The following is a 72089-nucleotide window of genomic DNA, read 5'->3' on the forward strand; positions in this document are numbered from 1 at the left end:
TGCAATTTGAACTAAAACTAAATAATATTAAAGCTAGTCTTACAAGGCGTGTTTCTACTTTACAGTATAGCCTTACAGTTAACACACACAAAAAAAATCCCTCAAAGCTTTTTATCTTCCCTTCCAAGTGGATATTTATACCGGTGTCCACTAACTGTATTTAGGGGAAACATTTCTTTACATCAATCGGTGGACAAGACTTTGGTTTCGGAAAAAGAAAAACCCTTTCTCCTAGATTTTCTCAGTTCTCCCACTGCCAACTCAGACAAGGTCCAAGTTATCTGCAATCCCGTGGGCGCCCCCGCGTTTAGGGCGCCTTCAGGAAGCCGCTCCCCGGCCACCCCAACTCCGGGCGCGCGCTAACCCACGCTCCGGCGGAGTTTGCGGATTTCAGGGTAGCCCGCCGCGTCTCGGATTTCGGCCCGGCGCCGTGACGTCACCGGGCGCGCAGGCCTCGACACTCGGCTCGCGCTCCCGTGATTGGCTGGGGGCCGTGACGTCACGGGCCGGGGCGGCTCCGGGCCCGCCAGGACCGGGGGATGCTCCGCGTGGGTTTCTGAAAAAGCCGGGAGGCCACCGAGGCGCCCGCCGAGCGCCGGCCCCTCCCGCGCGCCCCGCCCCGCCTCGCCCCGCCCCGCCGCAGCCTTTTCCCCGCCCGGCGGCGCCAGCCTCCCCGGCGGCCCGAAAGGGGGCGGGCGGGAAGGCGGGGCGGGGAGGGGCCGGGCGCGGCGCCGCGCGGTCCCTGGCCACCGCCCGCCGGCTCCACACAGCATGTAAACAGTCCCCGCCGGGAGGAGCCGGGGCCGACGGGAGCCCGCGCTGCCCGGCCGTGCCGCCTGCCCGAGAGCCGCAGGCCCGCGCGCGGCCCGCCGGAAGGGGGGCGCGGGAGGCGAGGGGAGGGCGGCGGGCGGGCGGGAGGCGGAGGGGGCGGGCGGCGGGCGGCGCGCGAGGAGGCTGAGCGAGCTGCGGGCGCGGCGGACCAGGATGGATTTCCAGCAGCTGGCTGACGTTGCGGAGAAATGGTGCTCCAACACGCCCTTCGAGCTCATCGCCACCGAGGAGACCGAGCGCAGGATGGATTTCTACGCCGACCCCGGCGTTTCCTTCTACGTGCTGTGTCCGGACAACGGCTGCGGGGACAATTTTGTGAGTGCCTGGGGGAGGGACCGCTGCAGCGCACGGGAGTGTGGATGCGCGGCCGCTTCCCTGCACCCGCGCTCCCGCATGCTGGGGAGGCTGTGGGATGCCAGGTTGGGGGTGGGGGGCGTAACCCGCTGCTCGGAGCTGCGCCGGGGAAGTACCCCCGCCCGGCGTCGCGGTGTCGGCGCTCTGGGTGGGACCTGGTGAGCGGCAGGCAGGGGCCCCCTTAGGATGCTAGGAGCTGGGCTGCAGCCAGTGCGCGGTGCTCGGCTTGGAGCATCCCCGGGGGGTGTTCCCGTGTCGCACCGGTCCGGGCTGGGGTACACGGACCCTTCCCCGGGTCCGGAGTCGGGAACCTGGAGCTTCCTGCACCCGGGCGTCCCGTCCGGTTGAGGAATCCAGTTCCCCTGCCAAAGCGCAGACACAACTCCTTGAGTCGTCCCCGCCCGAAGGAACCTCCGCCCCCAGCGTTGTTCCCTGTGCTGCCTGTTTGGACACAAAGCCTCTGTCCACACTGGCGATGCCCCATCTCCTGGACCTTCTTTGCGGAATCACACCCCGGATTTTAAAAATGATTGCACGCGCGTGCGCGCGCGCACACACGTACACACACACACACACTCACACTGGCACGCCTATCCCCCTTTTCTCCGGTGCTTCCATTGCTCCTCTGTGAGCAGCGAAGGATGTCTGTGGGGCCCGGAGGGTTCTGTCCGGCCAAGGTGGTGGCTGCAGCCCTGCCAAAGCCCTTAGATTCTTCCAGATGAGAGGGAACCCCCTCCCTTACCCAAACACATATCCAAACCACCCCACCCTACCCCATGCCCGTCTTTCTGAGGGACCCGGACCTGGAACTGCCGGGTCCAAATCTTCGACTTTGCATCCTACGCCCACTTGGGATCTTGGCGGTGGCGATTTAGGGAGGAGATGCAGGGGCAGGGGCTTTGTGGTGGGGGTCGCGCTCTGTGAACTGTTTGTAAGAACGGGGAAAATATAATGGTCCCAAATGTAAGATGGAGGCGACTGTGAGCTCGGGTTACTGTGTGGTCGCTGGCTTGAGCCTGGAGCTGGCGCTGCTGCCACCCCTGCGGACTGAGGTGGGGCGGCACCCAGGCACCGCTTGGCGCTGGCTCCTCAGGTGGGGGTGAGGCAAAGCTGGGTCCAGTCCTGCCATGTGCGCCCCTGCCACCCACAGGAAGTTAGGAAAGGACTTAAGGACTGCAAGAACGCCTTTTTTAGCCTCGGAGAGGTGAAGGCTTGTGAATGGCTTCTCTATAAAGCATGCCCCTCCCATCAACTCCACCCCATCCCACAGAACCTTCCTGGGTCCCATCCATTCACTCTTTAGAAGAGGGATGACCATGGGTAACAGCCAGATTTGAGTTGTGGCTGTGAGACTCTGGTCAAATCCCTTCCTCATCACTCAGTTTATGCATCCCTTAAATGGGTCTAATACCAACACTTAGGTAATGGGGGTAGATAAAGCACTCAACAGGCCTCGCCCCAGCAAGGGCTCCACAGATTTGAGTCAAAGGTTTCCCAGAGCTTAGAACTTGTCTTTAAAAAAAAAAAAAGGAGGGGGGTGCCCTTCCTGGTGGTGCAAAGGATTAAGCACCACACTGTGAAGCAATCCACAGCTGCCCACATGGCGCACCAGACCTCTCCTGTCTTGCCCGCTGCTCCCCTCAGCACTGTATTTCATTCACTCTGCCTGTTCTGTTCCCCACTGTCTCTGGTGAATCCGCTCACCTTGCGCATCTCTGGCCTGTGCCCCAGCTCTTGTATGCATAAATAAATAAATCTTTTTTAAAAAATTTAAAAAAAAAAAAAACAACTCCATTTGTTCCCTTAGGGTTAATCAGAATGTTTCCCTTAGAGGTATTTAATGGGGAACAAGTAAGCTATAAATATATGTCAGAACACTGTTAGCTGTAGTTAAAATAAATAAATTAATGTTATTCATTAATAGAAGGAGTGGAGGTTCATTAAAAAGGGATTTGCTCCTTTGTAAAAGTGTGAGAAGGCCTCAGGGATATAGTGTAAAGTGTTCGCTAACTGCTAACTGTAAGATCTTAAAGTCTGATTACAAGTCTCTTCTAGCCCTCACTTCCTTAGTCTGTCGTTGTCCTGTCCTCCTCCTCAGTATGTGAAGCAGTGCAAGAATAGCCCACAGTTTTGAATTTTATGGGGAAAATTCCACACAGCCTTCCTGCTGGGACTTCTGGAGATATACCCAAAGAAATTATTCTAGGGAGAAGTGGGTGCATGAAATTGCAGAGCTATTCTCTGGCCTTGAATATATAGATCAGATCATCATTCAGAAAGACTATTCATACTGGACTTTTTCAAATCCACCATATTTTAAATGTTTTCCCACCTGTATGAGTAAAAAGCTTGAGAAGTATTCATTCACTGACAATTAAATAAAATAGGTAAGAAAGGAAGATAGAAGAAAAAGTAGTTTCTTGGGAATACTGGAGCATTCTCAACGTTTCTGGACACCATAATGGGCAAGATACAGCCACCAGTTTCTTTAGCCTAAACCTCCCTTTGAAGCCATTCCAGGCCAGGTTGTCAAGCTACTGTTTGCCTCTAAGTTCAAGGAATTCAGCCATGAAGTAAGTGTCCTACCTCTGTTCATTTCCTTTTCCTAGGAAGATCTGTTAAGTGTTAGAAAAAATTTGAGATGAACAGGGTTCCTGTAATCTGAAGGATTTGTTAATATTTATGGAGTGTTTCTCAATTTACAAGGTGTTTTCACTTAATTCATTCAACAAACTTGTTAAGGGCTTGCTGTGCGGCAGGCCAGCACTACCTACAATACAAATAGGGTGTCTGTGCTTCTGGGGTCATTCCACTCATCTAAGAGGTAGTATAGAATGGTGATTAGGACTACAGACTTTGGGGATGGGCCCTTTGGGTTTGCACCCAACTCCCCATGTCTAACTGTGTGTTTTGGGGAGGAATTAGTTCATCCTGCTGTGCATGATTTTGTCATTTGTAAATAATATTAATACCTCCCTAGCAGGCATATTTGAGAACAGAGCCTAAAAATGGACTGATGATGTTAAAGGCAGGCTTGTTTGCGAACAGTGCATGACTGTACTAGGTATCCAGTAGACATTAATCCATCTTATTATCACGGTGTCCCTGCTATCCATCTAATTTAAGCCAGAAATCTAAGAGACCTCCTTAAAACCACTCTACTATTTCCTGCATCCGGTCCATCAAAATTCTGTCAATGCTATCTCTAAAATATACACAGTACCAACTGTTTTTTCCACCCCCATGCTATCACACTGGGTTAATTAAGCCACGTCATTTTTCATCTTATCTCCTAATTTGTCTTCTTGCTTATGACCCCTATTTCCGTCCCAAACCGTCTGTATATAGCAATCACTCTGGATCTGTTTAAAATACACAGGTCATATCCCTATCACACCCCATCTTTCCTAAATTGACTTCCTGCCACCTTTTAGAACAAAACTAAGCTCTGACTTCAAGCCTCCATAAGATCTGTCTCCTGCCCCCTTTCTGACCTCATTCTGAGCCATAATTCCCTTTTGCTCACGGTCTTCCAGCATGAGGGCCTTTCTGGTCTTCAGATATGCCAAGCTTATCCCTGCCTCACAGTCTTTTTGCCTTTGTTGTTCCTTTGCCGAAAATTCTTTTCCCACATGTTTACACGCTAACTTCTTTATGCCAGTCAGGCCAAGGAGAAACCTTATTTCAAACCCTTTTATTGTTATTATAGTGCTCATTAGTTCTTAATGTTCTCATGTTTATTTTCTACCTTTTCCACCAGACTATAAGCTCCATGAGAGCGGAAATCTTGTCTTATTCATTCTAAGTGTCCCAGCACTTGAAACAATGTCAGACATGTGATTGGTGCTCTATCCATGACGGTGAGAATGAATGAGTGACAGTCCAGTGTAGAAGACGATGTTAAATTTCAAGAAAGACAACTTCAAGGAACAATAATAGTACTTGTAACAGCTACCATTTAGGTACAACTTATTATGTCTCAGACACTGTTCTAAGCATTTTGCATATTTAATCTTAGTAATCTTGCAAGGTACTCTCTATAATTATGGGAGAAAACTGAAGCAGAGTGAGGTTTACTTTTAGCTACAGCTAATGAATAAGTAGAGCAATTTAAACCATAGCCCAAACTGAACTCATAGCCTCACAGGAATGACAGCAAGGTCCGAGTTCAGACTGTGGGACTCACAAATTCTGTGAGGTGGGTGTTGCTATCTCCATTTTTATAGGCAAGCAAATGGAGGCCAGTGAGTTTAAGGGACTCCTCTAGGCCTATTCCACTAAGAAGTTCCAGAGCCAGGACTTGAACCCAAGCCTAGGGTACTGTCATTTCTATCATGTAGAATGTGCCAGGGGCAGGATCCTGGCAGTAGCTCCCGAAGCCTAGGAGCAAGCACTTTTTATTTTCCTTCTGCTTTGGCAGCAACTCGGTCCCTTATGCACTCTTCCCTACCTCACCTCACAGACCATCCTGTCCACACTGTGCTTTCCCAAACTGCTGCCTTCATTCCGGTCTCTCCATGGGCTGCCCATGAGGTCAAGTCCTGGGATAAAATGAAGCTGCTGGGATTCTGTCTGTGCTGCAAGTGCAGGGTCAGGATGGCCTGACTCAAGGGGTGCGACAGGGAAGGAAATGGAACTTACCTCTCTGCCCACTTGGAAGGTCCAGAGAAGTGGGGTATTGCAGCCACTGAAGTGCCAGAGACCAAGGGATGCATGTGTGGGTGACCTGCTCTGCTGGATATGGCAGCACCAGCTCTTGCCCTCCTTGTCCTGGGACAGGGTAAAAAGCTCTAAACAAAGGTCTCCACCCTGCTCCTTCCTGGTGTCTGGGCGCTTGTGACTCAGGGAGGGAGAAGAGAGACTTCTTTATTGTTCCGCCTTTTCTGCCAGCCTGTCAAAAACCTGTTTGGATCTAAACTTTTTTATAATTTAAGCCTCACCAATACAAAAAGATAGCAGTTATCACATTAAATAAAAAGATTTTACTTACAGAAGGACTATGTGTGTGTGCCTATGTCTCTATTTCTCCCCCGTTTTCCATCTAGGTATGTCTCTTGAGTATGTGACCAAATAACAGTCTTACCAGTTTGCTGAAAGAAGACTATAACTTGTTTAAATGAGATGCATCGTTTCAATATGCGCCCTCATGGAGAGAAGCACTTTCTTATCAAATTAAAACTCTGTCCTGTTTCCTCTTCTGTTAAATGGGGTTAATCATACAAATGTTACATTATTATTGTGAGCATTAAATGAGGAATAGTGATAGACTGGAAAGCTTCCCAGAATGGCTGCATTATTCATCTATTAATAGAATATTTCGGAGGAAAAAAAACAGGGCCCTTTTTATTGATGGAGTGGTAATCCTGAGGAGCATAAAAGTATGAATTCAGGTAGATGGGTATAAGCATTTACCAGGCACCTGTAGGTAAGGGGCAGTGTGCAGTCACCTCCTGTCCGCTTTACAAACACCTGTGAGAATTACCGTTTTCTCTGACTAATAAATGCTGAGCTGAGGCTCAGATGGAAGACATGCATGTCTCTGGTGACATCCTCGCCTTGCTCCTTGCTCCCCATATGACCACAGGCAAATTGCTTCCCCTCTCAGAACTCCAGTTTCCTTCTTGGGGTAAAGTGGATCACTGGCTGATAGAAATCTCAGGCCAGCCATGCTTTTCCCATTGTGGACAGAAATACGTGGGGTGGCACGAGATGGCTTGTAGTTTTCATCCTCTACCAGGAGGACAGCTGTCAGTTTGGGATTAAATTGTGCCAGCTGGAAATGGACTTCCCTGCTACTGATGACAACCGAAACCCATGTACTGCAGTGCGAGTGAGACCCCTGGCCGCGGCCCTTGGTCTCAGACAACTGAGTTCAAGGAGGAGAAATGGGTGTTTTTAACTCCTCTGTCACCTCCGTCCTGCCGAAGCACCAGGCAGCCAAGCACCATCTCTGCTAGTGTTAGAACTATAGGAGCAGACAGTGCTCAAAAAATATTTGCAGGATTAATACCTTAATGATCTCATACCATTTTGGTTAGGCTCAATGTTCTCTCCACTATAGAAAACAGAAAGGCACTCATTGTCCTATTTGCAGATGGCGTGGTACTACTATCTTAAGGTTGGCCGGCTTTGATAATAATAGAACAGAAGGAAGGGAAACAGATGGCATGTTCTAAAAATCAAAGTTTCCTCTGAGATCTTCAGCTCCTAACAGACAGAAATCTATGAAAAGGAGCAGGCTGCTCAGGGCAGGGACAGCAGGGTCATTCTGCAGCCCATGATGTCCGGCACTTGGCAGTGACTTTAGTCAGTGATGACATGACATTTATAAAGTGCTCCCTCACCCCAAATGCATAGTCAGTTAAAGTTTTGGTCAGCCTGTGGTTTTCTAAGTGTGTCCTCAGAACCTTCTTTAAGAGCGTCTCCAGGGAGCTAGTTGGAAATGCAAATTCCTAGCCCCTCCTCAGTGGAAACTCTGAGGATAAGACCCAGCAACAGTGTTTTCTTAAGCCTCCAGGTAAATGTGATGTGTTCTGGAACCTGAGGACCGCTTTCTTCCTCTTCTTTGTGAAGCCTATCCTTGGCATTTCTCCTATTATAACAGGCGAGGGCTGTGATCTGGTTTAACTCTACCCTATTGGGAGGTTGTTACATTCTGTACCTAGATTTCTATTTGCCAGGCAGTTACACTGTTCACAGCCAGAGGTTCTCTGATCTCTGCTATACTTTTTTCATGGTTCAAGTGGGTGTTTGGTTACACATGCTTAAAATATTTTCCAAGTTGAAGTCATAGAGCCACGCCCTGTGGAGCAGGACTTTGGGTCTTCAGTCCCCATTTGTCTTTGTACAAGACCCCAGATCCTGTTTCCAGGAGCGTTCATCCTGCTGCCAGATGTTTCTCTGGCCCATCCCTTTTTGGGGAATGGAATAAGCCCACTATTTTTCCTGTGAGAGAGCAGTCCTGCCCATCCCGTGCTGTTGCTTTATTTTATGTGTGGGCGCTGCCTAGGGCACTGAGTGTGGGCTTTTTTTGCGTAGAACATCTGGGATCCACCCCAGCCAGTGGCCAGACCCTCATATTCCGCGTTGTTTGTCCTGATCTCATTTGGTTTTATCTTATTTTCCTTCCGTTGTGTTTTCCCTTTGTTCTATTTTTCCAACTACAGATTTCTTTTTTAGCTCATCTCATATTTTACAGATCTTTGCTTACTGTCTTGATTAATTTTGGAAGGAAGTAGATTCAACAAATAAATATGACTACTTCTTGTTATGAGAAACAATGGATGTGAAACAATTAGCTTTTAATAAGTGATGTCTCTAAGTGGCCTTGTGCACCTGGGTCTATCTGATTCCAAACCCCCTGCTCCCTCATGCTATCATGTGGGCGGGGATTCAGCTAAAATTGTTGTTTTGAACCCACAAAAACAGGGTGAGTCAATCAGCCAAATGAAAGAAATTTAGGCAGACTGGACAGAAGGCCCTTAGTGGGTATTAAGTCTTCCTTCTCCAAGATATATTCATAAATCAACAACAATGAAAGTGGAGTAACGAACAGTCTTCTCATGAGGTTAGAGATGCCCTGGAAACACTTGGCTGATGAAGCTGTCTGATGGCCAAGCAGTAGGGGATACGCGCCAGTTCTGTTACTGTTTCAGTGACATACTTTCCTGAGTTCACTTTGTCATCTAAAGGCCAAATGCACTTTTTTTTTTTTTAAGAGTTTTTATTTATTCATACAAGAGCTGGGGTATAGGCCACAGGTGTGGGAGGTGAGAGGATTCCCAGAGACAGAGTGGGGAACAGAACAGGCAAACTGACTGAAATACACTGCTGAGAGGAGCAGTGGGCGAGGCAGGAGAGGTCTGCTGCACCATGTGTGTAGCTCCCTGTCTGGGGATCGAACTCATGCTGCAGAGGCTGTGGTTTGCTTCATAGTGCTGTGCTTAACCCCCTGTGCCACCAGGGAGGCCCTAAAGCCAAAATGCACTTTATTTTTATTTATATATTTTTTTAAAGATTTATTTATTTATTTATTTATACAAGCACTGGGTACAGTCAGAAGCGCGGGAGGGTGAGAGAATTCACCAGAGCCAGAGCGGGGAGCAGAGCACGCAGAAGGACCGAAGTACACTGTTGAGGGGAGCAATAGGTGGCAGGAGAGGTCTGCGCGCCATGTGGGACCTCCTCCGGTGGCCGGGGAGCAGCCGGGGATCGAACCGGCGCTGCAGAGGCTGCGGGCAGTTTCGCAACCCAGCGCTCAACTGCTGCGCCACCGTGGAGGCCCAAAATGCACTTTAAAAAAAAGGCAGGTACACAACTTTTTCATAGGTCTACCTACTTCTGCATGAACTATAAGTTGACCTGTGAACAAAATAGATTAGAAGATGGGTTCACTGATACTCAATTCTTTTCAATCCCAGGATTCCACATTCATACATTTAATCAACTCTGGATAGGGAGCCCAGCTCTGAGGGACTAGAACACCTGTGAATTGAGGAGAGGGTGCTAAAACTAATCCCCCTGCAGATACCAAGAGATGGCTACAACTACATTTTGGGGGAGTCAAAAGTTATACTCAGATTTTAGCCCCAACTCTCTCCCCCACCCCAGCCCATGCTGTTCAAGGGCCAACTGTGTAACCTAACATTGGAACAGTATTCTCAGTAAAGTCACACTGGGTGTTTGATTTGCTCAGCATGTGACCTTAGCCTTGGGGGCCAGTGGAAAGCCCGACCTCTCAAACCCCATCCTCCCTCGAATACAAAAAAGGAAAAGAGGCTACTTATGTTCACGGATTGTTGCACACCCGTGTGTGCCAGCCAGACACTTATTAAACTTCCTACTTTTTGTTTAACCTTCACAAGTCTGAGGGCAGGCTTAAAGCTTCCTGTTGTGTGTTCTTAGATGTTAATACTGTCTTTAACTTGGATAATTTGCAATACACTGGAACTGAGCAGAACTTTTATGAAAGTGGGACTTTATTGTTCTGATTAAGAATCAAGTATGAGAATGGACATAAAAGTACTTTGTTCTATTACACATTTGTGCAATTTAAGAGGCTATTACATAAATGGCATTTCAGCAGCTCAACAACTTTAGGTCACTAATTAATGGGGAATCGTGTTTGAGCTGTTCTCTAAAGTTAAACAGTGTAGAAGTTATCTTTATTAGGACCTGGCAGAAACGGCTCTAGAAGTCAGTTGGCATACGGGCGGCATGTGTGGGAAATGGACCTTTGTGAAACACAGATAATTGAGGCATAAAGATGGCACATTAGCGCCTACTTATTCTCTCCTGGATGAGCAGTATTTTAAGTTTATAGACTAGTTCCTGGATGTTCTGCAAAAATGAGAATGACAGAAACATACTGTGCTTGTTGAATGACAGGCATACCACTTCCGGGTGTGATACGAATAATTAATAATTAATAATTAATTTGTAGTAGAAGGGCGTGACTATGTGCTGGCCAGGAACCATCCTCTACATAGACCTGCCTCCTGCCGCCTAGCCCTGCTTCTTGCTGTAATCTCCCAAGTGTCTTTCTTTCTTCCAAGTTCCAACAGTTTTCACCGGTGTTGAACTGTCACTCATCAGCCTCCTGAACAGCAAATCTAGACAAATACCCTGATGGTTCCTCTCCCATTAGGCCAGTGCCCCTCCCGTGCTCAAATGCAGAGCAGCGGACTTCTCCATCTAGTCTCAAAACTGTTTCATGGGCTTATTCTATATCTGTGAACATTTATGGGAGAGACTTGCCTAGTCTTAAAGATGTGCTAAAGTAGGTATCTTCACATAGCAAACAACAACAACACAAAACCTAAAACCAATCTCCTCTGGGGGTATGTTAACATTGAGGTGATGTTTGGGGTGTGATATCCTCATAAAGCATTTTAAGGGGAAGTGACCTTGCAGAAAGCCTTGTTTCCCAATGATTTTTCTGTGTTCTCGCCTCAGTTCATTTCATTTTGAAGTAAATTTATCATCACCCCACTCACAGGCTAATCTGGGCAAAGAATGGTTTGTTCCAACTTAGTGGTTACAGACTATGCTTAATTAATCCTTCAGCCACAGTTGAGGCAAAGTTAAGGCTCAGGCAGGCTCTTGATTTCTCCTCCATCCTATTGTAAAACCTCCTTCCCCTGCACCAGAGGGGAAACAATGGAAATCATGGGTCCCACTGCCCCTTGTACTATGTGTGAGCAGACCTGGTGGGGAACTGAACAGGTGAGATTATGGACCAAGAGCATGGGGGTTTCTGTAGGGTGTGCATTTTCTGATCCCCTTCAGTGCAAACAAATCAAGAATGAATATATGAACTTTACTCTGGAATGGAGGCCTCCTTCAAATTCACATAATTGAAAAAAAAAAATCCTTGGCTTTCTGTGTTTTACACTGAGTGTAATACTGTATGTCTTTGTTTTCTCCTTTTCCTGGCCCGTGGGCACGTAGCACGTGTGGAGTGAGAGCGAGGACTGCCTGCCTTTCTTGCAGCTAGCACAGGATTACATCTCCTCCTGCGGCAAGAAGACGCTCCACGAAGTCTTGGAAAAAGTCTTCAAGTCTTTCAGACCTGTAGGTGCCTGCTTGGCTTCTAAAGACATCTTGTTTTCTATAGTGATTGTGTTTTGAATAACAGGGATTGTGGAGAAAGTGGGCAAAACCTGGGATGACTAATTGTTTTTCTCTTGTCTGCCCTGTGGCTGAGAGATAGCAGCTACTGGAGGGAGGCTGAGGGCGGGAAGGGAGGGGCCACAGGATGTGACACAGCTGTTTGTTGCAGGGATGATGGTTATTTCTAGCATCACTTGAGTTGAGAATCTCTGATAGGGTGGGAAGAGCCACTATGAGACAACTGAGTATCCCTGTGCTCACCCAGTAGACTGGTTCCAAACCAAAATGTTTGGGAGTGTTATGGAGGGTCTCTTATAATAGAGAGGCGTATATTTGGCCAAAAGCCTATAAAAGGATGCACCTCCATGCCTGTGGGAATGGAGAGAGATGAGATTGGGCATGGTTCTATTCTCTTTTTAATGAACTCTCTTGTAGAATCCTTGCATCCTCCTCATCCCTTAGGATGTAGGAACCTGTGTGTCTGTGGCTAACAGTTTGTTTTCATTCTTGCTGATAAACACGTAAAATGAGCACTTACCCTTATTTTGAAGATTATCTATATTCATTGGGATTTGTTCTAGGATTTCTATTTATTTTTTTTAATCTTAAAATAGTATCTATTTCTTGGCTGAATATTTCAAACTTGTCAGTCATTTCTCTGAGCATAGTAGACTTCGTTGCATAGTAGATCGTGTCTGATATTTCAGTATGTCAAGGTTTGTAAGTCTGCCTTGTTGTCTTTTGTTTCAACTGATTCTCACTGTGGTATATCTTGTTTCTTTGTGCGTTGGATTATCTATATGTGCTGGTTATTGTATTTGAAAATTTAAATACAGGAATGAATGGAGACCTTAAGAAGGTTTTTATTAGCTTCTGCCTGGGCTTGGGGGCCCTAGCAGTTTGAGACCACTTTTGACAATTGAAGGTTTGTGGTCACTGGAACTCTCCAAGTGATGAAAAACCAGAGTTGCAGGTCTGATTTCTTCCACTTCATCCTTGTCTGGAGAGCTGTCTTTGTCCATTCAGATACTCTAAAAACATACTGTAGACTAGAAGCCTTATAAACAACAAACATCTGTTTCTCCCACTTTTGTAGCCTGGGAAATACAAAGTCATGGTGCCTGAAGATTTGGTGTCTGGTGAGAGCCCCCGTCCTAGACAGACAGTCATCTTTCACTGTCATCTCACATGGCAGGTGAAAGAGATTATCTTGAGGTCCTCATTCATTCAGATGCTACCCTTAGGACTTAATCACCTCTCAAAAGCCCTAACTCCTAATAGCATCACCTCAGTGGTTAGGATTTCAACATGTGAATTTGGTTGAGGAGGCACACAAATTTTCAGATCATAGCAATGGTGTAGATTTTTGGGGTCTCTGCTTATAGTTGGGATGGCTTATCACAGTCTGTTTCTTTGGAAGACCTGAGTTTGACTTTGTTTCCCTTAGCTCTTAGAGTAGGCCAAGGTTGCAGTAAAATTTGTAGCTGCTTCCTCTAGGTTGGCTAATACCTTCAGGACAAAAGCAACTTTGATGTTAGATTTACTACTGTAGGTCTTAAGTCTTCAGTATATTTAAAAAGGCATTTTTTTTCTTACTTCATCTAGTATTTTTAGTTATCATGGAAAGAGCTGTTTGCAATTATTTAACCTACTGTTATACAAAATGGAATTTCAGTGACTTATCACTCTTTCTGATGTTTCATTCATCCAAACAATTCATTTTTCCGGTTTGTTGATTTTCTAAGTCAGCTTGGTTCATTCAAAAGAGATGTTTGGCTTAAAAATACTGTCATTCCCGGGCCTCCCCGGTGGCGCAGCGGTTGAGCGCTGGGTTGCGAAGCTGCCTGCAGCCTCTGCAGCCGGTTCGATCCCCGGCTGCTCCCCGGCCACCGGAGGAGGGTCCCACATGGTGCGCAGACCTCTCCTGCCGCCCGCTGCTCCCCTCAGCAGTGTACTTCGGTCCTTCTGCCTGCTCTGCTCCCCGCTCTGGCTCTGGTGAATTCTCTCACCCTCCCGCACTTCTGACTGTACCCAGTGCATGTATAAACCAAACAAACAAATAATAAATAAATAAATAAATAAGGCATGCCTCTAGAAAAATTGAAAAAAAAAAAAATACTGTCATTCCCGCTGCCATTCATTTAATATCTATTTAGCAAGTACCCACTAGGCACTTGGTGGTGCTTCCTGCTCTGTTCCTATTACTTGAGTCAAACAGACAAAATCTTAACCTCACAGAACTTACTCTGTGTGTGTGTGTGTATGTGTGTGTGTGTGTGTGTGTGAGAGAGAGAGAGAGACAAAAGAAATCAGTACAGCATATGATGCCTTAGTGATAAGAAGGAAATAAGCAGGGGCCAGTGTGACCTAAATAGAGTTGGTGTAGGGGGCTGGTGATGAATGCAAGGAATTTAAGGGGTCTTGTAGGTCACAGAAGAACTTGGGCTTTTTCTTTGAAGCTTTGGGGTGCTTTTGGGTGGTTTGAACACAGGGGGATCTGCTTTTACATTTGGAAGACTCCCTCCTAACACCGAGTTGAGAATGGGCTGTAAGGGAGGAAGGGAGAACAGCCTGGAGGCTGTTGCTGATGCCCACATGAGACCCAGAGGCTTGGATCAGGGTGAGCACAGTGGGGGTAGAACAAAGGAGTGGAGTCTGAAGATGCTGTGCAAGTAGATTCAACCAGACTTGCTGGTGGAGGTGGGGTATGAGAGCGAGAGAAGACAAAGATGACTCCAAAGTTCCTGTCTGTGCAGCAAAGGCATCTCATTTACTAACGGGAAGAACTGCAGGAAGAAGAGTGGGGGAAGACACTGTCAGGAGCTCGGTTTGGGACATGTCAATGTTGGAAGTGCCTATTAGACATCCAAATAGAGACACCAAGGTAGGTGAAATGTTTGAAAATTTGATTTCCCCAAATCTTTAAAAAAAATATGTATTTATTTATGCATACAAGAACTGGGGTATAGACCACAGCTGCAGGGGGTGAAAGGATTCACCAGAGACAGAGTGGGGAGCAGAACAGGCAGATCTACTGAAATACACTGATGAGGGGAGCAGCGGGTGAGACAGGAGAAGTCTGCTGTGCCATGTGGGTCAACTCCCTGGTCAGGAATTGAACTCATGCCTCAGTGGCTGCAAATAGCTTCATAGTGCTGAGACTTAACCCCTTGTGCCATCAGGGAGGCCCTGATTTCCCCAAATCTTAACCAGAGAAAACTATTAGTAAATGATAGTCTGTTTGCAGCTGGTTTGCTTGCAGGGATTGTCTTCATTAGCCTGCCGCCTGGCACTCTTAATGTGGACATCAGCTATGGTGGCAAGCAAAATGCCTGCAGAATTGGCTTAACTAGAGAAGGTGAGTTTCCTTCAGAACTCATTTTGCTCTTTTTCTTTACTGAGGCTGTAGCTGTATTTTGGGAACCAGACAGTCACATGAAAAAGGGGGAGGAAGAGAATCTGCACTCCAAAGGCTCCAGATACATAGCTGGAAGCAGTTGGATCCAATGGGTATTTCCTTTCTGTTCAAGCTTCTTCAAGAGACACGCAGATTTGATTTAATGTTATTAGGCAGCCAGGGTTCATTTCTCAAGCAGCCTTAAGTTCTGAGCAGCCATTTTGCTCCCAAGGTGAGACTTTTACCTCGACCTGCGCTCCCTCTGATGGGGGAAGTTTTTGTGTGCTGGGTGCCCTCTGGTGGGGTTTTTAGTTGTTTTGTTTTTTGTCCTGCGGGGAGAGGCAACTGGGAGGCAACTTCTCAGGGCTCGTGAAGGTGAAATGCTTATGGGCTTTGGGTTTCTGAATCAGAATATGCCCCAGCCCCTATGAGCATGAGTATTAGGCTCAGGCAAACACCTTTGTCATCTCCTCTGAAGAGTGTGTTTCTTCTCATGGCTGCTGTTCATCTGTTTGAGCTTTGGTTTCAGAAATAAGACACAGGAGTTTTACTGCAGTTGTTGAAAGTATTTGTTGAAGAAACACACACCCAAAAGCTACAACATTATCAAGCAGGTAAACTACAGCACATCATTTCCCTGAAAATTTGTGGTGAGCTGAGCAGTTTATGCAGCTGCTTTTTGTTTACAGTTGGAAAAACCGCAAGATGAATATTTTTGCCTTCATCTTGAAACTATCCGGTCCCTGGCTTTGAATCTTTGTTTTCCCTTGACCACCGCAGTCTCTCTAGAAAGATAAGGGCCTATCTGTTGACAGCTTTCTGCTGTGTTTGGGACTTCAGTTAAGCAGAGTCCATTGACTCAGCTGAGGCCTGTGCTCTCCTGCATGAAGGACCCAAGAGTGGCATCTGTCTTTGGCCTTTTCTCAGCCATGCTGCTGGCAAGGCTGAGCAGCCCCTTCATGCGCTGTATCTTTGGCAGTGCCAGCTTTGTACTGTGCTTTCTCTTGTTTGCCTTCTTCCCACTGAAACAATGGCATGACCAAAGTCCCTCCCCCCAATCTGCTGTTAGATTTGAAAAGACAAAAAAAACTTACTTTTTCTTTTTCACCCTCTAAAGGCTCTTCTTTCCCTCTACTTCTTCAGCACATTTCAACAGAATGCGTGGATCATCTGTTACTTTCCAAAACTCTGTTTTGGTGGGTGATAGCAGGGCATAGCACCCAGTTCTTGCCCTCAAGGAACTGACTTCCTGGTAGAATAGACAGCCAGGAAAACATACAGAGAAACCCCCTGCTGCAAGACAATGCAGTTATTGTGGGCTAGGCGCTCGGCTAGATACGATGCAGAATAAGTGAAGGAGGCTGAGCCCCCATCCCTGCTCTGCTAACTGTGCCCCATTGGTTCTTTGGGGAAATATTTTCTCAGAGGATATTTGTGAGCATGTACTGTGGGAACCTGTTTGTGGTCTCCTAACCCAATTTGTGGAATCAGAATACTATAGTATGGGGAACCCTAACTCTGTGAGCAGGCTGTCTCGATTCAGATCCCAGCTCTACACTTTGCTGGCTGTGTTACCTTAACCAAGTTACTTAACCTCTCTGTTTCTTCATTTGTAAATTTAGGAAAACATAGTTACTTTAGGGTTGCTGTGAAGATTAAATGATGTAATTCTTGTTGGGTACTTAGTGTAAGGATAAACGCTGCATAAAGTTGACATTGATATGGGTGGAGTAAGAACACTGGGGGAAAATACTCTTGAGAAGTGAGTAGCATTTAGTATACTGTTTTGTGGGACCCTTGGATTTTTGGTGAAAAGGGAAAAACACTCAAGTGACTATAACACATGCTTAACACACCATCAGGCTAGAGTAAGGGATTTTTTAAAAGATATTGTTGGGGTAAGTCAAAAGTTCAATCAACATTGGATTTGGCAGAAAAACCATTCATTGAGTAACTAATCCATTTCACTCCCTATGTTAGATGCCAGTGTTATAAGATCTCTTTGAGGTATGTGACCAGAGAGACTCTGGATGACAGGATCATAGGTGATTTTTGTTTTTTCTTTTCCATATTTCCTGTGATTTTACAGAAGGCACTTATAATCAGAAGCTATTTTTTAAAAACTATTTTCTGTAAAATGTATGAGAAGCACCAGGACTATCAGATGTTAGCAGGCTGCAGCCTTCTGACGAGGCCAAACTTGAAGAAATGGCAGGAGCTGGATGTGTTTAATGGGGACCGGTCAAGGAGAAAGTCCAGAAAGACCCATCCAAGCCCCTTGCTCAGAGTCCCTAGGCCCTCACCCTAGCAGGGGAGGTGGCTCAGCCTGCCTTGGCCTGCCTGGCTCTTATATCCTGTGGCTTCTGGCAGGTTGCTCAACTTCAGTGTCCCCAACTTAAAATGGGGTCATACCTGCTTCCCAGTCTTGTGGATCTGTGGGGAACTTTCAAAATCAGACTGAGAACACAGAACTGTTGAAGCCCTGCTGATGTTCGTCTCACTTTCTGTATGGTGGCTGGTCTCAGGAAATGCTTTCCGGGTAGATGAGTGACTATGGACGCAGCCAGGCAGCCTCACTCCCAGAGTGACCCACATTCTGCTTTACTCCTGTGGCTGCCTCACTTTTACCTAGTTTTTTTCCCTTCCCTCTGGGATGTCATAGGTAAATGGTGTGTGTATGCAATTGGCAGTGCCCAGCAGGCTGTTCTTGCCCTCCGCGGGCAGGTGGGTTTATCTGTGGAGTGCGGTCAATAATGGCATCAGAGACGCCCACCAGTGACTTTGATAAATATGAAATGGAGAATTGTTGGAATCTTACATTTTTCTTGTTTAAGTGACCCTCAGCATGACAGTTGCTGGTCTTCACATGATTGAACTAGCTAATAAAGTAGTGGTTATAGGTCCAAACCATGGTGGTCATTTTTTCCCTTCAATGTTTTAATAGCTTAAGTAATGACTGATAGACTTATTACTGGTTAAAAAAAAAAATTCAGAAGAGAGCCTAACATTTCCTGTGTAGCTACAAACCCAAACCTTGTCTTCACCCTGAAATAATCTTCTCAGTTTCATTTTCCTAGATGTTACTCTCCTTCCTCTCACCGTCACTGTGTCTAGCAGGGTCGTGGGCACCAGTTTCTGTCAGCTTGTGTGCTGTTTTGGTTAATGTTGCTTTGATGACCCTATCTGGATTGGTCCCCATATTTTCTCACTCAGATTGATCCTGATCTTTCCCTGGTGCGCTTTGTGACCCCATGTTTCTTCTCTCAAGAAACAAAAACACTTCTACCAGGAAAACTCCCCTCATTCTAGCTGAAGAGCATGAACAAGAATGATATCTTTCCATTGTGACTAACAGCTGAGTAGCAGGGATTAAATCCCATAGGAAAAGCTTTTGGTGACCCAGAAAAAGTCCAGTTCTTGTGTCTACTCTGAAGAGTATGATCAATGCCTGAAGGAAGAGAAGGAAGCCAGCTGTGAGAAGCTGTCCCCATGATTTGGGTAGTCTGATCAGAAAACATTAGACACACATGTGGCTTTTGTTTTGTTTTTGTTTTTTTTTTTTTTAAAGATTTATTTATTTATTTATACAAGCACTGGGTACAGTCAGAAGCATGGGAGGGTGAGAGAATTCACCAGAGCCAGAACAGGGAACAAAACAGGCAGACTGACGAAGTACACTGCTGAGGGGAGCAGCGGGCAGCAGAGGAGGTCTGCGCGCCATGTGGAACCCTCGCCTGGCGGCCGGGGATCAAACTGATACTGCAGAGGCTGCAGGCAGCTTTGCAACCCAACACTAAGCCCCTGTACCACCAGGGAGACCCCACATGTGGTTTTTAATAAGACATCGAATGCTCACAATTTAAGTTGATTTTTTTTTTTTTTTGTCGTTCATATTATGACACATTCAAACCCTTGTCTTTTTTGGAAAATGCAGTAGCCCCTAAAAGTAAGAGGTCTCCTACTACTCAGACCCCTGGGTTTTAAAGCTATCCTACCCCCCCTATCTCTTTTTTCTCTAGTATCAACAGGACAGAGTGACCAGGAGTTTCTATACTACCAGTATCTTGGGTCACTGAGAGAAATGGCTTCAAAGTCTCCCAATGCTTTAGAATCTCTATACTCAGAGTGTGGTTCCTGGATCAGAAGGATCCCCATTACCTGCAGGCTTATTAGAAGTACAGAATCTCTGTTCCACCTGTCACCCACTGAATCAGAATCTATATTTTAGGTAGATCCCTGCGTGAATCATATATACAGCAAGATTTAAAAATTGGTACTTCCAAGGATCCTCTGGGGGAGCTTGACCAGGGCCACAGGGCACTTGCTGGAAGCACCAAAACCCTTGCTGATTGACCGTGCTCTCCAAGGCACACACACCTCCTCTCTTTTGTAAAGACACTCCAGCCTGCGGTGCTGAGTGCCTGCCACCTCCAGGGACAGCATTACAAATAATCAATACTCTCTTGGGTCTGAAGAATTTTAACTCTCAAGGCTTGGCATCGTTCCCTTTCAAGTACAACCCTGCTTGGATGGGGGAGTTCTAGCCTTTTTATGTGATCACAGGTTGTTCAAAAGGAGCTTTATGGACAGCAAGACCCTGGAAATGCCCATAATGTTGAGCAGACTGAGCATTAAGATTTATTTCTCGGTCAATTGAAAAAAATTTACTGAAATAGGAATGAATGATTATAATGATCAGAAATAATTTCAATGTAAGCAGGCTTTTTTTTTTTTTTTGCTTGTCGCCTTTTCCTTTAAAGATGTGGGTGCCATAAAAGCAAGGACTCCAGGATTCTTACCAGTCTCTATCTACTCTTGTCGCTGATATGTCTTATTGACTGTTAAAATTTGGATCCAGACGCTAAATTAAACTTAGTCATCTTAGATGGCAGTGGAGACAGAAGTGGGACTGCTAGATTGTTGCAAATCTGTATGTTACATACAGTTAGCTCTAGCGCTTCTCATCTCTGCACTTCCAAATTGTACACACTCATAAATGTAGACATTAACATTGCATATGATGGTCCCCTATTGCATATGATGGTCCCCTCCTTATCCAAAGTTTTGCTTTTTGTAGTTTCAGTTTCCCACTGTCAACCACAGTCTGAAAATATTCCATGAAAGAAGATATTTTGAAAGTGAGGGAGAGACTGCGTTCATGTAACTCTTAGTATATTGTTGTAATTGCTTTAGTTTATTATTGTTGTTAACCTCTAACTATGCCTAATTTATGAATTAAACATCATAGGAATGTATATACAGGAGAAAACATAGTATATAAGAGTTCTGTACTGTCTGCAGTTTCAGCCATCCACTTGGAGTCTTGGAATATATAAGGATCAGGGGAAGACTATTGCATTGTATTTTTTAATATTTATGCATACAAAACTGGGGTGTAGGCCAGAGATGCAGGGGGTGAGAGGATTCACCAGAGACACAGTGGGGAGCAGAACAGGCAGATCTACTGAAATACACTGCTGAAGGGAGCAGCGGCGAGACAGGAGATGTCTGTGGCACCACGTGGGTAGCTCCCTGGCCAGGGATGGAACTTGTGCTGCAGTGGCTGCAGACAGCTTCATAGGTTGCTTTAAAGTGAAAATCAAGATAATACAGCTTAACTAGGTGCACTCATGTAGAGCTGTATGATTTGCAGGCCATGGCCATATTTGCGCTCTCATTTAATCCCCAGTTACTCTTGAGGTAGAGTCGGCGTCATGGTTCCCTCTGTACAGAGACTCAGCAGAGGCACTGACTTGGCAGAGATCCATCTAGGGCCTTGGCTTCCGGAGGCCTTTTGCCTCGCCTTCTCCACACAGCCTCTCAGTGAACCCGAGCTTAGGTGCCTTAAAAGTTCAGAAGTCCTGGGCCTCCCTGGTGGCGCAGCGGTTGAGCGCTGGGTTGCGAAGCTGCCCGCAGCCTCTGCAGCGCCGGCTCGATCCCCAGCTGCTCCCCGGCCAACGGAGGAGGGTCCCACATGGCGCACAGACCTCTCCTGCCGCCCGCTGCTCCCCTCAGCAGTGTACTTCGGTCCTTCTGCCTGCTCTGCTCCCCGCTCTGGCTCTGGTGAATTCTCTCACCCTCCCGCGCTTCTGACTGTACCCAATGCTTGTATAAATAAATAAAAAATCTTAAAAAAAAAAAAAAGATTTACATTAACTTGGAATGTGTGCTTGCATAAATAAATAAATAAATCTTAAAAAAAAAAAAAAGTTCAGAAGTCCAGTGAGAACTGCTTCTCCTTTGTCCATTCTGTAAGGGCAGAGGATGAGCGGCTTTTGAAAGAGCATCCAGATACTTCCCACCAGAGAAAAGGGCCTCCTGTGTGGCTGGACCACTTATGTGGCTGATGCTCTAGACCGAAAACTTTGTGCTTTGGCATGTCAGGTAAGGTAGGCACCTTCTAGGAGGGGCTCTAGGAAGAGGAGAGAGAGGACGGAAAGGGAGCTGCTAATAGTGTCTTGCTTAACTTGCCGAGTCTTTTCCACAAGTAATCCTGAGCTGAGGAAAGGGAAGGTGTAGGGGTCAGGGTCAATCACCGAAGTGTATTACAAAGAATTATAATCAGTGGTACATCTCTTTAGGACAGAATAGTAAATATGTAGCTGCATGGCTTGGCCGTGATCTCTATCCAAGGTAGCCATTGGCACTGACCATGCTCTTTCCCACTGAACCTCAGAACTGTCCTGAACCCGGAACCCCGGGCAACCCCTGCCTGTCAGATTTGTTAAATGAGAGGGAACTTATTGGTTGTTCATTTTTAAAGGATATCCCCTAAATGCAACAAGGAGTTAAATTTATTGTTGAATTAATATATTTTCTTTTGGCATTTTGGAGTTTCTGGTAGCATTATTTACATTTTATTAGCTATGAAATATTAACCCCTCGTTTGACACTTTGATCTTGCTGTGTGTCATCAAGCAGCTCTTCAAATAAAAATTGAACACCAAAATTAGTCATCTGTGTTTGTTGTAGCCATCTTTCTCTCTCTTTAGAGGCAAATGTTATCTTTTTTTGAAATGAAAAAAGTCATTTATTAGACTAATAATGATAGCCAAAAATACAACTATTCAGTATATATGAATGAGGTATTTTTCTTTAAAAGTAATTTTATAGGGCCTCCCCGGTGGCGCAGCGGTTGAGCGCTGGGTTGCGAAGCTGCCTGCGGCCTCTGCGGCGCCGGTTCGATCCCCGGCTGCTCCCCGGCCACCGGAGGAGGATCCCACATGGTGCGCAGACCTCTCCTGCCACCCGCTGCTCCCCTCAGCAGTGTACTTCAGTCCCTCTGCCTGCTCTGCTCCCCACTCTGGCTCTGGTGAATTCTCTCACCCTCCCGCGCTTCTGACTGTACCCAGCGCATGTATAAACAAAACAAACAAACAAATATAATAAATAAATAAAAACATGCCTCTATAAAAAAAAAAAAAAGTAATTTTATAACAAATCCCTACACATTGATATTTCTCTAATTCAGAATAAATAATGATAGTCATAGAATAAGTGTCCGACAAGGAGAAAAGTTAGAAATAATTTCTTAAAAAATCTTAGGCTTTATGATACTGCTTCAGTGTGAGTATTTGGATATAAAATCTGTCTCATTTAAATTAAATCTTGGAGAAGCAAAGGTTATTCTTAATGATCTTGAGTCTTGGCGCATTAATGTTTACTGTAGTTTAAAATATTATCTTTTATTAAAATAAATAAATAAAATATTATCTTTTATTCCACTCACTAGAACCTGGAAGGAAGACATGCTGGAGGAATGGGGCTTCTCCCTTCTCCCAAGCGTGTACCGATTGTTACACCCAATCCAGACAAGCCGAGATGAGCTGTCCCTGCCCCTCCCCTCCATGCCAACAATGTCTCTTTGAGATCGCTGTCACTCTGAGCTCTGTGGGGGCTGGGGGTTGGGTGTAGGGGGGCTGTTGGAGGACTGAGGTTGCCTGCCACGTTCCCTTTGGCAGGCCACATACATAGAATGACCCCAGGTGTGTAGCAGGTGATTTTGTCTAGGATTCAGCAAGACCTACAAGAGTTGCATTTGGGGATCTTTAGAGGAAAGGCTCTGCTTGATCAGGACTCTTCCTAGCCTCTCCTCAATGAAGCATTTAGAAGGGGAGTGGCAAGAAGGGGAAAGGGTCAGCAGGCCACTAGGGAGACTATGCAAAGGCAACAGAATGGTGCATATTATTTTAGGGTCTCAACTCAGTTTGGGGGCATAGTGTTTGGGTCATAGGACCATACAGTGAGGTTGCCTGATAGTGATCAAACACAAAGGGCCACCCTCTGAGAAAGTCCTCTGGCCACAGGCAGATTATCCATCTCACAGTGGCACTATGGGATGGAAGCAGGGAGATGGCGGGCAAGGCCCAGGAGCACCCAAGGTCATGGCTCCCTGCCAGCATGAGAGCTTTTTGTTCATATTGATCAGGCCTTGTGAATGGCACTGCAAGAGTTTCTAACCAAAGACCAGTCAGTGCTTTGAGAAAATGTTTACTGTGAATTTCCTTGGTGATAATTATACAGCATTCAGAAAACACAAAAAGATTAAAAAGGGAAAAGTTTACCCATAATCCCACTGTATAAAAAATACTCAGCATTTGGATGTATTTCATTGAAGTCTTCTTTTATGCCTATGTGTATAAATTTTAAGGAAATCTGAATCCTAATGAAAATGCAATTTTTATTATGCTCTTTTTTCTCTTAGGAGCATATTTTTTATAACATTAAATTATTCAAAATTACTATTTTTAGTGTCTATATAAGACTTCGTCTTACAGATATACCATAATTTAACTATTTTGTTGTTGAAGACTTTAGTCATTTCTCTTTATATGTATGCGATAAACAGTAGTAAGGGGGAAATGCAAAAGGGAATAGATCCAGAACTACCCATTGCGGTGCTGCTAGCTTTCCACACGTGCATGTGCATAGAGATTATACCTTTGTGCCTCAGTGCGAGGCACATGGTGTTTTGTTTAGACTTAAAAGCAGAGAATCATCAGTCTTCCCAATAAAACCTAGGCCTCTGGTTATAACTTTATAATGGTTGGGGGTAGTTAAACCCCGTGGGAAATCCATAGCTGCCACACGGAGTCCTGTTAGGACTTCAGCATCAGGTAGATTCCTGGACCATCTTCTTGCCCGCAGCCCCGATGCTCATCTCACAGTTTCTCTTCTCTCTGCTGTAGCTACTGGGACTTCCTGATGCAGATGATGACGCCTTTGAAGAATACAGTGCAGATGTTGAAGAAGAGGAGCCAGAGGCGGACCACCCCCAAATGGGTGTCAGTCAGCAGTAAACTTCTGAAGGCTCCCACCTAAGCAGCAAAGGGAGCCTCTGGGTCTGCAAGGTGGGGTCGGTGCTCCTGGGTTAGCATTTTGCATTACCACTTCGAAGAAACAGGACGCCTGACTCCCAGCATCCAAATTAAAATGAAATACCTTTTTAACAACCACAAAATATCTGGGATGACCTTTGCTCAGAAATAACTGAATTTTACTCCCGTTTCAGTGGATTTCTATGGAGTTGTGTCGGTAGCCTTTACCATTTTGAATTTAGAGTCCATTTTGTGGCTGACTGTTCTCTCTTGAGTTTATGTTGGGGAACTAACATTCGCTTATGTGAATGTAGAGAACTCTGAATGTATTAAGGGTATGTTTTGAGGGAAAGCATGGCAGAGAAGAAATGCAGTCTGCACTTTTTATGTACCTTTAAGTGTCTGTAAGTGAACGGTTTTGCTTATAAAGCATGAGTTTTAATCTCTAGTCATTAAGCTGCACAAGTGCAAATCCAAGGGCAGGAGAGGATAATCAATCACTTAGTTTGGGATGGGGAGAGCAAGAAGCCTTTAAGTGTTCTGCTATTTACCAGGTTACCTACACATGTAGCAACTGGTTCATCTTTAGGTATAAATATTACTTGCATGTTCGGTTGTTTGAAAACATGCTAATTCCAAAGCCACTTTTAAAGTCTAGAAAATATAAACGGGGTGAAAGACATAAATTATTGATTTCTTTGAAATGTTTATAATCTGTCCCACATATGAAATGAGAGGCATTTACCTTCTCTCTTTATAATCATATGGCAACTTGTTAAATCATGAAAACATCTTAAGTCCAAGTGCCACTTAAACTTTCAAGCCATAGATAAATTTAATAGAAAAATAAACCAGTATGAAATTTTTTAATGATAAATCCTTCTTTACTTTCTTAATCTTTTTATTCCTTAAAAAAAAAGGATCCCACTGTATAATTTACTGAAAAATTGTAATCAAACACTTTGATGAACCTAATGACAGTGAATTTTTAAAGTGATACAAAAGTGGGAATCTTTTATGGGTTACTTTGTTTCAGAGAGGAAGTTTTAATGAGCATAATACTCAAGACAGTTCACAGAAACAAGAGCTATAATAACTGGAAATCGTGCTGTCATCATTTAGCCAACAAATACTAATGGGGGAAACCCTTTGTGACGCTAACATGAAATTATTTAAAACGTTCATTTTCTTGGACCTGCCCGCCTCTGGTTCTAATAGTTTAGGGTGCGGAATACCTCTTTTACAACACTTGACTAAACATAGCGTCTGGGGGAGGCTGTTTTTAACATGCACACACATGCCTGATTAAAAGTCATCACAGTTTTGGGTTTAAAAAACAAAACAGCAGCAGCAGAGGCCATAGAGCTTGTGGGAGTCTTGTATATCTTCCAGGCATGTCGGTGTAAATCTGATGATCTCAACCTTTTCTCTTTAATCGATTGGTGCTGTGAAGGCGGAGGCTTCTCGTGGTAAAACAGTGTACTGAGGTTTGAAGTCATGGGGTATAATAGTATAGTGGTTTCCATCTGTGTTTAAGTACCTACATTTTTTCTTTTTTGGAAAGACATTAAAGGTTCCTTTCAAGTAAAATGAATTTCCTTCTAAGTAGCCTGTTAACAAAGCAAACCTTGGTATTTTGTCCAGTGGGGTTAATGAGTTTGGTGCTTTGCTGCCTTGCCTGTGTGGTGATTGGCTCCATACCTGAGTGCAGGTGACTGTGAGCTGTACCGTCTGTAGACATCACCCAGGCTGGGTCACATCTGTTTTTACAATAGGCAAGAATGACTCCCACAACTGAAATAAGCTTGACTAGCTTGTTCCATTCAAAGGTAAACTGGAATTTTATATGTGGAGGCTTAAAATTGAAATTTACATATATTTGAAAAATGGAATCATCATTAATATGAAATATATTTTATCAAAAAAATGTTTAGACTTTGACCAAATACATATCGGTGTTATTATGTTAATGTTCTCTGTTTTGAAAGTTGAGCTGAGAGAGCCATTCAGTGGGCGGAAGAGAAACTGGTCTTTGTTCTGCTCCTGTGTAGGATATCACCTAGCTATGTGTTACTTATTTTCATAGCAACATCCGCCAAAGCTTTAGCAAATTGGGTTGTTTTCTCTAAAACTCCCTTTTTTCCAGGTGCACATCCCCTCCAATGCTCATTTACACGAGTGTACATGTGTGCACACTCACCCCACCTGCTCTGGGGGTTCTTTATTAGAGCTGAGCGCGTGCAGAGCTTCCCCAGGTCGCTAGTGAGTCTGGCAGCTGTGGTTTTGTTATGGAAATGAATCCATGACTAGACAAGTTCCTGACTTTCATAAACACAGAGACACACTAACCAAGAGGCAGTGTGGCCCAGTGGGAGAAACATTGAGCCAGGAATTAGGAGAGGGACCTGGCTTCTAGTCTGATTCTGCCAATGACTGCATGACCATGGGCAAGTCACTTAATTTGCCAGAAACAAGGGTGTTTGGTCTTCCAGCTTCAACCACTATCCTTCCATAACTGCCTTATGATATTTTGTGTATGAAGAGCAACAATCAAGGAAACTTGTAGGAAAATGGCAAGGAGATATGTTTTGAATTTTGCCAAGGTGCTATCCTGAGGCTCCTGGCCATAGGAGCACACAGAACATGTTTCTGGTGGTCTGAGTGTCCAAGTCTGCTGGGCCCAAACCCAAGGAGCTGCTGACATGCTGTTCTTTAGGAAAGGGTAAAATGAGGCCCTAGAAGAGGAGAACATTCTTGTCCCAGTGCCCATGCTGTGCCTGTGGAAGGCATAGCTTTTCTTTGTGTGCTGGCAGACTGGGGCTTTGGAAACAGACTAAGTTTAATTTAACCAAAAGGGGGGACATTTTCAAGAATAAATGGAAGAGAGTGAAAGATGATCACTGTTACTCTTTGGCCATGTCATCCAATAGAGAATAAGAGTGTGTGTGTGTGTGTGTGTGTGTGTATACACATGCATGTGTGCACCTGGCAGAATGACTGCTTGCTTGTTGGTCACTGTGGGCCAGCTGTGACTTCACACCTCTGATAATGATGCAAAACCTGATCCTGGGTTGAGTGAACTGCAGAGGTATTTTTCTTATGGCTGCCTGGTTACTTTTCTCTGCCTGATACGGAGCAGGCTTCAGGGTCTTGAGAGAGAATCACAGAGTTGAGAAGGCAGGGAGACCCACACAGTGCCTGCCACCATCTGATTTAGTTACACTGGGGTGTCCCCAAGCTTATAGCAGCACATAGTGCTTTTTACCCATGACTGAAACATAAAACAGTCTCTAATTTAGGAATTCTCTTTGTGTCCTGGTGCCAGAATTAGGTTTCCAGTGTACTTAAGTGAACATCTCCTTGTCTCAGTTATTATTATATTTCACATCTAAGCAGAAGCCATTTTCCTGCACAATTATGTCTCTGAATATCATTTCTGTTTCTTAAGAGCACAAAGTGTGTGGACCTCGGGGAGCTGTGATATCAGAACTCCGTTGGAATTTGTATTTCAGGAATCTGCTATGCATATTAAAATCTACAAGTGGGGGAACTGGAATGAACAGATTTGATTTCCTATGATTTGAGAGGCACATAGGGATGGTCAGGACTTAACCTGGGCTGGGAGGAGATGAGTAAGGGAGTCTGAGAGGTCGGGCCCTACTCTAACAGGAGGCAGGCATGTAAAGCACAGAAAAACTTGCCAGGAGACTACTTTCCTTAAAGGTACTGCATGTGTGTTGGGAGGCAAGGCCCGTGTTGGAGATGGCTTTGTGACATTAAAAGAAGTCCCAGCCATGGAGACAATGGGTGTTTTACAAAGCTAGTGGCGTTTTTTTCCCCTGGATAAACCACTCTGAGCCAGAGAAGCCACTTTCCAAAGTGCCGACAGATCTCAAGGGCTTCAGTCACCTGGCAGCCAGAACAGGGCCCAAACTTGATCTGGCCTTTGGCTGTAGAGGGAACCGTGGGTCAGGGATGACCGGAGGGCCAGAGGGCCGAGCCTCCTTACTCTACCTGGCTCAGGGTTGTAGAAAGAGCACAATTAAAACTCAAGTGGATCACAGGTCCCTCTTCCCTTTATTGAGTATTAACTCCAAAGAGATGCCATTGCCAACTGCTTAGTCTTCAGATTACCAGTGAAGCCAAAATTTCTTAAGAGTTAAAAAGTAAATCCTTTTTCATAAAGATCCAATCAGTTACCTTGGTTTTGTTATGCCAAGAATGACATGAAAGGCCGAAGTCTTTTACATTTTATACAAAATAATTCTAAAACTTGCCAGAATGCCAGTAGCCTCTGGTGTCCATGGCAACACGGTGTCCATGGTAAGATATCTATAGCTCATGCCCATTGGGCAAATTGCTCAATAATATGTTGTCTTTGGTTATTTTTCTTCAAATTTGGGTTATGTAAGTAGAGGACCTATGACCATTTTTTTGTTAGAAACCCCAGTTAAAGCACTGTAAGGCTAATGGGCACTGGCACTTAAAAGTGCGTGCCAGGCCACATAAAAATAAACATTTAATTTGCTGAGCAATGTTTTTAGGTTATTCAATTCTGCAGAGAAAGCTGGCAGTCTGTTCTTTGTAAAAACTGCCTTTTCCTGTTTTTTTTTTCCTCGTATTTTTGTTAAGGTTCCTTTTTTATTAAGTATCTTCTAATAGTTAGGCAGATAAAGACACAGATAATACTCTGAACAGATGTTAGCTTTTTAGAGGGAAAAATAAATGGGAAAATCAGAAACTATCTGTGAACCAGTCTTAATCTGTGTATTGGCCATCTACATGAGACGAAAAAGCAAGGAACAGTTTTTGTTTTGTTTTTTAGGCAAGAAATGTTTCATGCAGGGTGTGGATGCTTTCTTTGCCTCTATATTTCCTTTCAGAGAAATCTCTTGTAAATTACAAAACTGTGAAATGGGTTGCCAAAACTTGTTGCCCTTCCTTAGACGCTTCCAGCAGTGTAAAAACCCTTTATTGAACCCTGTCCACATCTGCTCCTTCCTCCCTCCCCTGAGTGAGGATCTCATCCAACAATGTAATTACCATCCGCTTGCTATTAAAGAGCCTTCCAAACTTGGTGATGTTTGCCTCTTTCTTACACCCGAGAACTGTCTGGTCCTGGAAGATTGATAATGAGGAACAAGGAATAAAGACCATCAGCTAGCTTTGTGGTTGCAGTCTTGGGCCTGGGGTTCTGGGGGAGGGATATGGGGAGAGAGGGAGGATGAGGTGACACGAAATACTGACTTAAGATTCAAATTTTAATACTTGATGTGTTTTGAGACATGGCTATGACTGTTTGGATGCTGTAGCTGTGATTTTGTAATTTTCCACTCTTCCTTTAAACTAGGGCTTTAACTTGATATACGAGGACTCCATTTTTTCTCTCCTAATTGGGAATCTTGTGGCACCAATTAGAATTCTATAGTCTTTCTATGACAACACCACAGCAATTCCCCGCTATTTCCCTCCCTGTTATTGCTACTCAGTAAACAATGACATTTAAAGACTAAATCTGCAAGTGGTGATAAGTTCCATTACTCCATGAAGAGCAAGTTTCTTTCTCCAAGTGAATAGTTCTCCCTAGATTGTTAAATTAGATTTGAGAGTGCTGTGATCGGCATGGCTCAGGGTGTGTGTGTGTGTGTGTGTGTGTGTGTGTGACATAACCAAATTTGTGGTTCTTGGGTTTCAGTAAGGCTGTTCTCAGAGATGGCACTGAGTGGAGGGCTGTGTCAAGCATTCCAGTCCTCACTTGATCCTGGGTACTGGACTGTGGCCAGGTAGGCATGGCTCCAAAAGGCCCTTCTCTCAGAAAATTCCTTTGTTATTTGCTCTCACAGATAAACTTCTGAAAGTGCAGCTTGGCTCCTCTAAGTGTAAGAATGGGTGTTAGACTCTAGAAATGTCCAGGTTCTCCCTTGCATGAATTATTCTAAAATCAGTTGGCTGGAGGAGAAGTTTCTAGCCCAGTGTCCTCCCTGGCCAGATGTGTGATCATACACATGTCACCTCCTCCCTATCCCCACACCCTTTGTTTCCTCATTTATAAAAATAAGAACATGGGCTCATTCTAAGTTTCCTTCGGGCTCTAGTGTTGTAGGACTATACTTGTCTTGGCTAGTTGAGTTCAGGAGGGTGGAAGGCTGTTTATAAAGGAAAATGCTGGCCAGGGTGATTGATCTTGGCAAAACTCTCTTCCGATTTTGAATTCATCTTCCCTAGGATTCCTTTTAGAAATAAAGACCCCAGCTGACAGAGTAATTGTATATGAACCTAAATGCTCATGTCCCTGAATGCTTTCTGTTGCCTTCCTGTACTTTCCTTCATTTTATGACCAATAATGTGGAATAAAAAGCTCCAACAAGATAGGATGATGTGGGTGTTTTGCTTAGGGGTGTAAAACAGTCTGGTTTCCACAGCAGAGTCAGACCAGCTTGGACATCTCATCGTCCCTGGTGCTCTTGTGGACTACGTGGGTTCAAGTAAGACAAAGTAAGCAAAACAAAACCCAGCATCAGGGTTTGGGCCCTGCACCGGGGCTGGAGTAGGGGCTTGCCAGACAGCCTGGCAGGTGGTTTTGCCTGGTGCCCTGTTGAGTTGGGCTGAGTGGAATTGCCTTCTCTCTTTGGAAGACCTGGCCCTGTGGTACTTTGGAAAGTCAAGAAACACACCCTGAACAAACTGACACTGTACTGTTCCCCTTGGTTCCAGAGTAGACAAATAACTTTGAAATACTTTTCCTGTCTCCAACCTAGCTCATTCCCTTTTTAGAGCCGAAAACAATGCCTTTTATACAAATCTGGGCAAGCTATAATCAGGCAGTCAAAGAATAAGTGAGGCATTTCCTCTTAAGTAGCAGTTAAAGAGCAAAGATATTGTCTTATTTTCTAGGAAAATAAGTCAACGTGCGATGTAGGAACTGGCAGTAAAATTAGGTGGGTCCTTTGGGATGCTTTTTAATTGGAGGCCTCTAGAGGTCAGCAGCGCGTAAAGAAAGGGCTTCCTGGTCCTGGGTATTCCTGGTGCCATTTCCTTGTAGAGCCCTTAAGAAAGCAGGCCTGGCAAGCAACCAGCCTGGCAAGAGCAGTGACAAGCTAGCTGAGGGTGAGTCTTGTTCTTTGTGCATAAACTCTAACATTTGACTCAGGTTGTTTTTTCCTTCTCATCAGCGGTTTGCTGCAGTTCCCCCACGCCCGCATGCACATGCTGTCAGCTCAATAAACACGACTTATCGACCAATGGATGAAGCATGACATTTAGCTCACTCTGAGAAGGACTGGGGAAATGCCAACGATGAGAAGGACAGCACTTCTCATTTTGCTTTGAGCAAGGTCAAAGGTCACTCCATGCTCTGAGGCAGCTGGGCCTTTCTGATCATTAGGCAGCAAGCTTTGTTAAACCTTGCAGCTTCCAACCAGGCCTCAGGTGCCGTAGGTATTCTGGGGTCACAGTTTCTTCCTGGAAGTCAAATCAGTTTCCTTGAGCCCTACACAGTGCAGGGATGCGTGGGGAAGGATTTGAGTGTCTGTGGGAGACCTAACCAGAAGTGAGGTGCTTGGGCACCCCTAAAAACTGCTCCACAGTTGGGAGTGCCAAGCCACAGATGTAGTAACAGCATATAGTGATGGTCACAGGCTTCCCAGTCTGCCAGGGGCCAAATCCAAAACCAGAGCCCTTGGGAGTTGCCACTGGCTCCCCAGAGCTGCCCCAGGGTTCCTTTCTGCTCAACAAAGAACAAGAGGGCCTCGCCCACCCCTCACTTCAGGGTTTTTATTGTTCCTGTCTCCTGAATCAAACCTAACCCAGATCACCGGGAAACAGTATTGACAAGCGTCCTTTGCTGGGTGATTTGGCTGAACCTGGGAGCCACTCACTGAAACACGCTATTGGTAGACAGGCCAGCAAGGATGTCACAAGCAGGATGGGATTCCAGACTCCCTGGAAAAAAAACATCTTAATGCTTAACTGCTTAATAGTAGTCTCAATACTATGATTTCAGAACTCTGGATTTTGATCCTGGTGCGTGTGGAGGAGACCCAAAGCTACCCTACTCCCTATGTTGGTTATATTCTTTGTAGGTGAGGATAACCTGATGACTTCACTCATTTTGTCATGAAGTTGAATGAATGTATCTAAGCTGTGTATGCTGCTGCATACAAACATTTTTTTGAATTATTTTATATAGCCCTTGGTAAGTGCCAAGCATTATACTAATTCCTAAATGCCTGGAATCCTTCCAAGAATCTTATAAAGTGGATGTCATGATTGATAGCTTGCTTTTGCAGATGAGGAAACTGAGGCACAGAGAAGTTAAGTAATTGTCACAAGACCACATAGTTAGTGAGTGCTAGAGCTGGGAATCGAACCAAGGCAGCATGCCCACAGAATGCTCTTAACTGCTCTGCTCTGAGTAGTGTCATGGGGGCTGGTCCTACCTTTAATGAAATCTCCAGTTCTTTCTGTTCACGTCTCCGAAGACCCTTCCCTTAAACTTCATGCAGGGGATGCTGACGGCTCCCTGTGCACAGGATGGAATGGAGAGAACACTGATTAGCTCTCTTCCTTCCCCATGATTAGTGTGGCTGTGCTGAATGGATTAGGATGAGCTTGCAGACACAAGAAAGTGACTGGAAGAATGGGGGCAACAAGTTTGTTGAAATAATTTAGTGACAGGCAAAATAAAAAGGATCCTTAGGCAAGAGTCAGGCTGCAGAAACAACCAGCATCCTTTACTATCTCTACCCTTCTTCCTTGGTCTCCCTGCCCCCAACTCCCCCCCCCCCCCAACAGCCCTTTGCAAAGTCATTACTAAGTCTTATAATAACAAAAGAGGCTATTGGGACTCTTCATAATGAAGGGGTCTTTACTAGGAGCAAAAATTCACTGTGCATTCAGACCAGAGCCCAGAGAGGAAGAAAGCTGTCCTCAGCAGCTGATCACGCGCAGTAGAGTCTCCATAACAAGTAGACAGATGGCTTCAGTCTTCAAATTTCTGTATGAACCATCCAAACATGCCTCCAGCCTGCCTTCCAGCCCTTCCCTTTCCCACCTCTGAGCAGCGGCAACAGCACATACCCTCACACCCCACCACTGCTGTGTGAGTCTCACGCTTGCCTTAGGACAGAGGAAGTGTGTGGAAATCGGAAAACACATTTCAAAGGCAAATTCAATTTGCTTTGTAGCTCATCCGCCTGTTTGGATGATCTCTGACTATTTTTCCCCCTCTCATGCGGGGACAGGAAAGTCTGCCCTATCGGGATCCCTTGGGAAATGTTGGTGCCCCGAATGAGCCTGTCCTGGTTCTGAGGTCTGAGTGTGATCACTTGGGTCCCTGTGTTTGGGGTGCGTGAGCACAGGTGATGCCGAGTGCCTACAGAGGTGCTCACCCCAGGACAGCGCCTTTCTGTTTTCCAGATGATGCATGGATGGGAGGACGGAAAGCAAAAAAGGTGAGTCAAAAACAAACCAAGGAATATGAAGCTGTGCAGGTTTGGAAAGTGGAGGGGACAGTGCCATGTGGAAATTAAAAAAAAATTAGATTTTCTAGATCTGACTTGTACTTTCCAAGTGGCTTTGGTCTGTTAAATCTTAAATTTCTTCTGCTCAGAAATGTTATAGGTCATTTTGAATCTCAGGTTGCAAGGGGCTATAAAAATACAAATTTTTATGGAGAGTCAACTTTAAAACGAGGCGGAAAAGTATCAGAGTTTAACAATTTCTGACTTCAGTATTTCCTGTTATCAGAAATGGAAATCTGAAAATGGGATTTCCATTTATCAGCTTGGACATGAACTACAGTCCAAATATTGCTCTGCAGTAGGATTTTGAATTGAATGCTCACCCCATTGGGGTACCCTGGAGTTGGCAGTCTCCTTGTCTGTCTCCCACCACACCCCATCTTACCTCGTTCTCTCTTCTCCCATCCTGTCTGATGCCCAGCACTTTATAATTTGAAGTTCATCTAAATTAACAAAGGGATATAATTAAATCCTTTGCTTTATCATACTGCTGTCTTCAAAAGTATGCCCTTTATATGTGTAAGTGGCCTTAGCTTTCAAACTACAAAATGAAAAAAAATCCCTGTATGAAAATTGATGATTTTTTTAACCCCTGACATTTAGAAGCTGGCTGGTACAGCTGTCGTTCAAACTGGTGACTTGGCTGAGGAGGGGGTTAAACTTGACAGTAGAGCTGAGCTGTCCTGATCCCTTTTGACTTCCCCTTCTTTGAAAGACTGCTTCTGGCCCTGGGCAGCATCCTGTGACTCCTATAACTAGCTACCAGAGGACTAGGTGAGGTGTTGGGAGTGATTTGGTCTAAAGCTCTTTCCATGTTGGAAATGCAAGCCAGTGAGTGCATTTTCCTGATGGTGGGGGAGCACCATCCCCATATACACTTCATAAGCTTTTGAAAAAGTTCTGTTATCCAGAACCAAGCCAAAAATGACAGCTAGTTCACTGCTAATGAACTCATTAAACTCATCTAGATAATCCAGTCTCTTCAGAACTCTGGCCAACCCTTTGCTTACTGCATGAAAGCACTCCTCAGTGCTGAAGAGCACAAACACAATCAGCCACAAGTTCTCAAATATCCCGTTTGGAAGGTAGTGTCGGTGGCTCTGGATAGAACTTTGACAAAAGGAAGTAAGTGCTGAGTCAGGTCTGCTGCTGCTGTTTAGCAGTCTCTCCCTGCTTAGCAGTCCTGCCTGCTGCTGCAGCGAGTGTTACAGATGTGGAGTTGAGAGCAGCTGCTGGCAAGTACAGTGACCTTGGTCTGTTTGTCCATTGCAGAGAGACAAAGGAACCTTTGTGAATCCTCTAGAAATAACGCTTTTCATCAGGCACCACAGGGTGCAGCACTTTGGAACAATGATGTCACAAGGAGGCAGAAAGGAGGGAATTCATCTTCTTGGGCAGGGTGACTAATTCTGTTTCCCAGCTTCTGAACATTTACTCATGTTCAGAATGTCATCCATCTTCCTCAAACTGCACCAGCCCAAGGTTGAGGAGAGAATCCGAAATAGTCACAAATTAACATTTCTCCAGCTCTGACACTTACTCTGGGGATCCCCAGTCTTCCTCAGATTCCCCCCCAAATATTCTAGGGTGATCCTCAGGATGTCTTATGTTTCACAAGCTGGTGTTGGTGGCACCTGGCATTCTCTGTTCTAACTTGACCTCATAGTGTTACAGAGCAATCCTGATATAAAACAGGTTGCCTGACTGTGGGTCCTCACCCGCGCTTAAAAGGGACTTATTAATGCTAAACTGCAGACACACACAAAAGGTTGATTAAAGGTTTATTTACAAGGGAAGAGGAAATGGGGAAATGAATGACTCAGGGAGAAAAAGGAAATAAGTTTGTAAATGCATCCTACCCATTCTGCTGACCTGAAATTCCAATGACCCGCCAAGTTGGTGAAAAACCAAGTGTGCTGCATGGCCAAGAGAGGAACCCTCTGGTCACATGGCTGGTTAAATATTCAAAGAGAGAACAAGTTGCTTAACTCTGCCCTCAGGTCCTGACAACCTTCCCTTAGGTGATCATGGGATTTGTAGTTCCCAGTGTCTGGATGGAGTGGGGGTGGAGTCCACAAAGCCTTTATGGACTTTGCTCAGGACATCCTTTCCCCCTAACAATAGCTAATTTTGCTGTTGCCGCAGAACTTCAAAATGGTATCTGGATTGTGAGTACACCAGATGAGCCCAGATGTTGTTCCCCACCTTGCTTTGCAGCCAGCCAGCGCTGGCGCTGAGGCTGCCAGTGTGAGGCAGTGAGGCCCTGGGGTTATGGTCCAGAGCGCTATTTTAAGGAACTTCAGAGGGTGCTTCTCAGCAACACCTTTCAGTGTTTATTCATCTTCTATTCTGGCATCTTGCCAAAGGCACATGACTCTTAAAGTGGAACTCTGCTCTGAAGGGCAGGCTCAGAATCACCTTTTTAGCCAGCGTGTCTGAATGTCATCCTCTAATGACATTGTGAGCTCTTGCATCTCCGTGAATTCTGCTGAACTCCTCTGCCTTTCCTGCAACAGCCTCTTGGTAGGTCCACCTCCTGTGTGCCCAGTTTGCCCAGAAGTGCAGAAGCTGGGACTTGCTCTCCTGCTAATACCGGGTGGGTAATTCCTTGGGCAGCCCCCAAGGTGCTGGGTGGAGGTGGGTTAGCCAGGTTGAGGCAGGTTAAGGTCCCAGGCAATTTCAAGTGCTTTCTGGAAATACACGCATCAGGTGACCCCTCACCTGTGGAAGCTATGCTGCTTAGAGCTGACTGTTGAAAAGTGATTTCTTTAAAAGTGATTTTTAAGAAAAGACAGAGAAAGACAAATGTGATATAAACTCGCTTATATATGGAATCTTAAAAAAAAAAACCCACCATACTCACAAAGTTAAAAAGATAAAATAAAAAATGAAAACAAAACAGTGCTCAGTGCCCACGGTGGCTGAGCTGGGAGTAGAAGCAGTTCTACATGACTGCAAAGCCTGGTGTCTCATCACAGGACATCACATTGCTCCTGTGGCATTTGGGGAACAATCATGAGCAGAGGCTGCCAAGTTGTACTTAGCAATAGTGCTTTTATTACATCTAGAAACTACTACGCCACTGTTACTTCAGTACATATGTTGACCCCCACAGGAAAGAAATGAGTATCGCAAAGGCACCGGTAAGCCTAAGATTGAATCCATGGACCACCTGAAATTCACCACACTTTCCATGATATAAACATACCCTTGGGCTGGCCAATTGAAGATTACTCTTACTAGAAGGGGGTAGTTGGCAGGAAACTTCATTATCTAAATATGTCTTCTTCTGATCATTTTTTTTTTGGTTTACTTACTCCTTTTCCCCACTGGATTGTAAGCTGCATGAAGGCAAAGATTCTGTTTGTTCCTTGCAGTATTCTTATGCTTAGCGCAGTCCTGGCATGTAGTAGGCTCTCAAAAAACCTTTGTAGTAAGAATGAATGAATGAAGAGAAGAAAACAATGTCTTTCTTTCCCTGAAATGTGGGGAGTGGTCGTGCTCTAAGATTCATGTGAGTAATGAGTAGTGGAAATACACGACACCCAAGATGGGCTCCTGGGACCTGCCTTTGTCTTCATGTCTTAGGGAAACCAGTTGTGTTGGAGGTGGTGTGTGTAAGTCTCCAAGATTTCAGAGACCTAGCAGGGAATAGGAACAGGAGAGGGTGGGCAATACAGGTCTCTGTGTCCCCACCCCATGAGCCCCGAGCACCGTTCCAGGAGGTGTCATCAGCAGAGAGCAAAGTCATGCAGCAGAGTTAGACTCATCCTGATGGGAAGCAAGAGGCTGTGCTGGGTCCCCTCTGTCTTTCTGCACAACTTCCAACCTAAGATAGAGGCTGCCCCAGATACAAGACGCCCACTTTCGGGAGGCTGGGGTTGCTCTCCAAGGCTGCCTGCCTACATAGCCTCTTGGAGAAGACTTAGAAGGTGCCCATGCTGAGAGGAAAGCACTCCACATGCCCCCCTGCCAGTGGTAAGAAATTGGAATCTCATTGATCTATTAAAGTATCTTATTTTGCTATAAAAGCACACCATCGACTGGGTGCCTTTTAAACAATAGAAATTTATTTCACACAGTCCTTGAGGCTGGAAGTCTAAGATCAAGGCGCCAGCAGCTTTAGGGGTGAGTCTTGGGTCTTGTAGTCTCACATGAGAGAAGGCGGGAGGAAACTCCCCAGGATCTCTTTCATAGGGCACTGTGTTCGTTCATGGGGACTCTACCTTCGTGACCTAATCACCTCCCAAAGGTTGCACCTCCAAATACTGGAAAGCCCCCTCACATTGGGATTAGGTTTCAACATGAATTTTAAGGGGATACAAGTACTCAGTCTATAGCATAGAGCCACCTAGGTTTCCACGTCTAGAACGACATAGATCCAGCCCCCCATCATCTGTTCAGAGATGCTGGAACCCTGAAACTCTAAAGACTCTTTTTCCAATACTCTCTTTAAACATCCATAAATCCTCATCATCCCCCATCAGACCCCGACCATTTCACGGTCACAAGCAGTCCAGCCCACCATGCTGGGGCCACCGACTCTGGGAAAATCATTGGCACAACTAACCTTTGAGATGTGTCCTCATAACTGAATTTGTTTCTTGCTTCATGTGCTTCCCTTTCTGGTTTCTAATTCCAATTGTTGCTCAATTCCTGCTCCTGGGCTTACGCTTCCCTTCTTATTATTTGGTTGACATGCTTTCCCATTACAGGCCTGCCCTTCTCCTAACTATTCAAGCAGGCTTTGGATACCAGGAATGATTACTCCACTCATAGACTTGACCCTTTTACTTCAGACCCCACAGAAAATAGAGTGGTGTTTCCCTGCTATTTTTAAAGCTGGGAATGGGGGCTTTGCTTTTAATCTATCAACGTTCTGATAACTTCTCCAAGCTGGGCCACTGGGTGGCAGAACTGGGTTCTGTTTGGGACCAGGTTCCATCTGTAGCATCTTCCGAAGGGTCTGGGTTAACCTCAGGGAACCTCAAGTCATGGTTTCTTGCTCATAAAGACACAACTGGAATCAATCCAAGAGGATTGGTGAGTCTGGAGTGATAAAAGAATTGGTTTCATTTAGTTACCAGTCAAAACCACTATCCTGCCTGACCTCCCTGTGAAACTAACGCAGCTGCCTACAGAAGGGGCCTGTGCCTGGTGCTGGGCTGTATGGCCCCAGGATATTGGATTTGACTGCAGACAGCTCCGGCTCCTCGCCAGATTATCTTTCTCACCTCGCCTGCAGCTGGTTTTGTGCAGAATGCATGACATGGTGCGGATGCTGTTCAGGCTGCCAGCTGATGGAAGCCCTGCAAAGGACTTCTATTTATAGGCATTTCTTAGGCATTCGGGCACTCAAATCCTGACAGACACTGAAGGGCAGGACTGCAAACCTCTGCCAAAGAAAGACTTCGGCCAGTGGTAGCGTGGCCCCGGTGTGATGTAAGTTGAATTGACAACAGCTGCTTGTGCCTTCCCTCTCCGCTTTTACAGCTGAGCTTTGCCAGATCCGGAGAACAGTCGTGAGTTTGGGTTTTAGAGAATGAATTGCACCAAAGTCAAGACCCGTCTAGCTTCAGTTTGCTTAAGTGAGGAAACGGCCATTGGCCATAGGTTGTTATTTAGTTTCATTGTCTGTGTCTTTAGGGCAACATAATTTCTAAGTGTGGTAGCATGAGCAGTCAGGGCTAGTGCAGTCATGATAGCCAGGTAGCCTGGCCAGGTAAACTGATGGCCTTCCTGCAGACCCACCCCACCCTTCAGACCCAGCCCCTGAAGGGAGCTACAACATATAGCTGGACTGTTTCAGGGAAAAGCAGGTGGGACTACACCACTGCAGATGAATGATATGAATTTCCTGATGCATACTTCAGATTTTCATTTATTAGTTAACCCCGACCATACCTGAGAAGACAGCATAACCTACCTGGTGATTGAGAGTGTGCATTTAGAGAAACTGAGTCAAGCTCATACTTTTTCTAGTTGTAAGACTTTAAACCAGTTAATTTCCCTAATTCTATTTTTTCATTTTAATTTTGGGATAAATAACTCAATAGAAAAAAAATGAGCTAAGAGTACAGAAAGGCAGTTCACTGAAGGACAAATACAAATGGCCAATAAGTATGTGAAAATATATTCAAGCTCTCTTGTCATCAGGGAACTGCAAATTAACCTTCATTTTTGGAAAATTTTTAGAAGATTGATAATGTCTCGTCTTGGCATAGAGCCACCGTCACACATTGTTGGGGGAAAATAAACTGGTCCAGTCACATGAAGAGACTGTCAGTTCCTACTAACTTCTTTATGTGTAAACCCTTGGACTTCACAATCCCATTTCTAGGACTCTATCCTGAAGAAATAATTGTACAGATGGACATGGATGTTCATTGTAGCATTACTAGTGATATGTTTTTTTAAAGGAAAGGAAACAATTGAACTTTGTCAATAGCAGGTGACAGAGGTAGCTCTACAGCCTGATACAGAAACAGTCCTCATATATGTGGTGGGGGAGGATTGAGGCCAGCAAGGGGTAGGGAGAGGATGTGCATTTTTCCCTTTATATACTGAAATCTATAATTTTGCATCTTTGACAATATGTAAGGTTGTCCCTGTCTTCTAGTTTTTTTTTTTAATAGAGGCATGTTTTTTATTTATTTATTTGTTTGTTTGTTTGTTTATACATGCACTGGGTACAGTCAGAAGCGCGGGAGGGTGAGAGAATTCACCAGAGCCAGAGCCGGGAGCAGAGCAGGCAGAAGGACCGAAGTACACTGCTGAGGGGAGCAGCGGGCGGCAGGAGAGGTCTGCGCACCATGTGGGACCCTCCTCCTGTGGCTGGGGAGCAGCCGGGAATTGAACCGGTGCTGCAGAGGCTGCGGGCAGCTTCGCAACCCAGTGCTCAACCACTGCACCACCAGGGAGGCCCTACCATCCTTCTAGATGTGTCAGGGCAAGACTGAAAGGAGGAAGACTACAGCTGGCACAGAATCTAGAGGAAGAGTTTGAAATCACATGCCCATTCGATATGCAGGGGCAGATGATGAAATCGCGGTTGGATAGAGAGGTTTGATACAGGCCTGGGAGTCCCATTGAAAGAGGGGGTCCTTGGGGTTTATGCGCAATGTGGAAAGGAGTTCCATTAATAAGATGGGGTAATGGTACAGTCAAATATAGCGGCACCCAAGCCCTGGATTCCAGCGCATTAAATTGGTTTTTGCTAAGTATCTAAACAAGCAGGGCATCTTAACAGATTCACCCCACCTCTTGACGGCACTGGTCCCCTCCCCTCTTATTTTCAGTATGGCTCTCGGCTTTTCTTTCATTGCCAGCTCTGTCTGGCTGAACTCTTGATGGTTTTGGGGCTCCAGAAATTTCCTTTCACTTGACAGCTTGTCTTTAGATCCCCATTGCTGCCAGCTCTGTGGATGCAGGGAAGCCCTTCCCACTCGTGAGTAACTCCACCTACTGTTCTCACTGGCCAGAGCAGACTCCTTACTCATGAGGGGATTTCAACTTGTGTACACTTTTATTTCTTGCATTGTTTCTTCTTTAACTCCCAAGATGTAGACATATTATTATCATTTTATTATTTTTCCTGTCATCTTGGCAGATGAGAAAATTGAGGTTTAATGAGGTGAAGTAACCTGCTCAAATTCATCCAGATGGGAAGTGTCTTAGTATTCTATTGCTGCAGGACAAATGTCCACAAACAGCAATTTAAAGCAACACACATTTCTGACCTCACAGTTTCTGTGCTTCAGGACACTGTGGACTGCCTGGGGGTGCAGTGGTCATTGACAGAACGCAGGTCCTTTTGAGCTGTTGGACTGAAGGCCTAGTTCCTTCCTGGTGATTGGTGGCCACTCCAGGTTCCTTGTCCTACAGGCCTGTGTAGTGTGACTTCTTACTTCAACAATGTATTTGAGCTGAGAAGGTAATGGAGAATCACTAGTAAGATAAGCCTACAAACTCTTACAGCCTAATCTCAGAAATGACTCCTACCCCCTCTGTGGCATTCCACTGGTTTGAAGGAAGTTGCTAGGGCAGCCCCCACTCAAGGGACAGAGCTACACAATGAGCCTTAGGAGAAGAGGTCTGCAGGGCCCCTTAGCATGGGTCTGCCACTTTAATTACTACTTTAACTGGGGCTTTAACTCAGGTCTGTCAGCCTCTGATTTCTTCCTTCTATCAGACTGGATCTCCCATGGTCATGCCTGCTATGACCTGAACAGCAAAAGTACTAACAACATCACTTTCCCCACCTTCCTTGACTCCCATCAAGAACAAAACCTTCTAGCCAAAGACAGTGAGTAACTCGATTTTAACAAGCAAGAAATTGTACTCAGAACATGATTCTTCAAGTCAGATAGACCCTACCGTTTAGTAAAGGTGATTCCACTGTGGTAAGTTATGCTTCTGAGTCAGTTTCCTCTTCTGTAATGTGGAGTTCATTATTCCTACCATGTAGGGCTGTTGTGAGAATGAAATGAAATCATTTGTGAGCAGCACTGAGCACTGTGCCCAGCACATAATAAATACTTGACTCTATTTCTGTGTGACCAGCACGGGATCGACCAGTAGTGGTGATTTTCCATCCCCACCAAAGTACAGGCTCTGTGCAGACAGGATCACTTCTCTCTGTCTTGTTCAGTAACATCCTCAATTCCCAGCACAATGCCTGGCCCATGGTAAGTACTGAATAAACACTACTGGGATGGGTTAATAAATGAATAAACAACACTGAAGTTAATGGTGAAAATATTTATCTAGTGCAACTTTCCACTTTCAAAGATTACTCAATATCATCTAATTCTGTTTCAAGTAATAAGATGGCCATGTGACTAAGTAGCATGTGACTAAGGCCTAAGGGGGCAGGCTTGCCTTGCTGATGGTCATATGATAAATCTGTTGTGGTTATAGGGGTTGGATTCAGATTCTTTGGAATCTGAGCTCACTACTCCTACATATCTAGTGTGTTGAGATCATGTTACCCTCTGAACTGATTTAGAAAATTAGGAAAAGCCCCCTCTGAACAGTGAAATCTGGGGACTTTCAAGTTCCTTGTGGCTATGACTCATTTTGGACAAAACCAACTGTCTAGTGCCAAGCTGTGATGAGGAGCAAATAGTGGGGCAAAAGCCAGGTCCTTCTACTGTTATCCAAGAGCATGATGTGAGTGTCCTTGAAGAGTTCATCCACTGGCCCCGTGTGTGCATGTCCTGCCAGGTGAGGTGATCTGCCCAAGCGTGACCAGAGTCAGCCTAGGAGAACATGAACAAATCTCAGTATCAGGTGATCTGGTTTGTACTCCAGCTCCATTAGCTGCATGACCTTGGAAACAATTACTTAGCCTCTTTGTACTTTCATTTTCTCTTTTGAAAAGGAGGGAAAATAACATCTTGTAAGGATTTAATGGTATGATGTACTACGGTTCTCAAAGAATGCTTGTGGCATTTGGGTCTGAGTGCAGGGTCAGTGTAAAATATCCTCCATGGTGACAGGCCTGGGATCATCTTCCATAACTCTGTTTCTCCCACAGTCTGGCCCGATTCCCACTGGTACTTTGAATAAGGCAGTAGTTAGCAAGATTTATCTTAAGGCAGCATTCTTTTATCAAACAAACAACATGGGCTAGCACCAAAGTATTTGAGACTAATAAATTGAGCCCACTTGTCAGAGCAGGGTGAGATCTTTGTGATTTGCTCCTCAACATTTCACAATTGCCTCCCAACGATCTCTAAGAACCCCAAAATTTTCCAGAACTTGATTGAAAACAATGGGACTAAAATTTTCAACATGTTCCTGTTAAAGCAACAATAATATTAATGCATTATTATGTATAAATGCTATTAGCATGTATTACTATCATTACAGCTAACATTTACTGCAGTGATTCTCAAACTTTATCTTGCGTCAAGAATCACTAGGAAATCTTGTTAAAACAAGTTGTTGTTTTAACACACCCAAAGCTTCTGATTAAATAGGGTTCAGGTGGGACCAAAAACTTGTAATTCTAACAAATTTCTATTGATGTCAATGCTGGAGTCTAGGACTGCTGGAGCCCTATGTGTCTTCTACATGATAGGACTGTGCTGGGCACTCTACCTGGATAGTTTCATTTAGTGCTCACTACTTGCTTTGGGGTAGGTATTTACTCTGTATATCTCTCATTTACCAATGATGAAATTAAGGCTAATAGAGTCTAAGTGTTTTGCTTCATGTCTTAAAATTATTAAGTGGCAGATTCCAATCAGGCGTGACTCCCAAATCCTCGCTCTTAACAGTGGCGTTAAGATGAATACATGTTATAAGGGATGGGTATCCTTTTTCTCATACAATTGTTTGTATTATTTGACCCAGTAAAAATATGTTAATGAAATGAACTTGTTCTAAGGGAATTGGCTCCAGGATCATTGAGGTTTGATGGAGAGCAGATAAACAAGACAAAACAGGAAAGCCTGAAGAACAGGCCCTTGCTCATCAGGGTCTGCCCACCTGGGTTGTCAGATGACATGTCAGGGCACCTTGGAAACATTGGACCAAGTGAGGCAGTACTTGTGACAAAGGATGGAAACCAGATTTCATTCCCTTGTACATTAATGTACAAAATACTTACGGTTCAGAATGCCTAGTATACAGAAATCTTACTGAATGTCATGTGCTATATAGTGCTGGTGAGATGATGGGAAGTAAAAATAGATGCAGTCACTGACTATGGAGTCCATGGAGCACTCAATATTATTAGGTCCAGTCACCATTTTGCCCAAGCCTTGAATTCTTGACATTCTGCTTTGGCCACATGGTTCTTTTGTGTTCCATCTTATTGGTTGTGACTCTCCCAAGTCTTATTTTCTTATATTATTCACTCTGTCTATTGACCTAGTGAATTTCCATTCTGACTCATGCGGTTTAACCCAATTCTGACATCATGATCTCTAAAGTCTGCTTTCTCAAGAGATGTGTTTATATTCTTGATTATGGACAGGATTTGGCTAGCATTTGATGGCTAGTAAATTGCAAATATGATTAAATAAGCAGAAGTTTTTTAATTGGTCTACTCTTATGTTCTTACTCATTACTGCTAATTACCCAATGTGTCTGTATGCCAGATGGACGCTTAATGAATGGTCTAATGACTGGATCTGAAACACCATATTCAGGTTCAAGAGAACCATGGCCCTGGGAGGCAAGTTCATGCTGTCATCTGTTCTGCCATCTAATACTTTTCCTTTTAGAGCAGGTTTGAGAAAATCAAATTAGATCCTGACCATCATCCGGGACTATTTAATATCAAGGAAATTTTCCCGGCTTCCTAGACTTAGCTTGCTTTCTCTTAAAATTCATTTGGATCTGTTCATTCTGGCAAAGTTATGACCTTCATATAAAAGTAATGATAGATGGTAAGTCTTGACAAGTGAAAGCCAGGTTTTGAGGATTTGTGTGAAAAAAGAAGAAAAAAGGAACGCTAGAAAAGAAAGACTAGTAAAACATTCATGATTGATGTGAACCACTAGTTTTCACAATGAACTAAAGAGAATCTCTAGGCTGCTTCCTAGAGACACAGTTTCCTGCTCTTTAATACACATATTGATTTGCATTTAAAAACTAAATATAAACTCCCAAATAAAAATTCAGTGTTCAGGGGAGATATCTGGACTTTCTGCTTTGAACAAGTGGTGTGGCCTGTCTCCTCCTAGAGTTGGACCAGAGGAAAACTTTGAAACGCAGATTCAGGAGAGCTGCCCGTGTCACCTATGGAATGAAACAGGGGCTTTCAAAAAATAAAAGGAGGAGGAGGCAGCACTGCCCACACATCCATTTCTTTTGTTCAATGTCCAGTTTTACTCATTAATCCCAAAAGACCCACTAGTGATTACCCCTGTTTGGATATTTCCAGAGGAAAAATACCATTTCCTACAAAGATTTAGCAGTTGTGTTATGAAAGACACTGCTCTTATTTTGGCACAAAATTAGGTGGGTACAAAATTGGCACCAAATTAGCACCTAGATAATCCATGCTACCTACTCATGCCCAACTCTGTCCTGCTTTTGGCAGGCTACCCCTAAAACGTGACTATAGGCCTGGCCTGTCCTCAGGTTGCCTGGCCAGGCCCAGAGCGAGGCACAGAGGAGGATGGAGATGAGGAGCTGGGATAGCTGAGCATTTAACTTCATAGGCTGTTGTCTAGAAAGTCCTGTATTCAAATCTCAAGTCTGCCTCTAATTATAGCATATGATCCTGGGCCTCAGATTTCAAATGGGACTTGATAATAACTTGGGCTGACTATAAAGATTCAGCGAGATAGTATATCAAGAGCTTAGTGTATATCAAGAGCACATGACATGTAATCAGCAAATGGTACCCGTGATTACTGGCAGTCTTGGTCTTAGTCTCAGTATGGGTCATTCACAAGAGGAAACGTAGGCTGTCATGGCAACTGCCACATGAGACCTGGGGAATGAAATAAGGATTTTCCAAAATTAAAAGTGAAAAGCTGAGGAGGAGGAGGCACTGAGCAATTCTCAATGAATTTGTACCAGATTATAAAGTTTGTCAGTTTCTAAAATCCACTATCTGATAGAACATTCTGTGAAAAAGGAAATGTGCTGTGTTTGTGCTGCCCATTCAGTGCAGCACAGCGAGCTGCTGAGCACTTAAAATGTGGTGAGGGGAAGTGAATTTCTAAATGCGATTAATTTAAATCTAAATAGCCATATGTGATCGGAACTGCCATGTTGGGTGGCACAGCTTTATATGATTAAAACTGCCAGATCTAGGTGACAAAGGACAAACATCGTGAAATAATAGATGTAAACAGGAGTACACATAGAATCCGTGGGACTGAAAGTGGCAGAAAGAACCAGGTTTTAAATGAGCCATGGACATAATTCTCGTTACATCCTTTTCGCGTAAAAATGAGCAAAATACAAAACATTTCTAAATCTTAGAAGTCAAACAGTTGGGTTTCAAGAGCTATTTGATAAATTATGATTCCATTGAAGTGAAAGACTGAATTTTGACTTGGAATTTACAATCGCCACGTCTGTGCCTTTGGTAAGCAGCTGTGCTGAACAAAGGAGGCGCCATCAGATCTAATCACCAAACCCCATCAAGCAGAGGAGTTTCCTGAGTGTCCTTCTCAAAGGACATGTTGAACCTGTACAGGTGAGAGTCATTTTCTGGGAGAAATACAATTGAGGAAGCAGTGCTTATGTAACTGCTGAATTGGCAATGGCCTCCCTCATTGGCAGCCTAATGAAAAAGCCCATATGGGGAGAGATTAATAAAGATTGTATGTTTTCCATTGCTATTGGCACAACCTAAGATATAAGTATAAGTGGTATTTGTTATAAGTAATAACTCAAATGTGTGAAGACGTCAGAGAATGTTTAGAATCTATGGTAAATTTTAATTCAAGGAGAATTATAACCCAAAGGGTCAAAGGCCTAAGATGAGTACAAGAATGTTTCAAACAGCACTGGTTTTACAATCATTTAATATTGTATATGGAGATCGTATGTAGTTGAAATAAAAGTGACCCCATATTGAGAAGGATGAGACCTGGTTTCCTGAGACCTGGTTTCTGCTGGTTGCCAGTTGGGAGTTCTTCAACAACTTGCTTATATACTCTGTGCCCACAGTTTCTGTATATGTAAAATAGGAATTGAGACTATCTCATAAGAGTCTTGTAAGGATAAACAAAAAAACAATTAAAAGTTTAGCTGATGAACTCAAAATTCTCATATTTTGAGTCCCTTGTTTTAGAAATGCTTACAACTATGGTTCTGTAGAATGGGATCAGTCAGGACTATGTAAGCTTTGGGCAAGGGAGACCCCTGCTTAAGGCTCATTGTACTAGAACAAGGGCCTAAAAACCAGACCAAATATAGCCTATTTGGGTAAATAATGTTTTATTAGAACACAGTCATGCTCATTCATTTATGGGTTGTCTTTGGCTGCTTTTGCACTACAAAGGCAGAACTGAGTAGTTGCAATAGAGACCAAAGCCAAAAATATTCACTATCTGCCTCTTTTACAGATAACGTTTGCCCACTCCTGCTTTCAAGTGCCTGATATCGCAAACCCCAAGAAGATAAATGTGCTAAAGAAACCTGGTAATCTGTTCCCTGGGATCTGACAACTGGCACTGGGAGAGCATAACCCACACCTCTAAATAGCCACTAGGGTGACCAGCACCCCTGGCCTCTGGCCCCAGCACTGTGTCCACCACACCCAAGGACCAGATCTAGACAGTGGGCTGACAGGTTTGGTGATTCTACTATTGCTGACTGGGGTGGGCCTGACTTTGAAGTGCAAGGAGCACCCGGGTGCTTAGGTACTTAGATAACAGAATTGAGATAACTAAATTTGTCAAGTCCTTCCTCTGAGCATAAATTTAGATTCCTGCATAATAAAGTATCAGTTCCCAGTGGAGTTAGGCATCCTAGTGTCTTTTTGAGTTTCAATTGCTGGTTCTCGTTCTGGGGGTGCTTTCAGATTGGCACTGTATTTACAACAGATGCACGCAGCAACTGGGCAGGATTTTGCAATGTTAAACTACTCATATTACTTTTAAACAGTTTTTTTTTATCTGGGTCTCCATATAACATGAGTGAAGTGTGACACATTTCTTACCTTGGCAACAAGATGAACTTTGAACATTAGAATTGTGAATAAATTTTTTCTAAAATGATTTTATTTAAATAATTTTGATTTTGGCATTCATGTATTATGATTTCTTATTTTGCCTTTTAATTTAAAAGGTAAATTTCAAAATTTTAGAAGACAAAAACATCTTTGGAACCATGAATATTTTTTTAATTTTGCTTTTTACATTAATTTTAATTTATATTACTTGATGAAAACATGTGCCAATTTTATATACTTTAAATACTTTTTTGTCTTGCTTTCTAATTCTTTGAGCATTAATGTCCATGAAATCAGATCCCAGTTTCCTCATTTATGATGATAGTCATGCTTTTTTGGTTTTGGCAATAACAGGAATAATATGCTTATCTTTGAATTTTTTTATTTAGACAACAGATGGCAAAGTGACTGAACAGAATCATAAATATGGTTATTTGCTCCGTTATTTGTCCCTACCTCTCCCCACCTCCTGATAAGAATTCTCTAGTTGGAATTATGTTGATTCCCTTCTAACCCAATACTTCTGGGAATCTTTCTCAGGAAAAAAGTTCTCTTCAGTTTGGAGACTACACAATTCCATGTAACTGCTTTCCCTGTAGGCTTGGAACTCTTTTTCCAGTGAGTAATTTATGAGGAGGCTGTTTCTCAGAGGTTCCTGCAGCTGCCAGCTGGGAGTTCCCTGAAGCCCCATCTGAGGCTGCCTTTCCCAGGAGGAAGAGGGCGGGGCTGCCTGGCTGGCCTGCCAGCTAGAAACAAGGTGGCCTTTGTCCTCTTTACCCACTTTGTCCTGCAGGCAGCTGCTTCCCCTGAGGTGCCATTAGGACCAGTCATTCAGGAGGCACCCAAAGTCTGCTTCTCTTGTGGTCTGGAGAGACGCGCACTTCCAGATCCACCCAACGCACTCCTAGACAACGGACAGAGGCCATTTTTAATTACCCAAGTGGACTTGGGGGCCAGGCCTCAGCTCTGCCATCCTAGTGCTGGGAGGTGCTGCTCCCACTCTTCGGGGGGAAGTTTTGTAAATTCATTAGTGCATCCACTCATTTGACTAATATTGACCTCCTGCCCGCTAGCAGTTTCCCAGGCATTGTGCTAGGCTGGGACACCACACAGTCAACATTTTCCTGTGATAGGATAAGAAATACATCTGGTCTTTGTCTCTGGTTCCTGACACTGTGCTCCTGAAATCTTTCACATTTCCTGATAGACCTGTCTTTTGATTTTCAAATTGAGTACCTTTCTATCACACCTGAGTTTATGTGCATGAGATGACTTAGGATGGGGCCTCCAGTGTCAGGATGGGGCTGGTCACCAGAAAGACCAAGTGACTGAAGGGAGGAGAGGTTGTGTACCCCAATCCACAGAGATGAAAGCTCATGTACTTGGGCCCTCCTGGAGCTCCCCTTATGTGCCAATGTATCTGGCTATTTATTTATATCCTTTATAATAAACCAATAGACACAAGTAAAGTATTATCCTTTGTTCTCTGAGCTGTTTTAGCAAATTATCTAACCCAAGAAGGGGGCTCCCAGAACCCCCAGTTGATAGCTGGTTGTCAGAAGTATGGGTGGCTGGGGACTTATGACTGGAACCTGGAGTGAGGGGAGTTTCGTGGGACTGAACCCTGTGGGGTACCTGTGGGGTCTGCACTGACTCTGGGTGGTTAGTGTCAGAACTGAAGGGAACTATGGGATACCCGCTGGTGTCTGTTGGGAATCAGTTGCTGTCAAAAAAAACACCCCAGCCTTTCTTCACCCCAGCGATGAGCTTGCAGTACCACAGAAGCGAAACAGGTAATTACAGTCAGGAGATGAGTTTGACAAGAGGGAAGGATCTTGGGAACCTACAGCAGGGGGACTTATCCAAATTAAGATCATGGGAAAGGTGTCTCTGAGGAAGGAACATTTAAGGTGAGAATGTAGGAGGAAGCCAGATTAAGAGTTAGAGTGGGCCTGCATTTGAAGGACACCTGTGCCAGGCAAGGCAAACACTAGGAAAACCCCACCCAGGATGCCTTATAACAATGTCACCAAGTCTTTGGATGCCCTGTAAATGTTTCCTCTATAGAACGCTACTGCTACTTGTAGGGAGAGGATCAGGGTGAGGTCAGAGTCTCGGGAGTGAAAGAATTCACCAGAGACAGAGTGGAGAACAGAAAAGGCAGATTTATTGAAATACACTGTTAGGAGACACAATGGGAGAAACAGGAGAGGTCTGCATACTGAGAGGACATGAGGCTCTCTCTTATACTCTTTTCTCGGGCTTTCTAACTGGGGCCACCTGTTCTCTGCTGGGATGTCTGATCTCCAGTGCTGGTCTTTGACACAGAAACATGTTCTGGCCTCTGCTTTTGCATTCCTGGACCTGGGCTGTTTTTTCTGATCACAGTGGTTGGTTTTATAGCCTTATCCCCATTCTCTTACCTATTCAAGCTCCCCAAAGCTGTCTGCTGGTCCCTCTTCTTTTGAGATTGTGTAAGCCGCAGAGGACTTGTGTAGAAGCAACATGTGAGAGTCATGTCTAATCTTCATGGGTGTGTGTCCATGTTGAAATCAACCAGGACCAGTGGTGGAGTGCTCTGGGGGACATGGAAGCCAGTACCAATTTCGAGGGCCAGAGTTCTGGAGGAGAGTCTGGTCCAATTTCATACAGATTGCCTGATACACCTCTCAGGGCCTCACACCTCTCAGGAGCCACACTCAGGGCCTCTCCACCCTTCCAGACTCTTGGATGGTTGTCAGTTTGTTGTTTGGGTTACTGGTTCATTGCTGAGTGACCCCCTTATTCCCTCCTGTGCCTGCTCTCTTGGTGTGAGTTTAGTGCCGCCCTTAGACACCAGCACCCGGCTGCTCTCAGAGAACTCGGGAAAGGCTGCCATCTTGTCACTAGCACACGTCTCCCGCACTCTGATCCTTCACACCTTCCATCATCCTTTGTCCTGAGTCTCCATCTGGAGCAGAGAGCGGGCATGGGGAAACTCTGCGATTCCTCAGTGTCCACCCACTCCTTCCTCTCTGCTCTCCTGGACTTAACTGGGAAAACTCCAATTTGGGTGAGGGAACAGGATAGCAGTAACCTATGACCCCCATCAGGTTTTCTGCCAAATCTGTTTCTCATAGCCTGTTTTTTCTTGTTGCTCCTGAGGCTTGACTTATTAATATATTTTTTCAGCTCTCCTCATCCCCTAGGCAAGGACACTGGGCGTCAGGCTGACTGAGGGGGAAAGGACACAGAGCAGAAGGATGGAAGGGAGGAAAGAAGCACTTTAGATAACACCCCCGGCTAGCACAGACTACACCCGGAAACCACGAAGCTGTGACTGAATAGAACACCACTTCTCCTGCGATCAGGACTGGGGAAAGCTGTTTCACGCGCCAGTGTCTGGTACTTGTCTTAGCCCTGAATAAACTCTGACACTATTCGAATTCTTTAGAGAGAACGGTGCACATTTCCCCACCTTGTCTGATCATCTGTGGACCTATTTCAAAGTAACAGCAGCTACCACGAATGCCCCCTCAAATCCAACATTCACAGGAAACTGCTGCTCTCTGATCTGCTGTTAACATAGGTGTCCTATGTGCTTCCAGGATGCCACCCATCCCTGAGGCTGGTCAAGTTCTTGCCCTGACCAATAGAACGTTCCTGAGCCCCTTGGAATGAGTGCACACTCGACCCAAGCTGGGTTGGCGTCTCCACTTCATGCCTGCCGGCCTTGGCAAGTCAAGGCATTAAGTGTCTCACTTTAAAGTCCTTCTGGTCCACCTGCCAAGTCTCACTTGCAGAGTATGTGGCTCGATGTAACTCCTATGGCAGATGGTCCAGGTCACCTTTCGGGAGAAGAAGGGAAAATGTATTCATAGCTAGGGGCCCACATGCCAATTCTGGCACAAACATATTGCAGATTGCAAATCCTGCTCAATGCATGAAAGTGCCATCAAGGGGCTTCAGGGCAGAGCAGCGTTTCTTAAATTGGTTTCTGTCTGAAGTTATAGGTATGATATGAAAATTGGATCCTGTGATCAAACATATTTATCAGGTCAGTTTCTTAGAGTCTCAAATGCAAATGCATGTTGCACATGGTGGAGATGGGGGTATAATATGAGATCTTGACCAAACTCACTTGATCACTGAATACTTTCTGACACAAATATCTCTTGGGACTTTCACTGGGAAGAACACACTGAGAAATGCTGGGATAGTGCACACATCTCTGGTTACAGTATTATTGCCCTGTGGTTTTGATCGTTGTGGTTTGGGGTTAGAAGAAATATTATCTTGTAGAAGCTAAGTGAGTAAGAAGCAGCAATTTGAAATCATAATATCTCATCATTCCTGTAAATGTCCAGGTAATAAGAAATCAATGAGCCGAGGAGCAAGATTTGTTTTTTTGGCTTTGTGACTATTTCTCCAAGATCCAACTTGTTTCTTTTACTTTTGTTTTCTGTTTTGGCACACAAGCATGGCCTCCTATAGTCCTATGAAATGATGGGGATCATTTGAAGCCCCTCACAGTCATTTTGGGTGATAAACGAGTAGCCTATTCCTTAAGAAATTAATTCATCCACCTTCTGTTTAGCCCCTATTCTGTCCTGGGCCCCACAGAACATACAAAACTAAATAAGGCAAGATCCCTTTCAGTTCTTCTATGCCAGCTCTGTCTGAAGTTGTTAGATATTTACATTCTAGAAAATGTTGCAATAACACATTTATAGATAAAGAGACCCATGTGAAGATGAATGCAGTAAATAGCTAGTTCCAGTTTCGGTGCTGTGAGGTAAGAAACTGTTCTGAAATGGCACAGTGAGGAAGAGAGATCATTACTCCTCTTTCACGTAACTTCAGTGAAATTCTTGGAAACGGTGATATTTTGAAAGAACTGAAATAAGGTCATTGGACTGATCTCAAGATGCATTGTTCAATAAATGTATGAGAATTGTGTTTGAAAAGGTTAGTGAGTGAATGAAAGGAGGCAGCCTCCACCGACAGCTCAGAAGCAGTTACACAGGGTAACATGAATGTCTTTGTTCACTGTTGAAGACAGCATCTCATACATTTCCTAATTCCTACTATGGGGAACTGTCAAGTCAGTTTCATTAGATTCTTGGCCCTTAAACAACACAGTTCATCCAAAGATGATGGGGTTTTATGAACAAAAATTAGGCCTCAGACCAAGTTTAAAATAAATCATAAGCTTCATTATACAGGTGAGGAAAGAAGCCAATGCAGGATGACAGATTGGCCATGGAGCAAGAGGGCAGACTCCATGTGGCCATTTCAGAAAGTTTCCATTGTGACTTTTGACTGACTTATGATGCTGCAGTCTGGGGAAGAGGTGTGGAAGGAAAGTAAAAGTCAAGAGAGGGCCTCCCCAGTGGCGCAGCGGTTGAGCACTGGGTTGCGAAGCTGTCCGCAGCCTCTGCAGCACTGGTTCAATCCCCTGTAGCCCGCTGCCCCCCTCAGCAGTGTACTTCGGTCCTTCTGCCTGCTCTGCTCCCGGCTCTGGCTCTGGTGGATTCTCTCACCCTCCCGCACTTCTGACTGTATCCAGTGCTAGTATAAATAAATAAATAAATCTTTAAAAAAAAAAAAAAAGTCAAGAGAGAAAATGAGGAATAATTCAGGGTGAATGTTCCCTCTCTCCACTGCTCCATCAACATCATGTGAGCACCCCCCCCCCCAGAGAAATGTTAGCTCGGTTTGCTAGACTTTCTTTTTTTTTTTTTTTTTAAAGATTTATTTATTTATTTATTTATATAAGCACTGGGTACGGTCAGAAGCACGGGAGGGTGAGAGAATTCACCAGAGCCAGAGCGGGGAGCAGAGCAGGCAGAAGGACCGAAGTACACTGCTGAGGGGAGCAGCGGGCGGCAGGAGAGGTCTGCGCGCCATGTGGGACCCTCCTCCGGTGGCCGGGGATCAGCCGGGGATCGAACCGGTGCCGCAGAGGCTGCGGGGCAGCTTCGCAACCCAGCGCTCAACCGCTGCGCCACCGGGGAGGCCCTCGGCTTGAGTCTTAACAAATATGAAAGGAGAAAATCAAATTATTCTTCTATTCAAGCTCAATTAAGATATATGTAAAAAATTGGAGAATTTTTCCTCGCACTCAAAATGAACAAAAGGCCTATTAATAATATCAGGATGTGACCTCACTTATAGTTAAAAATATTTGTGGTGCTTGTTTGCAAAATGGCAGGTAAATCATTCAGAACTAGCGTGGGTGACAAGAAATACAAACACAAGAGAGAAGAGGAAATGAAAACGCAATGGTAATCATAGACTTGGATTAGCACCAGTGTTTTTGAAGGGGTCAAACAACTTCAGATTCAATAGACCTTCCCTTGGCCCAGGACTCCCACGCATTCCATCTCTCAGCAGGCGGGCTGCTGTTTCCTAAGGCGTGTCTCTCACATCAGCCCTTTCCCCTTGGTCCTCCACGCCAGAGCCTGTCTTACTTTTTTTTTTTTAAAGATTTTATTTATTTATGCATACAAGAGCTGGGGAACAGGGCAGAGATGCGGGGAATGAGAGGATTCACCAGAGACAGAGTGGGAAGCAGAACAGGCAGATTGACCAAAGTATACTGCTGAGGGGAGCAGCAGGCGAGAGAGGAGAGGTCTGCTGCACCATGTGGGTTGCTCCCTGGCCAGCCAGGGATCGAACTCATGCTACAGAGGCTGCGGATTGCTTCATAGTGCGGTGCTTATCCCTTTGCGGCACCAGGGAGGCCCAGAGCCTGTCTTATTGTCAGCAGCCAAAACTAGAACCATTGTTGTGTGGTCATGATACTTAGCCAGGCTGCATATCATTTGAGCTAAGATTTGGTTCCTTCGAATGACCTGGAATCATGCATTTGACCAGGGAGAGATGGCACCTAGATTTGAAGAGTTCTGGGCCAGGAGACAGGCTGTAGGTGGCTCTGCCTCTCTTTGGTTCTATGCACACTTTGTGAGCCCTCCTAAGAGAGAAAGGCTCACAATAAAAGATGTAGAAGTTGTTTTTATAAAATGATCTGCGATACTGTGTAGGATGGAGGTGAAGTGACATGCCCAAACCACATTGCTGAGCAATGTGATAATGGGGTCCTCTCTGGGGTCCTCTGGAAGCTTTGAAAACAGGAGCCTGTGATAAACAACTACATGTTAACCAAGTACCTGGTGTGGATTTATGAATGAGCCATGACATGCTCTATCCAGCTAGAATGACCTGGAAACATTGAAAAAGTCTGTTGGGAGTTTGAGCTAGAGACTGCGGTGCCCAACACTGTACATGTGCTCTGCTCCTCCCACGGGCATAGCTAGTGACATTTCCCAGTCCACTTGCTTCTAGGCGGCACCACACCACGTGATAAAATGTGGGTAGGCATAAAGGATGCCACTTCCAGACCTGACTCTGTGACCTGTGAGATCATCTACAAGCTCTCTCTTTATTCACCTGCTGGCTGCATGTAGAGGATCCAGTGAAGGGTTCTAAAACCTAGATGATATCAGAGCCAAAAGATGGAAGGAGCCTGGATCCCTGAGTGACTACAGGAAGCAGAATGTCTCTCAGACCACACCACTTCCCCATCTTTACTGAACTGTGGATTATGAGAGAAAATTAAGATTTATAATCTTAAACCACTAAGAATTGGAGCTTGCTTGTTATAGTAGTTGCTGAAAAGAGAGATGAAGCTGAAAAGTTATGTTGAAAAAGAAGCCAGGGTTACCTGGAAGTTTCTCAAATGTTTGCCACTGAAGTTTCCAGAAGTGCAGATATGAGTAAGCACATACCCCTAGGTAATACGGCTCATGATGCAACTGACTTGCTGTAAGTTTCATTTTCTTCTTAGTCTTTTAGATAGAAAATTTATCTTCCTCTTTGCAATAGATCCATGTTTGTTTTCATATAAAAATAGTGTTTTTTAAGATTTAGCCCTCATGTTAAATTGACTTGGAACTTGGCATCCTAAGTAACAGCCATGCTAAAGTTTGGCTCCAAAGATCCCTGCCCTCTCCCTCTCTCCTGGTGAGTGAAAAGCAAAGCCATGACAGGAAGCCCCCTCTGCAAGGTTTCAATGAGTTAGCACCCTTCAGATTTCAAAGCCTGAAATGGTTCCTTTAAAAACAAAACTAAAACCAAACTTGAGCCCATTTTTTGTTAGCCTGAGGCTAATAGAAATGTTTTAATAACTGGGCTTGACCAAAAAAATAACCTTAATTTTTTTTTTAATCTGGAGATTTCATTAAAGCCATGTCCCTCTTGGAGGTGCAGTAGTAAATGTATAAAGATAGGTAATGTATTTTCTCTTGCCTTGCTGTAGAGTAAATGGAAGTGATCAGGTTTTTTCTGTCCTTCTACCATTAGCATCAATGACTGACAACTGTGGTCTTACCCGCAGGCCTGAAGGCGGCACCAGGAGCTTGGTGTGGGCGTGCGAGAGTGGGCGCCCCTGAGCCAGGAGGCCGAATATTTAGGGGCGGCTGCAGAGGATCATGCAGCAGAGAGAGCAGTAGAGACCAGAGGAGAGGCCGTGAGAGAACACCAGAGAGCCCAGAGGGAGTAAAGCCCAAAAAGTAAAGATTCGCTGGGGGCTGGGAGGCTAGCTGGCCTCCCTGGCTGCCCTGCACCTGGTTGCCTTGCTACAAATGGTGTAAAAAGGTCATTAAAAGCCTGAGAAAGCCATTGAGGGCTCCAGGACTCCTTTACCCGTCTGCCTGGATCCATAGAGAACTTACGCTGTGCCTTGCTGGCGCTATCCTTGCCTTATACTTACATCTCAGTGAGATTTCTCCTGCTCTAATGGAGATCCTACTGCCTGGAAGGTGACAAGCTGGAATCATGGCCTGGGCCCTAGAAAGTCACCTCATCAGCACTTGATCTTCAAACAGGAATCCATCTTGATTGCCTCCAGTCAGCAAGAAGGTGAGGCTGCTCTGGAAACCACCCCCACTCCAATTCTCTTTATCTTTTCTCAGTGTTCTTAGTTGCCCATCCTTAATGATTTATGTGGGTAAGTCACTAAGAAATTCACTGTCGGGGGCAGAATAGGATGGAACTCCCAATGGATTGCACGCCCACCATCAGCAGAGAAATGAGCATGAGAAGGAATTGCCTCCACCCAGCTTCTGCACACCCTGTGATTATCACCATAGACTTACCCATTATGTCACTGATAGCATCTCCAAAAAAAGTCATCAAAACCCAACAGAATGGAAAGCAGGGACTCAGATGTTTATACATCCACATTCATAGCAGCATGATTCACTAATGCCAAAGTGGGAGCCCCTGTGTCTATTGATGGATGAATGGATAAACAAAATATGATACATACATAGAGTGAAATATTAGTCTGCTATGAAAAAGGAAGGAAACTATCATGTGCTACACCATAGATGAACCTTGAAAACAGTATGTTAAGTGAAACAAGTTCTCACAAAATAATACACTGTCTGAGTTCTCTTCTATGAGGACAGAAAATGGGGAGTTGTCCAATAAATACAGAGTTTCAGATCGAGGTGATGAAAAAATGCTGGAGATGAATGAGGGTGATGGTTGCACAACACTGTCGATATATTTAATGCCACTGACTGCACTTTTGTAAATGGTTCAGATGGTAAATGTAACATTGTGTATATTTTAATACCCTTGAAGTTGTTGATGAGGAGCAGATTGGAAGGATATGTTAGCATGAAGTAATGTTCCCCCTGCCCATTCCCAGATCTACTTCAGTTGTTCCAGTGGTTTATTTAGTTACATTTTTTTGTAAGCATATAAGCTCCCATTTATGATTGATTTTGCTGCTTTGACTCCTGAGCAAAAGAATAAAAGAGTAAAAGAGTAATTTTCTTCTCTTTCTTCACAACAGAGAGCCAGGTTTTTGTGCTCTTTAGACCTGTGCTCCCTCTTCTCATGGAGAATAATTGGATTTTCTGTATTTTATAGTCTGCTAAAAACACAGCCCTACTCAGATCTTTTTTTTTTTTTTTAAAGATTTATTTATTTATTTATACAAGCACTGGGTACAGTCAGAAGCACGGGAGGGTGTGAGAATTCACCAGAGCCAGAGCTGGGAGCAGAGCAGGCAGGAGGACCGAAGTACACTTCTGAGGGGAGCAGCGGGCGGCAAGAGAGGTCTGCGCGCCATGTGGGACCTTCCTCTGGTGGCCAGGGAGCAGCCGGGGATCGAACCGGTGCCACCCAGGCTGCGGGCAGCTTCACAACCCAGCGCTCAACCGCTGCGCCACAGGGGAGGCCCCCTACTCAGATCTTTACCTGATCCTTCTGGATGCAACTAGGGAGGGTTGGGGGTAACCCATGAGGAGGAAGGGTTGGAGCAGGGTGGTGGGGCCATGCATTTGAGATGGGCTTTGAAGAGCTAAGAGAGCTTGTAGCCACAATGCTAGGAGGAGACCAGAAGGTTGTGCATTTTGGGGGTGCAGGGCCTGGGTGGAAACCTATTAATACCTGGGAGAAGAAACCACTGTTTGCAGCAAAGTTTTTCAAAGTGGGGCCTTTGGTCAGGGGGCAGGTCCCCAGAGCCCCATATGCACACACTATGGCAGCTAAGGGGAGCACAAAACCGACACTGGTGGCAGCATTGGGGGACCCAGGGGGCTTACCCAATACAACTACCATGAATTAAGGAGCAGGCCCTACCTTTATTTTGGGGAGTCTTAAAGGCTGCTTGTTCTTGTGCCAGTCACTATAGGGAGGAGAGGGAGCTTCGGCTTGGGGGCAGAGGGAGGAATAATTTTTCAGAGCTGGATCTGAGTCAATGGGGAAGAAACAAAGAAGTATGTGGCTGCCTACACCTTTAACATGTGCCTTGGAACACTCCCAGCTGGCACGATCGCCATATTTTACTCTGAATCCAATCTGTGACTCCCATTGTCTTCTTCCACTGTGGGACACTTTTGAAGACGTAGCAGATGGCAGTGTGTGGCAATAGTTCTCCTTCCCCACCGTTAGGATTTCGGTTTTTTCTCATAAATTCCTTTTTGTTTCATCCAAAAATAATTTTTTTTCTTTACAGCAAAAGCGGTAAATTGTTTGGTATTATTGTAGAACAGTATAAAGAAGAAAATTTAAATCCCCCATAAAGCAACAACCACTGAAAACAATCACAGTTCACAGTTTACTGTATTTCTTCCCAGTTTTCCCCACATGCTGTTTGATCCTGCCTTTAGCCACAAATCTCTTTCCGGTCCCACTGCCCCCTGTGTGCTGACTAAACTGTCCTCAACCTTCCACACTCCCCAGGCCATCATTCACACGGCAGCAGGTGGAACCAGGCGGGTGGCCTGGGACTCGGAACAGGGAATGCTGATCTGCTCATGATGGAGGCAAGCCCAGCACTTTCTCAGCAGTTCCTCACCAGCCATAGACCTGATCCTGACACAAGCCGTTCAGGTAACACTGAGTTGGTTCCAAATATTTGCTGGAACTAACATGATATTATTATCTATAAAAACAAGGTTGTAAGTCATGGTTAGGTTCCCAGGCCAGCTCACAAAACCATGGCCCAAATAAGAGATCCTTGATAACAATCCAGATCAGAGATTCCTCCGAAGCCTTTCTGAGCTCTAGGTCCCTCTGAGACCCAGACCCTTATTGTCCAAGTCTTGGCCATGCACCCTTACCTTGGGCCTCTGACTTCTGAGGGTGTGTAGATTTGGCTAGACACATGATAGTCAGAGGTCAAAAGCAAGAATCAAGTGGGAGAGGCATGGCTTTGCTCACATAGCTCGTGCTGCTAATATGAGAGTCAGTGTTGAAATCATGGGCTTTAGAGTCAGTCCTGATTCTGGTTCAAATCCAGTGTCACTCTTATTAGCTGTGTGAGTCTGGGCTGATCACTTCACCTCTCTGAGTCTCAGCTTTCTCATCTATAAAGTGGGAATGATAATACATGTTCCTAATGATTAATGTGAAAATAACATGAGCTAGGACACCATTTCTCAGATTTGAAAATGACTATCTTAATGAAGCTCCACTGCTGATTTGAGTTATTTAACTAGGACAGTTCTTAAATATTGACAAAGTCACTCTTGTACAACTATAAAACAATGTCCAGGTTACAAGGAAATAAAAGTCAAATGACAAGCCAACAGAATTAAAATCAATGTGATGGATGATGTTGCTTTGCTGAAATTATTTTAGCTTTTGGAAATTTCAGTTTCTGGTGACCTCCAGGATGTGGTTCTTTTGAACTTGCCATCACTAGTCCATCATTCTCTTTGCTTCTCATAGAAATTTTCTCTAGTCTAGACGTTGTAAACTGAGGAGTGGAGGTTCCATGTAGTCCATAGACATGTATCATTTGACACTCAAAATTCTAATTTTTTTTCCAAGCATAGAATTAATAAATTTCACATAAAACCTGCCTTCCAGTTTCTCATCAAAAACTGGAAGATTAAAAAAACAAAACAAAACAAAACAAAACCCTGGAAGATCCAGCCCCACAAAACCCACATTCCCAAAAGGCGTAGAAAGTAGAACTAAAGGACAGTGTGTTTCTAACCTGAGCTGGCCTTCTTTTTTTTTTTAAAGATTTATTTATTTATTTTTATTTATACAATAGCTGGAGTACAGGCTAGAGGTGCGGGAGGGTGAGAGGATTCACCAGAGACAGAGCAAGGAGCAGAACAGGCAGAAGGACTGAAGTACACTGCTGTGGGGAGCAGTGGGCTCGACAGGAGAGGTCTGCCGCGCCATGTGGGAATCTCCCTGGCCGGCCAGGAATCGAAACAGTGCTGCAGAGGCTGTGGACAGCTTCACAGCACTGTACTGAATGCACTGCGCTACTGGGGAGGTGAGCTGTGCCTTCTTGCTTGCAAGTCCACTTCACCAACTCTGCTCATTCATACAAGCTGTCATCCCTATGGTGTTGAGGCTTGTGACCTCTTCCTATGTGACTTTTTGGAAAGCATCTGTTCACCAGTCAGTGACAATAAAACAGCACTTCAAAACACCAGCCAAAAGTGAGAAATCCAAGTTGCTGGAATTAAGAGCAGTATTCAGGCTTGAGGTGTCCATCTGGGTGACCCAGCCAACATACTTTATGTCATGAGGATTATCATTGATGTGAAAATATGGGATGTTTAAATTGTGTGGGATGGGAAAGAAGTATGTCTCAGTCTCACATCAATTGCTGGAGAAGGTCTGGAAGGGCTGGTACAGGGAATGGACGAGAGGCCTTGAGCACTTCTCTGAGAGCTGGCAAGAACCCAGAGCCACTTGGAGAACATTTCTTCCCAACAGGCTTGTGCTGACCCAGCATGATGGAGAGACTGCTCAAGGGCAACAGTGCACAGGGTTTCAGACTTACTCATGGAAGTAAATAAACTGCTCAAGGTCAAAACACACACCAAACTCCATGGTGGCTGCAATCACAACCAATCCTGATGCATACGAGTCAGGACAGGGCCACCATCCATGGTCCCTTCTGGTCATGCAAGGCTGGGGAAGGAGTCTTCACTCCAGTGGCTGGTGTGCCCAGAATCAAGTAGAGGGGCTATCTTGGTCTGCTAGGAGTATCATAACAAACACCACAGACTTGGTGGTTGAAACAATAGAAACTTATTTCTTATAGTTCTGGTGGCTGGGAAATCCAAGTTCAAGGTGCCAGTTGATTCAGATTCTGGTTAGAGTTCTCTTCCTTGCTTGCAGATGACCACCTTCTTGCTATGACAATGTGTACGAGAGAGAGAGAGAGAGAGAGAGAGAGAGAGAGAAAGAGAGAGAGAGAGAGAGAGAGAGAGAGAATGCAAGTAGCAGAGTAGCAGTTCTAGCATCTTCCTTATTAAGGACACTTACTGATCAGGGCCCTACCTATATGAACTCATTTAACCTTAATTACTTCCTTAGAGACCTTACACTGGGCCTTAAGATTTCAACATATGAGTTTTGGGAGGGCATAATTCAGTCCATACCAAGGACTGTCTGTGTATTATCATATAGCCCATTCCATTGACCTGATTGAGATCGATTCCTGTGTCTTCAATGAAGCAACAAGCAAAAATTTGACAAGCTTAGGACATTGTGAAGCCTTTGTTACAAATAGATGTATAACCTAGGAAGGTCATGCAGGAGATATTCTTAGCCACAATTGTCTGCCTTCGAGTTACCTTTCATGTTGACTAACTGGTTTAACAATGAGCAAGTGTTTGAGAACATAGACATGGGACAGCTAAATTTCTAGAGGGAAGAGGAAGAAAGGAGCAGTTTGCAGGCTGGAGGTGAAGCTTTCTAAGGGAAGCAGAGTAGCATATTTGTCCCAAGGAAAAGGATGACTCTGAATACTGTCTCTGCAGATAGAAGCAAGGACATCAAGAACATACCATTCTTGTCCCCTTTTTTTTTTTAAGATTTATTTATTTATGCATACAAGAGCTGGGGTACAGGCCAGAGATGTGGGAGGTGAGAGGATTCACCAGAGACAGAGTGGGGAACAGAACAGGCAGACTGACTGAAATACACTGCTGAGGGGAACAGTGGGTGAGACAGGAGAGGTCTACCATGCCATGTGGTAGCTCCCTTGCCAGCCAGGGATCGAACTTGTGCTGCAGAGGCTGCAGATTGCTTCACAGTGCGGTGCTTAACCCCTTGCACCACCAGGAGGCCCCATCCTTGTTTTCTTAACCACTCCCAGAAGTAGTGAAACACCACTTAGCAGCAGTCACCCCCAATTGCCTTTATGCCACAGAGTTGCAACTTGAGGCAAGGAGTAAAAGAAGCTCTATGTTTCCTTTAGGGGTTAACATCATTTTGCAGATGAATAAATTGAAGCTCAAAAAAGCAATATTGTGGATTTGTTAGGGACTTATAAAATAAATTTCTGACCTCACCCTTATGAATTTATACTCTGGACCAAGTCTGTTTGAATTTGTAGAAATATTAAGTTTCATTTGTGTTTGCTCAAGTTACTCTGGCAAGAGTAGTACTGGGAACTCTCTCTATCTTGGACTTCTGTCATGACTCCAGCTTTAGATAGGGGTGCAAAGGGACCTTCACTTGCCTTCTGACCATGCAGAGCTGAATTTCAGAGCCCAGGAGTCTGGAGAAAACTCTGCCCTCAGTTCTCATAAACATAAGAAACAATGAATTTGGGAAATGAGAAGTTCTTTAAGGAGAAAAGATATTGAAAACCAGTGTACAGTCCCTGAGATCAAAATCAAGCATTTCACCCCTTTATTCTGTTTTTTTTTTTTTTTTATGAGAACAAATAAGACTAATTCCAAAGCAATTCTGCCTTCGCACTATGGTGGCTTAATCCTTCAGTAAAAATGTCAGCTTTCCTCACTAGTATGGGTTGATTTGTGTCCACCATAAAGATATATGGAAGACCTAACCCCCAATGCCTCAGAATGTGACCTTACTTGAAAACAAGGTTGTTACAGATGCAAATAATTAAGATGAGGTCATACTGGTGTAGAGTGGGCTATTAATCCAATGTGACTGACAATCTTATTAAAAAATGACGTGACAATCCAAGGGCAGGAAGCCTTGTGATGATGGAGGCAGAGATTGGAGTCACTCAACCAAGAAATAGCAGCCAAGCATTGGCGGCAGCACCAGGAACTAGGAGAGAGGCATGGAACTGGTTCTCCTGCAGAAGGAACCAGTCCTCTGACACTGTGAGGTCAGACTTCTTACCTCCAGGAGTGAAAGAATACATTTCTGTTTCTTAAGCCACCCAGTGTGTAGTCATTTGTGAGGACAACCTTAGGAAAAGAATACAGTCATCTTGCATAGCAGTGTAGCACTGGACCCCAGAAAAAAAATGAGCTGGATGGATTGTCACACTGAAAGGTAAGAGACTAGAAAAAGGGAATCATAGCAGTCCCACAACAAATAGGCAGCTCCAATGCCATCATTCCCCTGTCACTCACCTCTGGGGACAAGGCTAATGGACTCTTAGAACCAGGGCAAAACCTCAAGTACTTTCCCACACTGCACTCCGGGCTACAGCTGAGCTGAGATTGCTGCCTGATTGTGTTTCCCTCTTTTTCAGGGGGCACTACAACTCTCGCGTGCCTCCTTCATCTACACTCAACCCTGAGTTTTTAGTGAGTTCTGGATAGATGCAACCACCAGAACAATTGCATGAAAGCAATGAAAGCAGGGCCCAGCAAGCATGGGAGATGATACCAGAAGAGAGCAAGGAAGGGTGTCCAGGCCTGGAGACCTGTGGTGTATTAATTCACATTCTGTCACTTCCAGGAGTGAAGTGTTTCTTCTGGCTGAGCCAATTTAAGACATTTTCTTTAAGTGAAAAGGAAACCAAAATAACATCCCATCTTCACTAAGCTGTCTGCAGAAACAAAGCCTTTATGCAGTGTGAGATTTTAAGAATGCGTTTGGATTTTCAGCAGGCTTGTGCAACGGCGTGGCGTGAAAACTTGTGTTTACTCCAGCTCTGCTCTCCGTGCTCTCCGTGCACGTAGCCAACTGCATCAGTGCTTTTCCTGCCAACATCTCTCGCCTTTCTTATCGCCACTATTCCACTGACAACCATCGAAAATGAACTTGAAACAGCCTCCCGTATCGCCCACAGAGCCGGCTGCAGTCGGTCTGTTAAACGTTTCTGTCTGTCCTCAGATCTTCGGAATAGACTGTATTTCATCAGACCTTCTGTCTCCTCAGCTGTTATCTTCATGCCCTTCACACTGACTCACAGTGTTCAACTTTTTAACCAAGTGTTTACTGCTGGTAGTGCTCCCCTCTCACCCCGGCACTTCCTACCGTTCTGGTATTTGCATTGCTTTAATATGCAAAGCAAATGCAACGGAACACTTCCTTATTGAGAACTGTTGAGACTTCACAGTTCTAGGACTCAAGACAGGCTGGTTTCTTTTTCAGTGGATTTTTAAAACCCTAAGTTTTGCTGCTGTGTTGAAAAGCAGGAACAGTCTCAGATATTTTCTTCCCTCCTTTTCTTTTTTCTTTCCTCTTTCTTTGGCCCTTGATGGGAATCAGCATATGCTGTGCCCAAATAATGGCACTTTGTCATATTGAATATTTTAAGCTGTTTGATAGGAGGCCACTCTGGCTTTATGCTATCCTTCTCCTCTGAAAAAAGTCAGAAAACCCTCATAGTGTTATAGGGCAGGGAGAGGGGCAGCCCAAACCCTGCAAACCAGCCTGCTCTAAATGGGTTCTGCCATCCACCGCATCAACACAAAACATATGAGACTTTAATGGGAAGGAATTTTAATACAATTAGGAAACAATACAGGAAAGGCAAAGACTACAGTTTCTAAATCAAGCACCCAAAGTTACCCGTCCCCTCGTGGGTAAAACTCCATCCAAATGGGATTGGCCCAGACCAAGGCCCCAAAGCCTGCCACAAGTCTAAAGCACCTTCCAATGGGGACCCACAGAAAAGGGTCAGAAACAACCAGACAAGCCCAGAAGGAAAAGAGCAAAATCAACATCAAGATAAAAACTGCCATTGTCACCTCCCCACGGGTCTCACCTACATCTGTGTCACCCAGTCCACGACCAAAAGACAAGCACAGTTTCTTCACGTGTCTCTAGGCTCCATGCGCCTCCTCCAGGTCTCTTTCTGGTTCCATCCTGCTTCCTTCCTCAGTCTCCTCTGCAGCTTCTCCTCTCCCTGCTCAGCTCCACCCTCCCTTGGGTGGGGCAGAGAACCTCCCCTTTTCCTGGGGACCACCCTGTTACAATAGGAGAGCTTGTCTCCCCACACTCAGAAAAGAGGAGCACCCTTATCAGAAGAATCCTAACACATAAGCCTTGTTAAGTCTTCTTCAGTTCAGTAAACTGCCTCATCATATTAACCTATCATATTCCTCTGTGACTCTGCATGCTTCATCAAACCTGGGATAAAACACTTAGATCTGTTTCCTTGTGTTATCATTTCCTTAGGAAGGCCCTTGTGTTGTGTAAAAATTATATTAATAAACTTGTGTGCTTTTCTCCAGTTAATCTCAGTTTGATTTTCAGACCCAGACAGGGGCCACAGGAAGTTCAATGAAAACTTTTTCCTGTTCTCTCTATTCCCACTCTCTATTTCTTCCTTCATTTCTTATTTATTTTGTTGTGATAAAATATATATAAAACACATGACATAAAATTTACCATTTTAACAATTTTTAAAGAGATTTATACAAGAATGGGGGTATAGGCCAGATGTGCGGGAGGGTGAGAGGATTCCCCAGAGACAGAGCAGGGAACAGAACAGGTAGACTGATAAAATACACTGCTGAGGGGAGCAGCAGGTGAGACAGGAAAGGTCTGCTGCGCCATGTGGGTATCTCCCCGGCTGGCTGGGAATCGAACCTGCACTGCAGAGGCTGCGGACACATCACACTGCTGAACTCAACCTCCTGTGCCATAGGGAGGCCCCATTTTAACAATTTTTAAAGGTATTGTTCAGTGGCATTAAACAAAATTACTAGCAAGTTATTTTACAGAGTGTGACAAACTGATTCTAACATTTATATGGAGAGGCAAAAGACCCAGAATAATCAACACAATATTAAAGAATAAAGTCAGAGGATTGGCATTACTTGACTTTAAGACTTACTCTGAAGCTTTAGTGATAAAGACAGGGTGTTACTAGAAAAAGAATAGACAAATCAATGGAACAGAATATAGAGTATGAAATAGAGCCATATAAGTATAGTCAACTGAACTTGACAACGGACTACAGTAAATACAAGTAATCTTTTCAAGAAGCTGGAACTGAACAATCACATGCAAAAAAAAAAAAAAGTAAATCTAGATTTTTACATTTTTACATTTTACATTTTTACATTTACAGATTTTTACATCCTTCACCAAAAGTAACTTAAAGTAGATCAGTCTTAAATGTAAAATGCAAACTTCTGAAACTCCTAGAAGGCAACAACATAGGAGAAAATGTAGATGTAATGACTTTTAAAAATCTACATGTGATGCCAGAGGCAAAATCTATGAACAAAATCATTGGTAAGTTGGACATATTAATATGCAAAAAACCCCAAACAAGTCTGATATTGGACACAATTAATGATAACTCAAAATATACAAAGAACTCTTAGCATTTAAAAATAAAAAAACAACTCAATTAAAAATTGGGTAGGAAAATCTAAACAGATACCTCACCAAAGAAGACATACAGATGGCAAATGAACATATGAAAAGATGCTCCACATCTTATGTCAATAGGGAAAAGAAAATAAAAACAAGATATACCACTACACACATATTAGAATGGCCAAAATACAGAACACTGACAACACCAAATGCTGGTGGGGATGTGGAGCAACAGAACTCTCATTCATAGCTGGTGAGAATGCAAAATGGGCCAGACACTTTGGAAGATCAGTTGGCAGTTTCTTAACAAAACTAAACATACTCTTACCATATGATCCAGCAATTGTGCTTCTTGATATTACTCAAATGAGCTGAAAACTTTTCTCTATACAAAAACCTGCACGTGGATCTTTATAGCAGCTTTAGTCATAATAACCAAAACTTGGAAGCAACTGCAATAAGATGTCAATTCAGCAAATGAATGGATAAATAAACTGGTGCATCCAGACAATGGAATATTATTCATTGCTAAAAGAAATGATCTCTCAAGGCATGAAAAGATGTAGAAGAAAGTTAAGGGCATAGTTCTAAGAGGAAGAAGCCAATCTGAAAAGGCTATATCCTATGTGAATCAACTATGTGACATTCTGGAAAAGTAAAACCATGGAGACGGTAAAAAGATCAGTGATTGCCAGGAGCTAGTGGGGAAGAAGGAATGAATAGGCAAAGTACAGAAGATTTTAGGACAGTGAAATTGTTGTGTGTGACTCTATAATGGTGATACATGTGATTAGTCATTTGTCAAAACATAAAGTGTAGGGCCTCCCTGGTAGTGCTAGGGGTAAGACAAAACCTATTAAGCTGTCCACAGCCTCTGCAGCACGAGTTCGATCCCCCGGCCAGGGAGCTATCCACATGGCGCAGCAGACCTCTCCTGACTCGCCCGATGTTCCCCTCAGCAGTGTATTTCAGTTATTCTGCCTATTGTGTTCCCTACTCTGTCTCTGGTGAAGCCTCTCACCCCGTACCTCTGGCCTGTACCCCAGTTCTTGCATGCATAAATAAATCTTAAAAAAAAACATATAAAGTGTACCACACCAATGATAAACTGAGTTTGGTCAGGGGCTTTGCTTGATAAAGATGTGTCAATGTATATCATGGATTATAACCAGTCTAGCACAGAGAGCAGGATGTTACTAGTGGAGGAAGTAAGGGGTGTATGGCAGTAGGGGGTATGTGGGAATTTTCTGTATTTGATGCTCAATTTTGCTGTGTACCTAACATTGCTCTAAAAAAATAAAGTCTGTATAATAAATATTCTAAATAACTCAATATTCACTTACCATTTAACCTTGTCATCCACTCTAGATATTTACATACTGAAAACTATGCCCACTTAAAACTTGCACACAAATATTCAGAGTTGCTTTATTCATGTGAACAAAGAATCAGAAACCACCCAAATGCCCACCCATTGGTGAACGGATAAACAAAGAGGGCATATCCAAGAAGCAGAACACTGCTAACTCTAAAGAGGAGCAAACTACCAATATCTTAGAAATCATTATGCTACATCAAAGAAGTGAGAACCAATGAACACACATTGTATGATGCCATTTGTAGAGAATTCTATGAGGAAAATTTTGGGTGTGATGAAAGTATTCTATATCTTGGTTGTGGTAGTGATTTCACAAGAGTGTATTCCTGTAACAGGTCATCAAATTGTACACTTTATTTTTTTTTTATTGAAGTAAAGTTGGTTTACAACACTATATAGGTTCACAATTCTTCAGATGCATGTTACCCCCACCACCAAAGCATCCAAAGTCCTGCACCATAGTCCACTGGGACCCCTACCCCTTGACTCCCTACCCCCACAGCCCCTTTTGGTAGCTTCAATTCTGCATTCATAGTTCTAAGATTTATTCTGGTTTAGTTTTGTCTGTTTCTTCATTGTGTTTTTCATATTCCACATATGAATGAATGAACTCAGTATTTTTCTTTCTTGTTTTGACTTATCTCATTTAGCATAGCCCCTCCAGTTTGTCAAATTGCACTTTAAAAGTATGTAGTTCATTGTATGTAAATATACCTCAATAGAGTCAAAAATCTAAGACTTAAATTAATATCAACAATGGGCTTTTATTTGAATTAGGTTTGCTGAAAACTTGAACATTAGCTTTAAAGAAATGCCACTTCTGGAGAAGAGTATTAAAAGCTTTAAACATGATTTTTGGTTATTCATTTTCAAATCTGGGAATTTATGTTAAGGAAGAAGTCACAAGGATGCATAATATTATTTATAAAGGACAAATTGAAGTATCCTAAGTGGTCAACAAAAGAGACAGTAAAAAAACCAAAGTTGAATATATTATAGAATAATCACATGATTTTCCACTTTCAACCATTATAAATTATGTTAAGTTTGTTTTTTTTTTTATTTGTGGGACCCTCGCCAGCAGCTGGGGATCGAACCAGCACTGCAGAGGCTGCAGGCAGCCTTGCAGCCCAGCGCTCAACCGCTGCGCCACCAAGGGAGGCCCAAGTATTTCTTGACACAGACTTTTACAATACATCAATGAGTGGGCAGGAAACCTGATTAAGAAAACGTATGTGTGGCATGATGATCCCATCTTTTAAAAAATCATTCTATTCCTAAATATTTAGAAGTCTGTATGGCATACATTAATATTTTAACGTTCATTATCTCTAATGATGAAATTATGAGTAAAATTTAATCTTTTTTTCTTTCTCCTTCTTCCTTGCTGATTTTTACATAATAAACATGTATGATATGTATTAGTAATGTCAGATTGTAGTATAATTAGGAAGGTATCTGTTCAAGAACAGAATGCAAGATTTCAGTCCATGAACAAGGGGTTGTCTCCAGGTGTATTCCCACAGGGTCAGGGCTTAAGGGGAGTTTTAAAGGATCAAGCAGGGAAGTGATCTGAGGGTAGGTCATTTGTTGTGAGACTTCTGGGTTGGCTCTAAGTCGTTTGTCAGTCTATGATTAATTGACAAGAGTGTGCAGACAGCAGGCTGCATTGTGTGGTTCTGTTATCACCATAAGCAAATGTCTCTTCTTTCTTTGTAGTCACCAGTTGCTGCCTCAGCAACTTTCCCAGAAGTATCAGAACAGCAGTTAGAGAGAGACAAGATGGAGTCAGTTTGACTCAGAGCAGTTTCCACATCAGAAGGATTTCCAAAAGCCCTCAGCCACTGTAAGAAGAAGGAATCCTCCCATGTTTGCAGGAACTGCTGGTTGGAGAGCATGAAGGGGTGTGGCCACCCCAAACCCACCCTCAGCAATGTTCCTGAGGTCACTGAAGGTGCCATATGGAGAAAAACTGTTAAGGAAGGCTCTTCCGTCTCTCCTGGGCCCGGACTCACAGACCCAGCACCACAGACCCTGCCTTCGGTTTTCTCTGGCATCCTCTGGCCAAGACACAGTGGAGGGAAGGCTAACAGTGCCCAGGACCACAGGAAGCCTCCACACGCTCTGGGTCTGCTGTACTGCTTTCACCTACACAAGCCCAAACCAGCGGAGGACATTCCTCTCAAAGCCCAGTTGTAAATGATACCACCAGGAGATATTAAACGTGACGCAACCAACAGCACCCAACAAGGGAAAGTCTTAGATGCTTCAGGTAGGAAGCTCAGCATTCAGCTGCAATACTGACACTGCCCAGCTGGCATCTCCATGCAGGAGAGCACATCCACTACAGTTGATATCTGAAGGTGCCATATAGAGGGTCTCCCGGGATCAGGGCTTGAGTTGTCAATACAATCTCCACCCAGTGTTCTCTACCCTCCTTGTTCCTGCATAGCCCTGCAGCTGACCCTGTCCACTCTCCCTATGCGAGCATCTCTCACTCTAGGTGACTAGAACTCTTGATGACATTCTACTCCCAAGTGTTCCTTCACATACCAGTCACAGGTCCAGATGTGTCCAGGTGAGAACACAGTGCAGACCCATGTGGCACATGGGTCATCCCAGCCTCACCTCTGCTGGCATTAGGCCACCTGGCTGATGACCTCACTCACCTGAGTGCCATCCTGCTTATTATTAAAATGTGGGCCTGCCTTCTTTACAGGCTTATTATGGAGATTTAGAAATTGGTACATAGCAGAAAAGTTGGTTTTTATTGTCCATGCCCTGGGAATTCAGACTCCATATGACTTTTCTCCATGCACTCTTCTTACACTCCTTGATACTTGCTTAAAAAAAAAAGTCTCAAAACAGAAAAAAAGATTTTTATTCTTTTTCTGTTTTAATTCTACTAAAATTGGGAAGTCCTTTTTAAACTCTTTCTAACCTCTTTCTTCTTCCACATACACATCCCAGTTCAACAGATGAGCTATGGCAAATGTCAATGTTTTCCCTCAGA

At 44.3% G+C, this 72089-nt stretch overlaps 1 protein-coding gene across 1 annotated transcript; it reads left to right on the plus strand.

Moving 5' to 3' along the window:
- Window positions 1–984: 984 nt before the first annotated feature.
- Window positions 985–24492, plus strand: MTURN (maturin, neural progenitor differentiation regulator homolog; the record flags this gene model as incomplete). Its single annotated transcript, XM_084229315.1, has 3 exons — window positions 985–1146; window positions 11635–11757; window positions 24382–24492. The coding sequence occupies 3 exons, from the start codon at window positions 985–987 to the stop codon at window positions 24490–24492; spliced, it is 396 nt and encodes a 131-aa protein (XP_084085441.1).
- Window positions 24493–72089: the final 47597 nt, after the last annotated feature.

Source organism: Talpa europaea (genome assembly GCF_964194135.1).
Source record: "Talpa europaea genome assembly, chromosome: 3".
Lineage (NCBI taxonomy): Eukaryota > Metazoa > Chordata > Mammalia > Eulipotyphla > Talpidae > Talpa > Talpa europaea.